Source organism: Trichosurus vulpecula, chromosome 5 (assembly GCF_011100635.1).
Source record: "Trichosurus vulpecula isolate mTriVul1 chromosome 5, mTriVul1.pri, whole genome shotgun sequence".
Lineage (NCBI taxonomy): Eukaryota > Metazoa > Chordata > Mammalia > Diprotodontia > Phalangeridae > Trichosurus > Trichosurus vulpecula.
The window spans coordinates 64,954,840-65,026,928 of NC_050577.1; the positions used below are offsets into that span (position 1 = coordinate 64,954,840).

Sequence of the window (72,089 nt, forward strand, 5' to 3'; positions counted from 1 at the left end):
AAGGCTAAACTGGAGGCAGCTGAGAATAAACTGCTAAGTAAATCAGAGACATCTTTGGAATGCTGTCTAAGTTACAAATGACAAAGACAAACCAGAAAGAGAGAGTTTCCTTAGAAGGTTTCAGCAGTAATGTCCTCTGCTACCTCAGTTGACACAGGCCTCTCCCCTCCCCTCCCCTACTCTCCCCTCCCCTCTCCTACTCTCCCCTCCCCTCCCCTACTCTTCCCTCCCCTACTTTCCCCTCCCCTCTCCTCTCCTCTCTTCTCTTCCACTCTTAGAGTTGGAAGGAATCTTAGGGAAAATTTAGTCCAGTTCTCTAATTTTACAGATAAAGAAACTGAAACTGAGGCTGAAAGGGCCCAAAGTCACTTAGATAGCTAAGAAGTAGAGCACAGTATTTGAATCTAAGTTTTCTCACTAAAATTTAGTGCTTTTTGGAAGTGAAAGATAAGAACTTCTTTGCCAATGTTTTCATTTCATTCAGTTTTGTTTTTCCCTGCTCATAGTCAGGTTTTGTGTTTCCCAGCTCTTTTCTCTCTAGCACTCCGGAGTATTTTTCCATTGCTCTGGAGTGACAAGGGTTATGATCTCCATTTTGCAGATGGAAAAACTGAGACATAAATAGGTTATGTGAATAGCTCAAGGCAATTCAGAGTCAGCAGCAAGGATGGGAATAGAAACTGGCTCCTTTAATTCTTTTTCCTGTATTGTAATGACAGACTGTGCTGTCTCTCTTGCGAGTTACATTCCCTTACTCAGTGCTTTAAATGGGGGCTGTGCCAGCTGTCATTTTGTTTCCCCACATCCAGCATTGCTCAAACCAATGTTAACATTCATTATTTGATTACAGAAGCATTAAGCAAGTTCAAGGTTGATAACAAACACATGGAGTCAACCTTGGATTATTTGGTTTGCAGGTTATTGTATCCTTAGCATTGTGGAAAGTTGGAGCTGGAAGCAACTATAGAGATTATGTAGGACGACTCCTTAATTTTACAGATGAAGAAATGGATGCTCAGATGGGGAAAGAGATTTTTTTTCATATTTCTAGTGAGTAGCATCGCTGGGTATTGAAGCCAGTTCTCCTGGCCCTCAGCTTAGCACCATTTTCACTACTCTACATAATTTTCTTCCTTGTATGAAATTTCCCTATTCTTTGGTAACAACAGAATGTTTTAATATAGCATGTTTATTTCTATAACTCAACTATAAAAACACAGAAAAAAACATGACTTTGGCAGCAGCCATCATTGGTCTATCTGACCCTCACTCGAGTTGAAGACTTTGGCCTCTTCTTAGTCTTCCCATCTAAGGACATAAAAGCATCACCTCTTCTATTTTATAATAATCACCATATTAAAATTGTATCATTGTAATGTGCCCCCGCTTCCTTATTGCCATTCCACCAACAGAAAATATATGCATCTAGAAAATTTACATTAAATTTCTAGGCTATGTAATGACACTAGACATTTACATAGTACTTTAAAGTTTGCAAAGTACTTTACATTTCTCTGGAGTCCCAAAATGACCCTGTGGATAGGGACTATGTATGTTAGTATCCCCATTTTACAGATGAGGAAATGGAGGCTCAGAGAAATTATATAACTTGTCTATGGTCTCAGATCTAGTAAATGTCAGGCACAAGATATGAATCTAGCACTTCCTTACTCTTTTTTTTATCCCTAGTGCTTTGCACAGTGCCTGGCACATAGTAGGTACTTAATAAATGTTTATTGATTGATTCCTAACGAAGTGCAGAACTCTATGTATGGTAGCACATTGCCTTCTATGATGAAATGCCAGGGGGCAGCCTCCATGCTACAAAACCAGTGAACATAAATAGGAAAGGGAAAATTCTTTCCAAGACCTTGGACAAATTGGCTTACCTCTGGTCCTTAGTTTTCTCATCTATAGAAAAAGAGGAAATTCAATTAAGTAATCTTGAAGCAAGCCTAGCTTATTGTGATTCTACTCTATTGTTCCAATCTAATTCAACAAGCATTTTTATTAATGTTTATTACGAGCCTGTTATGTGCTCCTTGTGTTAAGCACTGGCATTAAAAAGATAGAGCAAAAATAATTTCTGCCTTCAAGGATATTATTGTCTAGTAAGAAAGACAGTCTCTGCCCTCAAGGAGCTTATGATTTAATGGGGAAGACAAAACACAGAAAACTTAAATGGAGTTTGGGAATTCATGGCCCCACCCTCCAATCAGAGAGGCAGAAGGTAATGATGAGGGAGAGTACTAAGGCTTATGAGATTTTACAGCATGATGAGGTTATTCTAATGAGCTTCCCCTGGGTCATGGTGGAAAAGTCAGTTTGGAAAGTTGCAAAGTAGGGTAGCCAGTCATTTTGCTGTTCAGGTTACTATTTTATAGTATCGTTTGAGATCTAGTATTGCTAGGCCCCCTTCCTTTCTACCTCCCCATGATTTCCCTTGAGATTCTTGAATTTGACATATCTATATCTAATATATATCTAGCTGTATAAAGTAATCAATTGGTAGCTTGATTGGTATGGCCATGAATAAGTAAATTAATTTAGATAATATTATCATTTATATACAAACATACTTATGCACACCCACTACATATATAATTATAGTTAGGTAATATTGTCATGTATATACATATAGACATACATGTATATATATATATATATATATATGTATAGGTAATTATATATAATATTTTGAGAAGAAAGAAGAGGTCCAGGAAAGACTTTTTGTAGAAAATGGTAAATGAGCTGAATCTTGAAGGAGTCTGAGGATTCTATTTTCTTTTCAAAGCTTTCTATTTGAGTTGGGGTGGGACTTTAATTTGGAGGGCTTTATCTATGTATTGATGTTTCTGATAAGATTGTGGCAAATGCCTCCTCCAATGATAGTCTTACCTTCCTTAAACCCACCAGATTTTATAGGATGACCCAAGGCAGATAGAATCAAAGGATCTTAGTATTATAAGGGACCCCCAAAATAATTTGTGTCTGGACCTTTATCCCTAAAGCATTTATTCCAGTGTTGAACTTATAAAGTGAAGACAATGAATGGTGTGATGCCTGTAAGGAAGGGAGAAGGGAGGGAGGGAGGAAGGAAAAGAGAGAGAGAGAGAGAGAGAGAGAGAGAGAGAGAGAGAGAGAGAGAGAGAGAGAGAGAGAGAGAGAGAGACTGCATTGCCAAAAATAACAGGGAGAATACAGAGCCTTTGAAAAATTACCTGTGTTGTTTTTGGTGCTCATTCACCATATCATTAAATACCATAAGACTTTTTTATTGTTTTACAAAATTTTTGTAAAGAGGTACATATTGTTTCTTTGGTAGCTTCATTCTTTTTTTATGTGTGCTCATAGTAGTGGATCAAATACCTGATGAGTTTATCCTTTCTGTTACCTATACTATTTTTTTGGCTGTATTCTTCCATTACTTTTGAAAAGGTAATTCCCCATAAATTACAGCAATATCTTAGATTTGATATTGGTGTCACAATAGTCTTTTGATTCTTTAATGGTCATAGAGTCTTTAGTGATAGGTTGCCATGAAGTGAGGTGAGCATTTATTTCTTCAACTCTAGGTAGAAGGTGATGACTATCTCTGTGACCAACTACAAGTGTCAACAAAATATAAATATATTAAATACTGTGTTATCAACACTGCAAGTCTATAGCTGAGGCTTTGTGCTTAGATAAGAACAAAAAACTTGTAGAATGTAATCTAGAATATTATTAAATAATTGTCCAAAACTCATCTTATTGTTGGCCTTTTTAGCCCACCACTGTCCTTATTGCTTTTTTAGGGGATTAGCTCTGATTCCTGAGAAGTTTGAATTTACAGAGCTCAAAGAGCTTTATAAATTGTCTTCTCTTATGTCCTGTATTGATAGAAAATTATTTAACCTACAATTTTTGGTTAAGGACATTGAGGTGCAGAATTATTGGAGAGTACCCAACAGCTATTCCTTTTTGATGAGGAAATAGAGACATAGAAACATTAAATGGCTTACCCAAGGTCATGTAATTTATTTGTGATGGAGCTGGGATGAGAACTCAAACTTTCTCACTTATCACGTTGGGTCAATGGCAAGGCTGAGAGCAGAACATGTTAATGGAAGTATATTTTGCTTTTAAAATTCTATGTTTAATTTGAGAAATCTCTTAGGTTTTCAAAAGTTAGCTATACTATACCAAGGAATATGTCAAACACAAGTTACTCTTTACACGAGTCAACAAATGTCACATTTAATGTGATAACAAAATGAAAATAAAGTAAATATTACATTTATTGATAACATGCACATTACTAATATGCTACATACTAATAGTATGTAGTAATGTATGTAGTAATAATATGTAGTAATAGTATGTAGTAAACATAGTATGTAGTAATGTATGTAGTAATCTAATGTATGTAGTAATCTAATATGTAGATTACTAGACATACATATATGTGTATATGTGTTTATATATGTATATATATATACATACATACATACATATATATATATATATATATATATATATATATTACAAAGCTTTATTTGAATGGAAAGTAGATCAGGTGTATGAACCTTACTTTGAGGATAAGTACAAATCTAATAAGTAAGTGTTCTATAGCTATGCAAACATAATTATGCTACAGTTTAGAAAATTAGATACTCTGCCTTAGTCTGACAACCCTTCTTTTGAAATACCAAAAAGACATTTCTGCTTGGTTTAGAATATGTATTTTAATAAATGAGTTTCATATGTATCACCTTCTAGTTAAACAGTTTCTTTTTTGAGAGAATATTGTATATAGAGAGTCTAAACACTAGTTTTTGAATGCTCTGTCCAACATTTTCCTGACCTGGGCAAGTGATATGAATTTGGTAATTATGTAACTTTCCATGAGTCTTCTGAAGATCAGCAAGTTTAGGATTTGTCTCTGTAAGCCCAACTCTCATCTCTGACCTCAGGCTTCCTGAATAACAAATATATGAGAAGCCACAATTTCTGAGTACACTTTTAAAGCTTGGCATATTTATTTTTCTCTTCTGCCTTCTTTTGGGGTAATCATCCTTATTCCTAACCAGAGTTCCTAATTTCTTATCTATTATTCACAGTAGAGGTGTCAATATGCAGGCTTGCAAAACCTTGCAAAACTCCTTAGTTTTACAGGAATCAGATTAAAATGTAATCAGGAAATGTTTAAATGAAAAATAAAGTACAACATAGATAATGTGAATTTGTGGTTTTCTAAATCACTACACTATGTTGGTAGGGATTATTTCAATTTAAGTTTGACACCATTGATTTATAGGAACTTTCTTCTTATAGAAAATATAAAGTGGAAACATTCACATTGACAGTAGTTCACATTTTTTTATTTCTTCAAAGTTTACATAACACTTTCCTCACAATAACCCTGTCAGGTGGCATAGACCCATTTTACAGATGAGGAAACAGAGGGTCAGAGAGGCTGAGTGACTTTCCTCTAGCCATACAGCTGGAAGCATTTGAGTCAGGACTTACAGAATTTGATAGTTTTAAGGGAACTAAGTGACCATCTAGATAAATGCAAATACAAAAAAAAAATCCCTAATATAACATACTAGACAAGTGGTCATCCACCCTCTGCTTGAGGACCCCCAAGAAGGGGGTACTTGCCACCTCTTATCATCTCTATACAGATGATTCTCAGATCTATTATATAGCCCTAACCTCTCTTCTGACTTTCAGACTTGCATCTTCCTTACATGCTTATTGAAATCTAAGAATGGCTATCCCATAGACATCCTAAACTCGACATGTCCAAAACAGAACTAATTATATCCCTCCCTTAAAAAAGCCATCCCTCTCCTCTTTTTAACTTCCCCATGATTGTCAAGGGCACCATCTCAGTTATTCAGGCTCCCAACCTGAGTTGGGACTCCTCACTCTCTCTCAACTCCCCATTGCCAAGTCCTGTCAATTCTGCCATCACAACCTCTCTTGTGAGCAGCTCCTTTTCTCCTCTGACACTGTCACAACTTTGGGTTTCACTGATCGACTTTTCTATTTCTTAACCAGTTTCTTAACTACTGCCAAATTGTTTCAATGATTGCTGCTTTGCAGTATAATTGTAGCGTAAAGGTATAGTTAGTATAGTACAGTGTGGTATATAGTATAGAGTTCTGCTACTGCAAGCCTCCCTTCCTTTGTACTTTCCTCCCCCTTATTTCCCTTGAGATCCTTGACCTTTTGTTTCTCTAGATGATTTTATTACTATCATTGCTATTAATTTTGGTATAGATCATAATCATCTCATACCTGGACTATTGCAATAGTTTGCTTGTTTGTCTCCCACTTCAGGTCTTTCTCTGCTCCAGTCCATTCTACACTCAGCTATCAGAGTGGTCATACTATAGGGTAGGTCTGAGTTTGTTTCCCCTTTCTCTATTCAATAAACTCCAGTGACTCCCTGTTACTCATGAAATAAAATATGAAATCTTGTTTGTCTTTTAAAGCTTTTCAATACCTGGTCCCTTCCTATGTTTTCAGTTTTCTTACACCCTACTTCCTTTCACATACTCTATGATCCAGTGACACTGGCCTTCTTGCAATTTCTCCCATATAGCATTCTATCTCCAAACTACATGTTATTTTTATAGACTTGGAGATGGAAGTGACATTAAAGATCACCTAGATTAATCCTCTCATTTTACAGATGAGGAAACTGAAATCCAGAAATATGTAGTGATTTGTCAAGGTTACACGGGTAGTAAGTAGCAGAGTTAAGATTGAAATTTGGTTTCTTTGATTTCAAATCCAGAGCTCATTCTATTATATCACTCTATCTTCCACTCTTATGTAGCAGTAATTACAACTACTGACCCTAAAAATCTGAAATAATTTTAGAAAGAAATTTATTAGGCCATTTAGTAGAGGAAAGTGAGTCAGAAGGGAAGTGTAGTTATGTCCTGATTCTGGAAGATTCATATTATATAGGATTTTGGCAAAGGTTTCCCAAACAGGAATCCCATGTATGCAGTTAAGCAATTTTGCTGAGAGGGCAGCCTAAAAGCAAGGTGGATTGAGATAGATATGAATAACTGTAACCCAAAACAGAAGCTTGAGGTGGACTCCTCTGGAATTCTTGGGTGTGGTAACCTCCCAAAAAGAATGCTTTGGGTGGATCCAGGGCCTGGGAGAATCAGAAATACCTTGTAGCCATCTATGGCATTCCTAGAAAGTTACTGGGATCAAGGGACATTCTGGGTATGGACAACCTTTAATCACATATGGTTGGATTTAAACAGTATCATAATTTTTCCTGACTAGTATAATAAATCATTTCCCCCACAACAGTACCCCCCTTTTTATACTGTTTCTATGATAACTACCCTGCCTTACAATATTTTTGCAGTCTGTTACCCCCCACCCCTTGTCTAAGACTATTCTTAAGTTTCAGTTTTTAAGCTTTGCCAGCAGATGTCTCTATTACTCCCTCATACTTAGGACCAGCCCCAGAAAGTAGTTGTTTTTATTTTTTAACCAAAACTAAGGAAGATGATCTAATAATTTGCCTAAAAAGAGCAGATGTACTGGAAACTGTTTTCCCTCTTTTTTTGAGGTAGAAATGTAAGCCTACTTATTCTTCCCATCTATGTCCCTAGACACAAACCCCAGAGCAAAAGACTACTTTAACTGAAAATATGAAAATATCAATATTATACTCCAAACTAGGTATGCTTGGTAAGCTACAAAATCTCTGCTAAGGTACCATATCTTTTGGCGTTCTTCCTCCTCCTCCTCCTCCTCCTCCTCCTCCACCTCCTCCACCTCCTCCACCTCCTCCACCTCCACCTCTTCCTTCTCCTGCCCCTCCTTCTCTCCTGCCCCCTCCTCCCTCTCTTCCTCCTCCTTCCCTTCTCCTTCTCTCCTCCTGTCCCTCTTTCCTCCCGTCTCCTCTCCTCTTTCTCTCCTCCGAGTTCTCCCTCCGCAGCCTCCTCTGTATCCCTTTGGGTTCAGCACTGGACAGCTCCCTATCTCTGCCCTGTGAAAGGAAGCTTGATGATTGACAGATGAATCGACCATTCAGGGACCAAGATGAGGATGCCGACCTACAAGGCCCCTTTGAGCGCTAATAAGGGGTTGGTTGTAGCCAAGCTGCCTAGTTAACGGACACCCCCCCCCCCCCCCGCCCCCAAGACTGGAGGGAGGGAGGAAAGTGCTACCTTGGACAAACCTAAGTACTTCAATTAACCAGCCACTTAAACATCCTCTCTTCCATGGAGACAAGCACACCTTCCCCCCCTTCCCCCCACCTTCTCTCTCCAAAATATATTCTTGCTTCTTGAGGTTTCCTTGCAGTGCTGTGTGTGTGTGTCTGTGTATGTGTCTGTGCGCGCGCAATCAGAGCCTCCGTGGGAAGTGAATGAGGAGGAGCTTGAGTTGGGGAGGGGGGTGAAGAGGGGGAGAACCTGCCACTGGTTAGATGATGGAGCGGCGCTTGCAGGCGGCAGCAGCAGAAGCATCTCGTTAACACACCTCAATGAAAGCGGCAGTGGAAACGGATGGGGATAAAGACGTAAGCAGGCTAACTATAGCTGCCGTGTAGCGAGATGGGATGTAACCTGCTCAAATCAAGGCTGCGAGGTGCGTAATCCCCAGGGCTAGCCTATTGTGGAAAGGAGATCGCAGTCAGCATTGCCACAGGTGACTTGGTTTCCTGCTTACAGTTGCTTTGAGATCCAGGCTATTTTTAAAAATTCTTATTTTTAAAATCTCCACCTCCTTCCCTTGATACCAGCTGTAGAAGGAAGGCTAATAATAGTAATACTATTACGATTATTAATAAAAAAATTGAAAAGTGACTTCCCATCACCTCTGCTCCCTTCACTCCGAAACAGCCAAGAGACATGGTTTACCCCTTACTCCTTTGCCTCCTGCTTGCTCAGCTGGGATTGGGAGCCGCCGGTTCCAGCCGTGACCCACCAGGACGCCTGGAGCCCCATAGAGAGAGGACCCTTAGAGGGAAGCAGCATGGCCATCAGTCTGCGCGAGCCTCAGACTCTTCGACTCTCTGGAGCCGGTCCATCGACGGCACCATCTTGGCGCAGAAACTCTCCGAGGAGGTGCCCACGGACGTGGCCTCTTACCTCTACACTGGGGACTCCCATGAACTGAAGCGAACCAATTGTTCCGGCCGCTTCGAGCTGGCAGCCGGCCTGTCAGGGAAGTCCCCCACCATGGTCAGCCTGCACCCCTCCTTGCACGGGGCGATGGACACGCTTATCTACGCCACTAACTTCCTCAACATGATCAATAAGTCACTAGAGCAGAACTTGCAGGACGACCTAGAGTGGTACCAGGCGCTGATCCGGAGCATCTTTGAAGATGAGCCCAGTATCTCACGGGCAGCCATTACCTTCAGCACCGAGTCACTGTCCTCTCCAGCCCCCCAGGTCTTCCTTCAGGCCACTCGTGGGGAGAATCATATCCTCCTACAGAACCTGTCCTCTGCTCACCACTTGGCCAACGCCACCCTGGAGGCTGAATGGTTTCACGGCCTGAGGCGCAAATGGAGGCCCCATTTACATCGCCGAGGCTCCAACCAGGGGGCCCGGGGTCTGGGCCACAGCTGGAGGCTCCGGGACAGCTCAGTAGGGGAAAAGAACCAGATCAGGTGGTCTCTGCCCTACCTGGAGTGCGAGAACGGGAGTTATAAACCTGGCTGGTTGGTCACTCTCTCCGCCGCTTTCTACCGGTTCCAGCCTAACGTGGTCCCCGAATTCAGGTAGGAAGAGGAAACAGAGAAAAAAAAACACACCAAAAAACCCCAAACCCAACAAGCTGCTGTGTGTGTGTGTGTGTGTGTGTGTGTGTGTGTGTGTGTTAATGCGCGCGCGCCTGCGCGTGTAAGGGGTGCCTACTATGTTTCTGCTACCCTGCCCCATTCTAGAGATGAGGTGGGGGACCCTTAATGCAAGCATGGTAGGGAGAGGGGAGAGGATGCCCTCCCCATACTTGTAATTCCTAACTACTCAAGAAAAAAAATCCCCTATCTTTTCACCCATTCTGCGTGGGGAAAGAAGAAGGAAATAGGAGGGGTACTCTAACTCCGCTCAATTGGGTCGGGTTTTCGGGGAGGGGTAAGGCTGCTGTTGAATTTAGGAGTTGTGATTAAACGCTGCTTTCCTCAGTCAAGTTAACATAGGGAATACCTGCCTAGAACCCAGGGGAGAGAACCTCTGGTATCCTAGAAGATAAAAGTGGCGGGGACTGGGGAAGGAGGGGACTTCAGCGAGAGAAAGTGAGTTTCTTGTCTTCGTCACTTCTATGTCTGTAACCTCTGCCTCCTTCTAGTGTTGATAGTTTGACTGTCGCCGACGTGTTATTAGTTAGTTACCAGAGCGTATACTTAAAGGCACAATTCCCTCCACGATTTTGTTAAGGGTAGCAAGCACAGGAAATAGATTCTAGGCTAGAGAACCTCGCGCTCTGGTCAGTGGACTCCCTGTGAGCTCAGCCCAGAGCCATCTTTTGCCTTGTATCTCGGATCTTTGAAAGACGAGCTCCTCACCTGCTTTTTACAGCTCTCCGAGTTAACTCAGGGGATGGAAAGAATCAAGCTGGATTTAGGAGGTTTAAATGTTGTGGAAAGGGAATTGTTACTATTTAAAACTATGGCGTTTGATGACAATATGAAATTAGAAAAATAGTTGGTTACCTCCAAAGCTCCTGACCTCGGATGACCCGATCTAGGAACAACCCCCTCTGAAGGGTGGGAGTGAGGACTGCTGAGACAGGATTGAAGTAGGAAGTTCCAGGAGATATCTGGCGTGTGACAAACATTCCCTTCAATTTAACCCTCTTCCAATTCCTTAGACTTTATATATAGAGACTCCTGAGGGGTTTACTTTCTTTCTTTTTTTGTAATAGAGTCAGAAGCCATAAAATTAATATTTTTTAATGCTCTCTCTGGCCGAGAGCGTTAAAGAGCTGAGAGCAGGCAGCTAAACTGATAGAGAGGAGGCAGCAGGATGTAATGATGAAAGCCTTGGACTGGAGGGGATCTTTGCTCTAGTCTGGGACTTAGTCCTGACCTTGCTGTGTAACCTTAAGAGGCCTTATGTGTAAAATCAGGCGATAGTACATGAACCCTTTCCTTTCTCTGATAGGTGATAGCGCTAGAGGAAAAAAAAAAATCTGATTTCCTTTCTATGACCTGTGCAGATCTTTTGGCTTTATGTGCTCTCTCTCTCCCCGCCTCTCTTTATCCCTCCCCCTTCCCCTCCCCCTTCCCCTCCCCCTCCTCCTTCCCTCCCCTTCTCCCTCTCCCTCTCTCTCCCACTCCTCCCCTTCCTTTTGCATCTTGGACACGCCCCCTCCCCCCAATCCTTTACTACTAGAAGCGATTATCTCATTGCTTCTTGATTACTGCACAGATCCTATTAGGAAGAGTTGAGCCCAGGTGCAAACTTCTTGCCATTTAATTTGCTTGGAAGATCAGTTAGGTGCCTTGAATTCCTAGTGTCTGTGGCTTGTAGGAGAGCCCTTTCCCAAGGCATCCAAGGCAAAGGAATTGCAGGGATTCTTGAGTTGGAATGGAACTTTTGTACTGAAAAGAATTTTACAAAGAATTTCTATGACAAAGTTGTATCTCGGATCTCTGAAAGTGCTTTTTACAGCACTCTCGGTTATGGATTGTAGTTTGTTCCAGGTCTTTCTTTTAAGCATTTGTGCTGAAAAGATTTTAGATCTCAGGCCAAATATTCGGGATCTTCAACTAGCTAAGTCCCAAAGCTGAGGAAGCAGAAGGCCCCAAATTAGGCAACAGAATGCACTTTCTTATACCATTCTCTTTCTTGGGTCCAGAGAGCAGTTTCTGAGAACAGGGCACCAACTGAGAGTCATTCTTCAGCTTTTAAAGACATGAAGCAGGTCAAATTTAAAGTAGAAGTTAGCCAGCAGGGGTCATCCAAGTAACAGAACAAGATACTTCTTTTTCCCATAGACCCTTTAGCATCATACTCTATGATTTCCAAAGGTTGATGGGGGTGGAGTTTTGATACATAGCCAAAGCACCTATCTATGGATGCCTGGAACACGGACAGTTTAAATACTCTGTTCAATTCAAATGTTCAATTCTCAAGCATCTTTTAGGGCAATAAGAGATGAGAAGCAGTTAATAGAACTAAAAATAGATCTTTGTTTTATATATTTAAGGTAATATTTACATGAGACTCATTCCCTTTTTTCATCTCTAAACTCATAAAAGGAAGAGTCATTTCAAACTCTTAGTCATCTAATGTGGATTTTTTGGCACTACTTTAAAATAGCAGAGAGATATGGACACAAAAGATAATAGAGTGAGACTCAAATGAATCATTTCTTGGAAACTAGGAGGCCAGTCAAGGGATTATGTTAAAAAAGAGTATTTTGTAACTCAGTAATTAAAAAAAACCTCAGTAACAAAAAATCTATTGATAAATGACATACAATATTTATGAGAGAAAAGCCAACAAAATATCTTTAACTCTCAATTTGATAGTCCAGAATATTTTTTTCCTTAGAAGATTCAGCCACTTGGACCACATTATTTGTAGAGTAAGTAAGTCTAAAACATTAAATCTTAAAACAAAGTAGAGAAACTACTCAATTATTGTTATCATTTATATTTATCACTCTGAGGAATATTCCAAATAATTTTTAAAATCTCCTTTCTGGATATGAATGACAGAAGTATACTAAGGTTCAAAATTTAGTTTAGAATGTAGATGAGAAGCAGACATTAATTTCCTATCTCCTTTTCATTCCAAAAATTTGCATGCAATTCCATTCAACTGAATGTCTCTTGATTCATTGATTATGGACACATGATATGAACACATTTAAATTGATTTCAGCAAAAATTAATTGAGTACTTACTATGTTGAAAGCCCTGGGCTAGAAGCAGTAGATATAGGGAGAGAGATGTAAAATGAATAAGATATAATTCTCTCAGCATAATCTTATAGAGTATATAATAAAATAGCTAGTACTTATAAATAGCAGTTTTAAGTTTTCCAAGTGGTTTATAAATATCTCATTTAATCCTCACAACAACCCTGGGAGGTAGGTGCTATTAGTATCCCCATCTTAGAAGAGGAAACTGAGGCAGGCAAAGTATAAGTGACTTTCTCAGAATTCTAAGTGGATTCTAAGTGGATTCTTGCTCAGGATTTTAAGTGTCTGAATCCGGATCTGAACTTGGTCTTCCTGACTGCAGGTTCAGGGTTCTTTCCATTTCACCACTGGGCTGTTAATAATAATAGAGTGCTCCTTACTTCTATGCTCTTTCAATTACTTAGATAACATAATAGATCTAGAACTTGAAAGAAATTTAGATGCCATCTAGTCCCAACCCTTTTCTAGTTGAGGAAATTGGGGTCCAGGGAGATTCAATGACTTGTCCTTTATGGCACAAGAAGCCACTGTTTGATAGTAAGAAGAACAGTAGTATAAAGTTAATAATTGAATCTAACTTCTTCCTAGGTTACGATAGATTGGTGAGGCAATTTAGTCAGATTTGTTTTCTCCAGTCTGTGTTCAATTGTCAATTAAACCACAAGGAACCTGAACATAAACATTAGATCATGTCTAGTTGAGAAAATAAGCAACTTTTGGATAGAGAGTAGGCCTATTTGGATCACAATTCTTTCTGGATGTGAGTGTCATTTCAAAATCCTATATGACAATAAATGGTCTCCTTCTGAAGGTAAGAGGGGTCATCTGAAATTAGTTGTCAAACTTTGGAAGAAAATTTGAAGTTCATGAATCACAGGTATCATAGAATCATAGAATTGTGATATCTCTCTCACGTTTAACCTAAGTCCTTCCTAGTACAATTTTCATTCAGGTTCTTTTTTTCCCCCTTAGTGGAGATGAAGACTAATGGTCAGCATTCTCCTTATAGTAATTACATGTTCATAGATTTCTGGACAGTTAAATTATTCTCAATAGTTATAATCATATCTGAAATGTAAAATGTATTTCCTGGTGCAGGTAATGGTGTCAAGGCATACCCATCAGACCAAGGTAGAGAGTAAGTGGCAACTGAGTGTCAGACCAGTATGGATTGACTATTTAAGTGACTTACAGAAGGAAGTATTAACAATAGTGTCAATGAAAAGTTTTGGATTCTATTCTCATCATGATGTAATTTAATGACTTACTGCCTCAATTGGTGCATTTGATACTCAATGAAGGGGACCAATTTAAGGCCCAATAGCACTATTAGAGATTTCCTACTGCAGAAGAGGAACTCTAAACAAAGCATATCTTGGGATCCCAATATTGGCTCTTTCCTATGACTCATTACTGTGAGGTGGGCAGCTGGTGGCTCCCTAAATACCTAGTCTATGGGAAACCCCAATTGAGTAAAAAGAAGGCCTGTCATACTGGTCCTTTTGGATTACAAATTCAGAGGTCTTCAGAGGGACCTTATAGCCACATCCTATATTTTCTCTTGATCTTCTTACACATCTCCCCTACTTTGTCTCCACTTGACTCTGATAATGATTGATTTGTTTATATAAAAATAATACCAAATAATTAAGTCACCAAAACTGCTGACTATTTTGGCTAATTGTCATGGAGCATTATATATATGTATATACATACATTAGCACAATAATAATATATAATATCATTAAGTGTGTATCAGATTAACTTTGTTGTAGGTTTTACATAATTACCACACTAAATTTTATTTATGTTTGTAATCTTAGTTTGTTGCTCAAATCACCTTGTCATCTACTCACAACTTAGATATTAGCCTGCTACATTGATCAAGATATATTGATAAGGAAGTTATATCATTTTCTCCTTGGGTCCTCTCTGAGCATGGTTGACCTATGCTTACAGTGAGAACAATGGATGAGAGACTGTTTAGGACTATCCAACAGTGGGGTTACCCTTTCCTTGAGGTATTCTCAGAGTTTTCACAGAAACATTTTTGAATTGCCTTAATGTTCTTATCTTAAAAAAAACCCACCACATTTTCAGCCATTTTGGTGGTTTTCTGATTTTCAAAGACTGTTTTTTGCCCAGCAGCTGGGGCAATGTGTTATTGTACTATTCGTCAGAATAAGCATTTGTGAATAGAAATGGGATTTCTGAAACAGTGGAATATATATTTCTGTTACTTAGGAGGCCTTAGGTATAAATGTTTCAGTTCACACTTTTAAAAAGAATTGTCATGTGTCCTTGGGTTCTAATTCAACAACTTTCAATTGAGAAGAAATTTAGAAAGGTGTACACTATTCTTTGGTCTGCTTACTAAAGGATCACTCTTTTTCTTCATGAAAACAATGACCCTGGACAACACACTTCTTTGAAAACAGACAACACCCCCACTATATTAGATCAGGTGGCTGTTAATAGAATCAAGCATTCCATTTAAAAATAAGAATATTCAGCCAGAGCAGATAAAACCTCAGTTTCTATATCTAGAAAAGTCAGCTGAAATTTACTCAAGGCCAACAGAAAGTTGCTGCCTCATAGCTTTCTAATCTAAGGACTACAACAAACATCTAAACCTTCCATCAAGATAATTGTATAAACATTTTTGGAATGCCTTAAAGTTCTTTTCTTTAAAAAAAGGCTACCATGTTTTCAGCCAATTTGGTTGGTTTTCTGATTTCCAAAGACTTTTTCAACCAGAATCTTGCTGTTTGCTGAAACAATCTTTTGGAAGTAGAAATGAGATTTCCAAAATGGTGAAATTTATTTGAGGAGTAGTCTTCTCCACTGGAGAAGGACTTGGGGTTCTTACTTATTTGATTTTATAGTTTCAACTGCCAGATAAGCCCATGTTACTCTCAGCATTGGAAAGCCAGCTGAGTTTACTATGCACTTTTCAGGGTTTTAAGGATTTCTCATTTCAGGCCCAATAGCACTAACTCCAACCTATCTTGTATTTTAATATGACATTGTAACACACAGAGATGCCAAGAAGTGGCAGCTGCAATTGTTTTTCAGGCCAATGTGTCTTTAGTATGAGGGTGCTGATGGCCTTTATCTCACTGCAAAAGTGGGTAGATCCAATGTATGCCTCTTTTCAGTCCTGGGATGATGTTTCTATGATTATTTAAGCAGAATAGTTACCCAGTGCGTCAGGATCATGATAACCTTGACAGTGTAATTGCCATCATCTGAAAAGAGGAAACTTGGTGGTAATGAGAATAGACTCTGGTGTAAATAGCCTCATTAGGCACTGGTTGTGTACAATCCTGACATTTTCTTTGAGAAATGATTCCTTTGTTTTTTCTGTCTTTTTGTTCCTTCTCTTTCCTTCCCTTTCCTCTCCTACCCCTTTTACTATTGCTAACAGATATTTTATACATGTGCTTTCTTATTTAGCTAAATACTTACAAATCCAACAATCCTTCCCTGACATAATGAATCCTGTAATAAAACCTTGGCTAACTAGAATGCTTAGAGAAATGGATGTTCAGGTAAATTGGGTTTTCAATTTAACTGGAGTTTAGACAGAAATCCTCATTAGTTTCACATTCCAAAAAGCTTTATTTTTTTAAAAAAAGCTTTATTGAATTAGTTTATATTTCCTTCATTCTTCCTTTTATTCATCCATTTATTTGTGAACCCCACCCCACCTCACCCCCTTTCTCCCTCTCTCCCCCAGGTTGGAAGCATAGTGGTACTTACTGACCAATTCTGATTGACAAGGGAGCTTTAGTCTGTTAAGTTTATAACCTGACTAGTTCAAACCTTCTTTAGGCCACCCGGTGGTCCGCAGCTCCCGCAAGGATCACCATATTAATATTTAACTTTGTATGGGCACTTGATGGGGTCAGCTCACTGAACAGCTCAAACCTCCCAGCTTAAGAAATATACCAGCCTCAACTGACTCAGTAGCAATGATTACAGGTGTGTACTAGCATGCCCAGTGGCATACTTACTTATTTTAAAAAATTCTGAATTTAACAAGCACCAAATAAACTGAGCATTTCTACGTGTAACCAGAGATTTATACCACATGCAGTTGAATTTTCCTTCAAGGATTCAACATATTCCTCATGTTACTTTCAAAGCTGGCCTGTCTGTGCTTCCTACTGATGTTCTATTCTTTTCTGTGCATGTATAAGTCTACATGCAAGGCACTGTGAAATAGTAGATAGAGAGCTGGCCTTTGAGTCGGGAAGACCTGGGTTCAGTTTCCACCTCTGACACAGACTAGTTGTGTGATCCTCAACAAGTCACATAAACAGGGCCTCAAACATCTCTGAAAATTTTAAATTGCAGAGAAGGTACCAATGTGCATTAAGGGTGAAGTTCTTCTCTGGGAGCTCCTTGAACTGATGAAATCACCGGGCCATTAAAAAACAGTGACAACACTTTATTCCTGGAGGAGGCACACTGTGGATTAAAAAAAAACAAACATCTCCAATATTGATTTCTTATACAGGATCTATAGGAAACTGAAAGAAATATGTAAGATCAAAGGCCATTCGCCAGTAAAGAACAGCATGGCTGGGGTTGGCTAGAGAGAGGAGGCCATGGAAGGCACTCAAAAATCAGGTCCTGGAACAGCACTTTCAGAGTTGAAAGATTATGTCCTCCAGGAGGTGGGGTGAGATTGGGGGTGAAGTGGTAGAGACAACAGTGAAGAGATGTCCAGAGAATGGATGTTGGGAGAGCAGATTTCAAAGGACTCACAGAAAGGATAGATAGGAACTTCCAGGTGAGCCTATGGGTAGGGGCTAATGTTTGCATTCTGTTCTGAAACTGTGGGAAATTGCTTAAACCTTCAGTGCTGCAGGCAACAATAAATTGCAAAGCAGTCACTGATATGCATTGGTAGCAGTTTCCTCTCTGGGAGAAATCATGTCCTGTCCCTTTCCCACTGCACAGCAAAGATTTACACTTGAATTTAAAAAAAACTCAGCTTCATAAGTGGAGATTGGAGAGATGGGTCTAGGCAGCATTGTATGGGAAGAGAAATCTGAGGGTTTTAGTGAAATGTATGCTCGATGTGAGTCAATAGAGTGATTATGGCATCCTAGAAAGTTAATGTTACATCAGATTTCATAGAGAGATAGTGTCTACAATTAGGGAAATGACAACTCCACTATATTCTGTCCTGCTGTTCTGGTAGTTTGATTGGCTAATGCCTTATATGATTGCTGAGACTCCCATTATGATTCAAGGGGCCACCAATGTATGAAATCCTAACAGCAGAATGAAGGCTAAATTATGGTCCAAACCCTTGCATGGTATTGGACCTATTTATTGCTTATTGTATACTGAAACCATTAGTCCAATAGCCATTCTTGGAGATTTCTTTCCTCGGTGCAAGAGATACTCATATTAATCTATCATAATGTTGAATTAATAGTTTTTACTGAAGTACATCGTAATCTATTGTAAATTCTTAGTTTCTTAAAAATTCAACCTTTCTCCTTTTTGTTACTTTTGCAAAAAGTCTTACTGTGCAAACTTTGCTACTCCTGCCCTCTCCCTTTAATCTCTGACCCTAATGCAACATATTATAGCTTCTTTGAGGTCAGTATTAGATATTGAGAGAAACTGACAAAGTATAGGCCTTCCAGCTAGCTAGCAATCCATTTGAGTCTAAGGGTCTAAGGTTCCTGAGGATATCAAATGTGTGTCAAGGTCAAGTTGTCCAAAAGACCAATAATGAATTCAGAAAGGCTTGTGATGAGCTCAGCTACCTGTACCCCAGATATCCGCTCTCACCAAAATTTCAAAGTCAGATTAAGAACAATACTGATAAATGTCAGAAACAAAGAATTTCCTCAATATATTCTTTTTAAAAAAACTTCACTGGAATGTCTGTAAAATGTGAATCAGGGTTTGCTTTCATGTTTCAGTGGTTTAGTAGTAAAGTTTACCATGCATCTCTTCATTTAGGGTGAATTTGTTGCTAAGTATTGGAGCATAGGCAGGAGAGACTGAACATTTCTTCAAGTACAACTCTCAAAACTGACATATCTGGTCAGACTTTTTTTGGAGGACTATGTACAGTTCTATACACCACATTTTTAGAAGAACAGGGATAACTTCAATGAACATGAGGGTGACCAAGATGAATTAAGGTTTTGAAATAATGTTTGTATGAGGATACATTTAACTTGGGGATCAATCCCATCTCCAAAAATAGTTGGGGAAATAACTGTCTTCAGATATTTGAAGGGTTGTCATGTGGGAGAGGAATGGATTTTCTTCTGTGTGGTACTCCAGGGCAGAACTCATAGCAAGGAGTGGAAGTTGTAGAGAAGCCATTTTAGGCTTGGTGCAATGGAAAATTTCTGATAATTAGATATAGTAATCTATGAAAAAGTAAATATGACTGACTTGGGAGATGTCTTCACCAGAAGTTTTAAAGCAAAGGCTAGAAGACTGCTGGGTAGACAAGGTTCTAGGTTGAATGATTATTTTTCCATCTCCGGTTTGAACTAGATGGATTTTGGCGTTCCTTCCAGCTCCTGAGATTCTTTGATTTTGTGATTGGCCAGTTCGCTGACCACCAGGAAAGGAGTATTTCCACTTGGTGTTTATTTACAACTAAATTCTGACAAAGCCAAAAAGTTAAGGAGAAAGGAAAGGGAGAAAGAAGAGACAAGAAGGACAGAAAGGAGAAAAAAGAAAAAGAGACAGAAGAAGGTAGATAGCAATGGTTAGGGGAGACTAGAAGGACAAAGGTGGAGAGAAGCAGACCTATTGACAATAATGGGAAGTGACAGCAGAGAATTGAGATGGTTAAAAGGGAACAGACTAAAGAAAACTAAAGAGAATAGCCCAGCAGAACTGGACCATTCAGCTCAACACACCTAATAATCCTAGTGGGCATCAGTGAGGAGTGTGACGGAAGGAACACCAACTGGAACAGGTCTGGGGGGGTGCAGTCAAAGGGAAAGTGCTACCCACTTCATAGTCCTCAAGGGCATCCTGTACTCTACTAATGGAACACCAACAATCACTGTCTGTACAAGTGAGTGAAAAGAGTCCACAAAATTCCACTTGCTTCAAGAGCTTCATAGGACATGACTGTATTCTGGTAAATGTAGAGCTGGAGTCACATTAATGATATGGTGTTTTTTTGGGGGGATTGGGTGATTATTAGTACAAGGACAAGCTAAGCCATAATACTTTACTCTTCATTGTGTATATACAGTCAAACGCATATGGGGATATAGCAAGAGTCCTTCTACAGTGTGGGTTGCAAGCCTTTTTCAGGAAAAAAGCAAGGCAAAAAACATAAAAAACGCCATGCTGACCTTAAAGAGAAAGTGGAGATCTGGATATAATTTGAAAAGGGCAAGAACAGGACAATTCTGTTGGACTAATGCAATACTAGTTAATGTATATTCTGTGACATCTAGGCTCAGAAAAGGATATCTGCACAAATTATTTGCAGATTTTGATTCAAATGAAGCCACTGATCACTGTTATACTACATGTGTGGCTAAATTAGGGCACCTAGACTTTGTCTTATATGAGGTTTTTTAAGTAAGCATTTATCAGGCCTCTAAACGGTGGGCCTACAAATATAGTTCCTTCCCAAAAAGATCTTACATTCTTTCAAGGGAAACACAATGAATACATGTAAGTAACTATAAAACATGCTCTAAGTAAGTACAAGGTTATTTCTGTGGGGTAGGAGTATGGGGAAGCATCATTAGGTAAGGAGAAAGATCAGAGGGTGCCCTTAGTTTTGGCTCAATGATGATTAAAAATATAAAATATTTCATTATTGAAATATGTAACTGAAAATATGAAGAATATGGAGAAGCATGGGGAGACTTTTATGAACTGGTGAAAAGTGAAGCAAGGAGAACAATGACTACAAAAATGTAAATGAAAACAACAACAAAACTGAATTCTGAGTAATTATAACCAACAAGCTTGGTCCCAAAGAAGAGATGTGATAATGCTACACATTCTCCTAAAAGAAACCCTATGGATCACCATCTTCCTCTACTGAAGTCTTTGGTTATTGGAAGCTTTCACCTGGAGCTTTTGAAGGTTCCATATCTGGACCTTCCATTTAGAGGATGCAAGCCTACGTATGTATGTATCTATATATCTATGTGTATGTGGATGGATGTATGCATAGGGAAAGTCTTTGGACTGGCTCTTTGCTGTTTTTGTATTTCTAGTGAAGGAACATTTCATGATGAAAGGCTTATCTGAGGACAGACAGCAAAGCTATCTATCCTGTTACTGGAGGAAGTCTAGGGCACAGATTCAAGAGTTATTGAGCTGTGGATTTTTTCTTTCACTGAACTCTTCCTGGGCTTGCCTCAGTTTTCTCAACCTTAAAACATGGATAATATTAGCAGTGAGTGACCTCCTGGAAAATGGTTATTTGTAAGCCCCAAGGGAGCAAGGAATATATTTCCTGTATTTTTTAGTATCCTGAGTTTCTAGTCTCGTGGCTGACACATAGTAGGAGCACAAGGAATGTTTTCTACTGTGGCTCTTTTGGAGATGTTGTTAAAAAACCCTACATCAATGTTGGCACCAGTATTGCTATGTACAATTTAGGTTGAATTTAAAATAATTTTCTGCCTCAGAGTTTTTTTTTCAATCATCCCATTTTAGCTGCCACTTTCTCCTCTTTCCTTCCAGTGACTGCCACTCTGTTTGTTTCCTGCTCTGTTGCACGAGGTTGCCAGTTTCCTCTCTGTGCCAATTCGGCTAAAGCAAAAGCATAAACTTCAATCTTTTTCTAACCATTTCACACCTGCCAGTCATAAAAAGCAAACAAAGAAATGAGGAAATTTGAGGAGGAGGAGGAGGAGGCTTGAAATATTCCTGCACTTAACTTGGTTTGGTGCATTCCCGGTATACAGGGTTGAATCTGTAAAGTGAAAACATTCCTAAGTCATGGCAAACAGGTGAAAGGAATGAAAGTTGGGGGTGAGCCTTTAGACCCCAGATTTATGTCACTAGCTCACCTGAGATGAAACCCTACATTTCCCTGACTTCTTGGAGGCTGACTGGCGGCTGTTCATCTCATCCATAATTTCATGCCACATGGTCACTCTTGCATTCTGCAGTGAGTTCAGTGACCTCAAAGGTTGGGGCTGTCTGGATGAACAGCCAGCTGAAGGCACAGGCCAGAACAGAAGAGAGTAGAAAAATGAAGACCTGAGACATAACAGCAGAGGAGCATTTGCTCTAGGTCTAGGAGGAAAAAAAGATGTATACGGGTGGGGGTGCAATGGAGGCATGTAACTCTACATCAGGGACATTAGCAACTGAGAATTAGAATTCTAGGTTTCAGAAATATAAAAATTCCACCTCATCATAAAAGTAGAATTCAGTCATTCACTATTGACCTTTATTTCTTAGAATAGGGGCCTTGCTTCTTGTTACATGTGTGATGGTGTATAAAACTTCCCCTGAATTGTAAGAGAGGATAGCATATGCTTGTTAACTTCTGCCTGTTTTCCCTGTCTGTATCTCTTTGTTTCTATCTCTCTGTCTCTATTTCTCTTTCTTTCTGAATGTGGACCGATAAAGCAGCATTTAGTGTACTAGGTAGAACATGAATATTAAGAAATCAGGTTTTAGTAGGTGAAGGAAAGTCAGGTGAAAGAAAGGACTCCATGGGAAGCAGGACCAAGGGACAAGAAAGTCAAGGTTCTTTGAAGGAATAGGGTTGGCAGTGCCAGCAAAGTAGACCAGGTAGCTGCCTGTAATTGTGTGTGCTTATAGGGTACCATAAAACCTACCTTCTGCCCAATCCCTACCTAAAAATCTCCACCTTGAAGATCCTTATCCTGGAGATATAGAAATTCTTTAAACAGTGATTAAATGTTAAATTATAAGTATATGAAGTGTCCCAAGAATACTTACTAATGAGGTCTTTGTGACCCCATTTGGGGTCTTCTTGGCAAAGATATTGGAGTGGTTTGCCATTTTCTTCTCTAGCTCATTTTACATATGAGGAAACTGAGGCAAACAGGATTAAGTGACTTGCCCAAGGTCACCCAGCTAGTGTCCGAGGCCAGTTTTGAACTCAGGTCTTCCTGACTCTAGGCCTGGGACTCTATCCACCGCATCATCCAGATCTCCCAGTAAAATATTACTCTTCTTTTACAGATAGGGAGACTGAGGTTCAGAGAAGATAACACAGCCAGTCAGTATTGGAGCCAGGAGCTGAATCTAAGCTTCCTTCTCCCTAATCCTGTGTTCTTTCTACCATAGGTCATAGGCTAAATGCCTATTCAAGAACCTGAAGCCTTTTAGAATTAAATCAAAACACTGTGTGAAAGTGGAGGGTGGAGATGGACCTCATCCAGCTGTGAGTCTCCAGCCTTCTGAAGTACTGGAGTAACAGAACGTACAGACCAGCTGTGTCCTACAGGGGTCAGCACACTCCAGTCCCAGGCCAGCACTGCCTCTCTGCTCTTACACTGTGGCAGATTTGTCCTTCTGACCATCCTTTACTGACCCCTAGATTCCCTATTTTGGGTGCACAACCAAGTGGCTAAGTTTATTTTGTCTAATTCTAATTAGAAAACCATTCATAGGAACATAGATTTAAGATATGGAAGGGAGTTCTGACCACTTTGTGTTACCAATGAGGAAATAGCTTCAGAGAGCTGAAGTGATGAGCCCAGACCCATATAGATAGTAGGTAGCAGATCCAAAGGTGAGTGTCTTGACACCCAATCCAGGGTTCTTTTCACTGCACTATACATCTCTCATTTCATATTGCCATTTCTAGACTCAAAATTCAACAGCACCAAGGAATATCCTTCCCCTGAACAATTTTCTCCTGAACTGTCTGTTACCTAAGCATTCCTGTTCATTGAGGTTTTGCTGTGCTTGAGAGTATTTGCAGCCTGTCCTGATTATGCTTGGTAACCCACAGTTTTTCCAAAATCTATAGGCTTTAGGACTACAAGAGATCTTAGAAGTCTAGTTCAATTCCTTCATTTTACAAATTGATGCATTGAGGACCAGAGACCTGGAGCTGCTTGCCTAAGTCACACAGGAAGTAAGCAGCTGCTAAAGGATTTGAGTACAAATCCTCTGACTCTGGTCCTTGTTATTAGATCGCATCTGGCTCTGCCTGTTTCACACTTCAGATTTTCACATAGATTATATAGGTCTTCCTAAAGAAGGCTGGACCCGATTGCCAAAAAGCCTTCCAAGAGCATGGAGCCAGGCAGAAGATGTTTGTCACTATGTGAAATGTTGGCAAGTATCTCTGGACCAGGCAGTTGAAAGGTGGCCTGGGGGAGAAGAGTTTCTTTGTGTTTGAGAATGTGGTGCAGTTATGAAATTTTTCAAGATCTTTCCGATTAGGGAGTAGGGAGAGCAGTTTACAATTCATTTTGCTATAATGATGTATTGCTATGTTTAAAACTATCAAACTAGCCGCTAGGTTGGGAAAACAAGCTTAAATCAATTCCTGGCAGTGTCCTTTGAAGAAGACTGAGTGCCAACAAGGAGAGATAGAAGGAGAGATGACTTTCACAAAGACCTCCCACTTAAACTCAACTCTTATGAGGTGAAATCCCTTTATAAAGACATTCTGTAACAGGGATCTATCATACCTAATTCCAAAGAATTTCTTGTTTGTAGAAATGCAGTACAATTGAATGTGACCCTATAGACTTTAAAAAGCATTTCCTGTCACCATTACAAAAGAAGGAGAGAAAATAAACTATTTCCAATCTTAATGAGGACTAGTTTCCAATGGAAAAACCATGCCTGATTGCTAGATAGTCTGTAATTACCATCATTATTAATGTTAACTTATCACTCAGGTTACAGCTCAGTTAAGTGCTACTGACAAGTTGGGTGAATATCAGTTTGACACCATGCTGATGAGCCAACTTCTTCTATTATGCTGCTGACATACCAGAGCTCAACCTATTTCTAAGTAGTCCACTGAAGTCCTGGGAGAATTATTTTAAACATTAGAAATAACCATTTACCTATTTATCCCAGACACTGACTGAATACATTTAATTCGTGTGTACACAAGATAAAGCATCTTTCAGGATCATAGAAGTATCCTTGACCTCATGGTAAACAGGACTTAAATAGAGAATTTGGTTGAATGTAAGGCTAACTATGGTTCCATATAATTAAACACTGAAGCGAACAAGCCAAAGGAATTGACTTATCTCCAATCATAGAGAACTTTAAATTTAAGAAAGACTATTTTGCTTTCATTCATTGGATAACTCATCTTCTTGGAAGCAGGGGGCTAGATCGGATGGCTTTTTGTGGTTCCTTTTAGCTCTCCGATTCTCTGAATCCATAGATAATCCTAACATCTGGGGAAATGACACTATTTGGTGGATATGGAGCCATGTTATGGCATTTGTTTCCTGGGGTTGTGGGGGAGTGGGAAGGTGACTTAGGCCAGTCTTCATTTGGGATTAGTCAACTCTCTTTTGTGAGTTATAAAAGCAGGGTGAGAGAGTGATTAGGTTTTAGAAGGAAAGGAGTAGTCTTCAAAATGTTCATGAGGACACTCCGAGAGTGGACATTGCTTTTAAGGTTGCCTTATCTACCAATTATACTCTGGGTGATAACTATATAATGAAAACTGTCTTCCACATGTAGCATGGGAGTGTCATTGTATGATGGGAAAGGAGGCAGAATAGAGATCTCTAACCTTTTCTCACCCCACACTTCCCCAAGGGAGTCTTTAGTTCCTTTCAAGCAGGCTATTGGGGCCAGAAGCTTGGCTACCTGCTTTTCTCAGAGAGAGGGAGTCCTGGGCTAGAACTAGCTATAACTACTCCATGGAATATTATTAGTCTAGAGAATGAGGTATTTAGGTTTAAACAAACTTCTGATTGCTGAGTCATTAATGGATGAAGCAGGACTCCAAACTTTGTATCCAAGGCTTCACTCCCTTCCTACCTAATACCAGTCCCACAATGAACAGACATAGCATGTAGCAAAGAACCCATTTATCCAAGTCCCTAGCAAACAAATCAGAGAAAACATATATAGGAGAATACATACCACACAATACAGAATGAGTCCTCTCGTTGGGAGCAAGGTAACTCAACTCTTGCCAACTCTGTCCCACCCCTTACACAGTTTTGGGGAATTGGTCTCCAGCCAATGAGGAGAAATTCCCGTACCAATGGGCTTTGGGATTCAGATTACTACTACTATTAGTATTATTACTTCAATTAATAAAGGATTTTTAAATACTGTGTACTAAGAACTATTACATATACCATTTTACCTATGATTTTCTAGTGCAACCTTGGCACATTTTTAACTTAGTGGATAAGTCTAACAAGGGTTGCCTGAGTCTCAGAAAGATTGTAATTCGCTCATGGTCTTAAAGTAGTAAATGTCAGAGGCATTGTTTGAATCCAGGTCTTCCTCTTTCCAAGTCCAGCATTTTGTACCCTATGTCACCCTGTTCCTCTAATACTTTACTTTTTCCTCTTAAAACAGATCAGAAAATAAGAAATACTGTAACTCTATATGATAATATGTATACTATACAGTGACAAATGTGTATGTAGAGCTGAGTATATACATACTGGCATTCTTCTGTGGAAGGTTGGATATGTCATCATTAATTATTATCATTATTAATAACAATATTTACATCAATGCCAAGATTGCAACGGGAATTCTACTTGGAATCCATGGCAAAGTTTCAAAGCCTATTCTGTCCCTTCAGTCTCATCGAATGTCAACTCTCCAAATGGAAGTTTTTAAAAGAAGAATGCAAAACAACTTTCACTCCAGATCTCATAATGTCCTATTTCAAGACTGGCTGCGTTGTCATTGATGAGTAGAGGAATGGTCTCAGGACTTCATAGGAAAGGCACCAACAGGTGGTGTATATACTTCAAGAAGTTAGGGGAGTGGGGAAGGAAGAGAAAGGGTACCGTGTACATTGTTCCATGCCTGCATTATATCACTAGACGAACTGATCTCTTCACTGTACTTACTGCCTTTGGACTTCCCATTTTAGAGTGTTCGGGTAGGAGAAGATGAAAGAAGGGAGGTTGGGGGTGGGCCTGCTTAGTGGGATTCACAGTTATTACTCAGGCAGTAAAAAATTCTCCTACTGCAAGGCAGGACCACACATTTACCCAACAATCACATCAAGTGGGAATGAGATCAGCTGTCACCTAAGTGACCTATGTTGGCCAAAGGTCAAGGTTTGTAGGTGGAAAAGGTTTGTTGAGTAAGAGGGTGGGAATGGAGTCCCTCTGGTTCTTTTATGGAAACTATTTTGCTCTATAAATTGAGGGTATCAATCCCTTACTATTGTGGTTCCTACTATCTTTTCCCTTCTCCCTTCCCATCTCTTTTTTCCTCCTCTTTCCCTGCTAAGGTAAATCCTTAATCAGTATACGGTGCAGGTGGGGGTGGTTCTCAACCTGGGTCCATGGACCCTTCCCTCCACAAGGAATCTGTGAAAGGATTTCAGGGGATCTTTGAACTTGGATGGGAAAAATTACATCTTCATTTCAACAGCATTGTTTTCCTTTGCAATCCTGTGCATTTTATTTTATGGACTTAAAAACATTATTTTGAGAAGGAGTCAGTGACAAGAAAAAGGTTAAGAATCTCTTGTCTATACCTTCTCTCTTAGCTTGAATAAGCACAAGGGGCCCAGCCTTTGGCTATTTCTAGTCATAATACATGTTTTTGAATAGAATTAAGTGCTTGTCTTGTTAATGGCATGGTTCTAGGTCTCCGAGAAAATTTAGATTAGAGGAGGGCTTTGCTTTCGTGGAGTTTACTGTCAGGTAAGGATGTGGGGAATAGTGGAGTGCTCTTGGTTTCACAACGTTCTCCTCTGACTGGTATTGATTAAACCCCAGGAGCACTTTTGGCTGGCAGTCCTTACTCAACTGACACTTATTCTACATTGTCCTGTAAAACTTGTAGAGTGCTGGTTTTAGAGCATGGGGTCAGGAAGACTTGGGATCCAGGCCTGCCTGCCTCTAGCACAGACTAGCTGTGTGACTGGGCAAGCTACAGCCTCTCAGGCCATGCAAAGACAGTAAGTTAGTGCTTCCCCTTCTATTCAGGGGGTACATGCATTGGGTATTGCCCACAATGGTTCAGATCTTACACTTCTCCCTCTCCCCTACCCCTGCCACATGGGGTAGAGGTTGGCACACAAAAGAATTTAAGAATTACAAAACGCAACTTTATGGATTTACTCCAACCTGTTGGTTATGGACAGGCTAAAGAATAAACCTCCTTCCTCTCGTGTCAGTCATGTTAAAACATAGCCCATAAGAAGATGCCTTAGTGAATTTTTGCCTTCTTGCATTCAGAACAAAGGTCTTGGATGCTTTACCTGAAACGTGCACAAGAAAGGCAAAAGGAACAGTCTCATTTAAGTAGACTTCATCAGCCAGGCAGAGTAAAATTGAGAAGCATTGGGCAATTGAACTACCAAAGTGGCCCCAATAATGAGGGGATATATTATGATCATGGGGTCATTGAATGCCAGAAGAGATATTAGTGACTATACAACTTATTAATGGCTCATCACTTGGTTTAACATGTATCATTTATTAAAATTCAAACCATAGCCTTTGGCAAAGACAGGTAAGGTAAGGACTACTCCATGTATACAAAGAACCCTCAGCATATATACACTGCCACGGCAGCTGCTGTGAATGAAATCACAGGAGCTCAGATTTGGAGAGGACCTGAGAGGCAATCTAGTCCAACCTGTAATGGGACAGGAATTCCCTCAGCAACATTCAACAAATAGCCACCCAGTTTCTACTTGAAACCTAGTGAAGGAGAACTTATTTTCTCCTAGAGGATTCAGAAGCATAGGAAGAGGAGGAGATGAGAAAAGGAGGAAGAGATTAAATACCAGTCCCTCTGCCAGAAGAAAAAAAACCCCACCAAATTCTTATTCTCTCATGCTTCCTCAAATTGTTCATTTCACTTTGCCATAATGCGTAAATTCTTCCAGGTTGAGATTCTGGGTGGTCTAGTGGGATAGAGTGCTGGACTTGGAGTCAGGAAGGTGAGTTTAGTTCCCATCTCTTCTAACACACTTGCTAGTTGTATGATCTGGGGCAGTCACTTAAGCTCTATTTGGCTCAGCATCCTCATCGGCAAAATGGGGATCATAAAAGCACCTACCTTCCTGAGTTGTTGAGATATATTGACATTATGTATCTATATGTAAACATTATACATTTACATAATCATGTATTATTAAAGTATATATGTATACGTACATATGCGTGTGTGTTTAACTTTGTAAACCTTAAAGTGCTAAATAAATATGTTAGCTATTATTAAAACTTGCGGTCATGTAATTACTTTGGTAGTTATGAAACTTTTAGTAATTGACGTAGTCCATATTAACAAAAATGACTTGTATTCTTAGGTAGCTAAGTGGCACAGTGGATAGAATTTTGGATTTGGAGTTAAGAACAGCTGACTTAGCAACAGCTAGGTGGTGTAGTGAATAGAGCGCTGGCCCTGGAATCAGGAGGATTTGAGTTCAAATTTGACCTCAGACACTTACTAGCTGTATGACCCTGGGCAAGTCACTTAACCCCAATTGCCTCAAAAAAAGAAAAAAATAATTGACTTCAAATCTTGCTTTAAATGCTTACTAGCTGTATGATCTGGGGAAGTCACTTAACCTTTATCTGTATAATGAGGATAATAATAGCATCTACTACCTAGGGTGATATGAAGATAAAATGAAATAGTATTTGTAAAGCGTTTTGCATACCTTAAAGCACTATAAATACTAGATATTACTATGCAATGTCATGTATTAATAATAGGGATGGATAGTGATAGGAGGTGGACCTGTGACCTCATCAATATGGGGAACTCCCAGTTAAGGAAACTCCCTCCATCAATGCATGTCAGCAGCCTCCTTCAACTCTGGATCTTAGTGAGCTTTTAAGAGCAATGAGAGGTTGAATAATTGGCCCAGAAAGGTGCAGCTGGCAAGTGTCAGAGGAAGGATTAGCATCGTGATTTCATGGTAGTATGGATCCAGCAGTCTGTTTCTCCTATTTGATCAATCTAGAGCTGAAAGAAATGGTAGAGGTCATTTAGTTTAGCTCCCTCTTATGTATGAGGAAACTGGGGCCTTGTAGAGCTTCAATGATATTGGCCAATATCACATAGGTCATAAATGACAGAGGCAGAATTCAAACACGGCTCTGCTCAATCCAGAGCCATCACTCATTATGGGACTCTCCATTTTTGCTTTGAATCTTCCAGCATTTTAATTGGTAACTGTGCTTTCTCATTCCCTGATTCTGGATCTATACTTTTTTCCCCCTGGATCTTTGAGTTTTTTAATTGGTCATAGCCTTGTTTGTAGAATAGTGCCTGGAGAGGCTTGGAAAATCTTATCTTACTTCAGATGGGGTCCTTTTTGCAACGTAGGGAATGTTGCTGAGCAACTGAAAACCTCTCCCTCCCCCCCCCGCCCCAAATGGAGAGTTTGCCTTTTTGGTTAGATCAGACACAGCACAATTTTCTTAAATGGAAGGGCAGAATAGAATATTTGTATGAAGAATATTTAAGAATCTTAAAGGGAATTCCTTGAACTATGGTGCTCACTTCTAGTTACAGATGAGATATTCAAACTTTCCATGACTTGGGCTACTTTTAACAGTTGCCTTTTGTGACTTAATCATTCATATTAATAAAGGGAAGTAGCAATTTGGGGAGTTTGAAGCTTTTAGGCAATAAGTCAAAGCTTGGTTGGGTGAAGGCAGTATATAATAATACTGGGTACCTGGGAGTGTAGAAGAATATAGAAAAGGAGGAAGGAGAGCATTAAAGACAAATCTTACCTTCTTTGGTACTCCGCCCCCTAGATCATTTCTGTATCTTGGAGACATTTGAGGAATGCGTTCTCCCTCACCTCTCTAATACATTACATGACTTCCTTGCTCCCAAAATTCAGGCTATTGTTTTAACGTGTTTCAGATATATTATAGGTTGATTAGATTTTTGAGGGTGAAACTGGTAAGTCACTCTTTAGAACTTAGTTATGTGGGCAAGTGCTTTCTAAATACCAACTACCAGCACTGGGAGGATTTGGATCTACCCTTAAACTGGGGACTCCTTCTATGACTCATCTTTCTCCCACCATAAGCAGCAACCACATGGAAACTATTGAAAGATTCCTATTGAATCCATCATGCATCCAAATGCTTTGAGTTTAACTTCAGTTGCAGCTCTCCCCAGGTATTATTTTTTTCCTGGGATCTGATGCCTTTCTTTTATTTCATTCTCATTCCCCTAAGACACCTTTCCTACCACCATTACTCCATCTTCAGCGAAGCAGCAGATACAGAGCTGGTAATTCTGTTCCCAAGGTTAAAGCATCCTTGTGGGAGCTGGTCTTTTCAGAGGTCAAAATGAGAAGCTTTGACCCCACTCCATGGCCCTGGAGAGGACTCGAAAAGGCTTCTTGTGTTTTCATTGTGGCGAACCATTGAGCAGAGCATTTACCTCTCCAAGGGTAAAAAAAAAAGAAAAGAAAAAAAGAAAGAGCTTCTTTTCCTACCAATTAAAAGCCAAATCCCACACTTCCTTCAACAGGAAGTCAGTCTTGTTCTCCCAGAGGGTTTGTAAAGCCTCCCAGGTGTGATGAGTGCAGCTCTAATGAAGATGAGTCAGCATTTGATTTCTCAGCTGGGAAACCATAGCTCCTCACCTTGTTTCATTTTCTGCAAAAACAAAATGAGACCAAAAAAATCCTTCATGAACTGAGTTGGAAATCTGAGCCTTTTATTTGGGTTAGGGCACTCAGGCTGGGCACAAAACCCACCTCATGGAACTGCCAATTTGTCTGCCATCTTCTGAAGTGACTTTTTCCTCAGAAAGGACCCCGGCAATCACAATCTCGTGATGGCTCTTGTTTGCATGGTGTCTCCTGGGTGAACTGGTCAATCAACCAACCAATCAAAAATTTATGAAGTGCCTACTGTGTGCCAGATACTGTGCTAAGACTTCTATGCAATTAGCTATGATTTTATCAGACGGTTCAGAACACTTCCCGAGTTAATGAATCATTGCTAAGGCAGGACAAAAGGAAATGCCATTTATTTGAATATTTTTATTACCTTCATGTATATTTGGGAAATGATTCTCAGCTACAGAAGATGACCAAAGACAGCAGAGTCAGGAGTATGGTGGATGGCCATCCTCTGTGGAGCCCAGTTCTATGGAAAGATTCCAGGGGTAATCAAAAGATAATCATCTGAGTGAAGGAAGATAGAGGGTCTCAGGAGTATCCATACACCAGGTGTGTTGCTATGAAACCATAGAAATGTAGTTTCTTCATATTTCATTGCCATGTCAGGGATATGGGTCAACAAAATGGAGGGGGAAGAACCATTCTGTGGTTCTTAACCCTGCTTTCCTCAGTTTTAGCCATTTATTGAAGTGGACAGAGGTAGTCTCACTTATAATGTAATTTATTATGGGGAGGAAAATGGAAAAAAAATGGCTGTTGATTTATTCTAGTTATCATAAGGTCTGTATTAAAGATGAAAACTCTTAGAAATGAGATTAATGCATAACAAGAATTTACCAAATGTATCAAGGTGTGTCTGCTCCTGCTTTCTACCTTCTTCAAAACTTATCCCAGGTCATAGAATTATAGCACAGAAATTAGGAAAGTCATTTACTCTGGCTCCTTTGCTCCAGGTAAATTAACTCCTTAACCAGACTGAGATTTGTGAGATTCCATACCCAACAGCTCCAATTAGATATGTTTACGGCAGAATCAATGTATAGGTTGAGACAGTAATTACCCACATGGTGTGATTTTTTTTAAGGGAAGTAAAAGACCAGTTACCTTCCCAAAGCCAATGTATCTAAAATTTCCCACTTTAGAGTCCCTCCCTAAAGGTTCTCTAGAGTTAGGGTAACTTGGTTAAGGCATACATAGGAGATTAGCTAGCTAAATGTCCTTAGCAGGCAATCTGTTTATTGGATTAACAACTCATTCCCCTGGGACTTAGAACAGTGGTCTCAAACTCAAATAGAAACAGGACCACTAAACCATATATAAGGATCCCTGCAGGTGGCTTATTGACTTAGGAAACCACACATTAAATGGTTAATTCCATTCATTCATTTATCTATTTATATTTATTTTATTAAATCATTCATTCTTTCATTCCTCCCTCCCTTCCTTCCTTCCTTTCTTCCTTCCTTCCTTCTTTCTTTTCTCCCCCTATTTATGTTTGTATGTGTATTTATTTTGTGAAATTTTTCCCAATTAAATTTTAACCTGGTTTGGGGCACTTGGCTGCATTTGAGACCTTGGACCTAGAAGATAGTAAGAAACTAAAACAACAACAAGGGGACTCAAAACATCTCTGTTTTGATGAGAGGAGGTCTAGAACATGGGAGATTTTGTAGGGAGGAGTGGAGGGAGGTGGGAGCGCCTGAGCTCAGGGCCATGGTTAGCTAGGCGGAGGGATGAAGGCCAGAAGAGATCATAAAAAGATGGAGCTGAATGGAGATGGAGAGGTTCCAGAGAGACAGAGAGAGAGAGAGAGAGAGAGAGAGAGAGAGAGAGAGAGAGAGAGAGACAGACAGAGAGATAGAGAGACAGACAGAGAGGTTGATAAAACAAACAGAACCAAACAGAAGATAAGCAGCAGACAGCTCTGACCCTGGTCACCCCAAAGTCTATTGTCCTGCTACTTTCGTGAGTTCCAACCTCATGGGGATTGTGTAGTCCTTCCTCCCTTAGCTTTCTGTAGATTTGAAAATAAAAGATGTGATTATATGAGGATTTTTTTTTTCCAGTAGTGATAGATTTTCATGTTTAGGTTGGAATATATATGAAATATTTGGAAAATTTTGCCCCATATTATTGGTATAGAAACTGAATCCCATTTGTAGAGCCTTTCAGGGTTACAAATTGCCTTCCTCACAACAACCTTGTGCAGTAAATACTATTAGTAAGTTTTTTTTTCTTTTTGACTACCCCAGAGGCATAGGGAACTCCTGGTGGGGTGACCTTCCAATGTAGAGTGGCCCCTGTTCTTAAACCTACAGACTTAGAGAGTTGCCTGTTTTTCAGTCATGTCTGATTCTTCATGACCCCATTGGGGTTTTTCATGGGTGACATCCTAGAGTACTTTGCCATGTCTTTCTCCAGCTCATTTTATAGATGAGGAAACTGAGGCAAACAGGGTTAAGTGACTTGCTCAGGGTCACACAGCCTATAAGTATTTGAGGCCAGATTTGAACTCAGGAAGATGAATCTTCCTGACTCCAGGCCCACTATGCCACCCAAATGTCCAGGTGAGTTGCTTAGGGCATGGAGAACATAACCCCTTGGCCAGGGTCTCAGAGCCAGTAGGTGTCGGTCTGTTTGTCTGTCTCTCTGTCAGAGACAGGTCTTAAACCCAGGCCTTCCAGGTTTGAAGGCTGGTGTTCCCTGCTGTCTCTCAGTATTAGTATTATGGTGCCAATTTAGTAGGTAAGGATCAGAGACTAAAGGAGGTGGGGAAACTTCTCCAGAATCCCATTGCTGCTCTGGATCAGAATCAGGATGAGCAGATGCTCCTGTTGGAAGGCAACAGAGCACGAGTTGAAATGCACTGGATGGGGCACCTGAACACCTGGATTGGAGTTGTAGCTCTGCCATGGGCTTCCTGCATGATCCTGAGGAGGGACTTCACCTTTGGGGTCTGGGTTTCTTGTGCACAGACAGGTGAGGGATTTAGATTAGACCACTGATCCACAGAATGGTCTTTAGGACATTCAGGTTGTGTAGGACCTAGAGTCAAGAAGATCTGAATTCAAATCCTGCCTCAGATACTTACTAGCTGTAGGACCCCGAGCAAGTCACTTAACCTCTCTCTGACTCAGTTTCCTCAACTACAGAATGGAGACAGTAACAGTACCTGCCTTGCGTGGTTGTTGTGATGCATAGTAGGTGCTATAGAAATTTATAGAGCAGCCATTATGTGCCAGGCCATAGTGCCAAGTGCTTTACAAATACCATCTCATTTGATCGTCACCACATCTATTCCCAGACTTGCCCAGAGTCATGCATCTAGTAAGCGTCTGAGACTGCATTCGAATTCAGGTCTTCTGACTCCAGCCTCAGCTAGGGCTCTATCCACCGTGTCACCTAGCTGCCTCTATCATTGTTCTCATTAGTCATTCATCCATCAACACATTCATTTATTTATCTGTTTATTATGTATTAATTTATTTATGTGTGTGTGGATGTAAGTTTTTTCCAATTCATTTCAACATGTTTCTGTTCTGTTCCCTCATTAAATTAGGAAAGAAGGGTGAGGGGTAGAAGCATTCAGGTGTCATGAAGAACCCTGGGCTTAAGTCTTAAGCCCTGGTCCTGGCTCTGCCACTAATCAGCTATGTGATCTTGGGAAAACTACATCACTTGTCTAAGAAATTTTTTTTTTAGTTTGTAAAATTATTATGGTGGGACTAAGTGACCTCCAAGGTCTCTTTCAAATCTGAAATTCTATGGTGATCTAGCATCTGTAATCTCTAATTCCAAATCCAGAACTCTTTCCCTCAATGACACTTATTCATTGTCTCACTGTCATAGTTTCAATACTGACATGGGTCAGTGAGAGGCAAACTTGCATAATGGGTAGAAAACTGGCTTTCAACTCAGGAAGATCTGGATTCCAGTCCTACTTGTGACGTATTGGTGATATGACATTGGGCAAATCACTTTATTTCTTACTGCCCCAGGCAACTTTCTAAGGGTATATGCTACAGAGAACAGCCATAAAACAGCGTGTGTTAAATGCTTACTATGTAAGCATTTAGGTGATCTAGCATTGATTTTCCTATATGGCAGTAATACTGGGGGTGGGGAGTGGAGTAGGAAATGGTGTGGCCATGCTTCTTTTTACTTAGCCTGTCCCCTTGGTTGCTGCCATGTTGTCACAATGCTATTGGTCCTAAACATCAGAAGTATTACAACTGGGAGTTTCTTTTGTCAATAATAATTATTATAATAGCTAGCATTTACATCCTTATGTAAATGCTAATTTAATTTGGCTTTCTCTGTGATCATCCCATCATCTTTTGGCAAATTGGATGATTTCTCCTTTGTCTATACTTTTCTTTATGTTGCTATATCTGGTTCAGAGGGCAGAATGGAGAGTTTGAAGTCTTCAATGCCCACATTAATTCTTGTGTTCTCTCTTTCTCTTTCTGTCTCTGTCTCTCTTCTTCTCAGAGGCGTCGTGAAAGTTGACATAAATCTTCAAAAGGTGGACATTGACCAGTGTTCAAGTGATGGCTGGTTTTCAGGAACTCACAAATGCCATCTGAACAATTCAGAGGTAAGATCTTGCATAGAATAGTTCTGTTGAGAGAACGATGAAATGCTTTCCCTTGAATGCAATATGTTAGTTAAGTACCATACCCAAAAGATCTCTAGGTGCATTTTCTATTCTGCACAGAGGCTAATGGAGATAACATTATGCAACTTAGGGTGTATGAAGAACAACAATTCCTCAAGGGACCAAGAGAAGGCTGCAATGAAAATTGCTTAGGAAGTTTAGTTTGAGGCTAAATATATTCTTTAACAAAGACTGGGAGTTTAAAATAAACCCAAAGTGAGAAACCAGACCTTAAGATGGGTCAGGGAGGCTGTACACAGTTTTGTATGACACTCTACTTGGTGAGACAGTACTAGTATTCAGTTCGACACACGGCCATCTGCTACAAAGCATCAGAGAAAGCATGATGGGACATTTTGGTGAGTTTGGAGAAAATGTCCAATAGGAACCTGGAGAGGAGAATGGTTATCATTTTGTGTTGCTAATATTTAGGTTCCCAATGGTCTAGGAAGGGGTAGGGCTTGGATTAACAGGCAAAGTGAAGCAAGCATTATAATATGCTCTTGATGATGAGAATGTCCTTTGTTTTTTGCAGACTACAAATGATAACATTGTAATGATTTCATTTTTGGTAATCAGACCTATCCTTAGAGACAAAGAATATCTTGGATAATGTGTTAAATAGTGATTCTACCATGAAAGAAATGCTGGAGATGAGGTGGAGGTGGGGGTGGGGGGCAGCAAAATCCAACCTGATTTCCAAAGTTTTTACAGAAACTAAATCTAATTCTTTACAGAATTAAAAAGGTAGACCAAGTGTTTGAGAGCAGAATGTATGTATTTTTAACTGGAAAGGTGTTTGGTTTATTTCAGTCTTTTAGGGTAAATGAAGCTGCGCGCAATATATTCTAGTTTGTAGAAATTTGCCTTCAGAGATTTTGCAATACCTTTCACCTTACATAAATTTGCATAAGATTGATGGTAACTTTCTGAAACCACATGCTCCAGTGAAAATAATTCTAAGATTCAGTCAGAAGACCAGGTTGGAATACTGATACTCTCTATTTGTATCACCTTGAGCAATTCACTTTAACTTATCTGAGATTCAGTCACTAAAAAGTCATGTCTCTAATTTTCTCATTCATAAAATGGAAATAATTTTTGTACTACCACCATGTCAGGATGTAGAAAGGATCAAAGGAGGCACGTTAGAGGCGCTTTGTAAACCTTAACACACCATACAAATTGCAGCTATTGTTATTTTGTTCCTTTGTTATATTTTACACCCTTTTTCTTTTTACCTGTCTGAAAAGTTCCTTCATTGATGATCTTTAGGCCACAGATTCCTGGTTAAGTGAAATCTGTATTATTGGCCCAAGTCAATGACATGAGTCCTTAGATCTGGGTGGATAGGCTTTGGTTGTGTGTATGTGTGTTTTAAAATACTCTCTTATTTATGTATCTTCTTTATTGAACTATTTGCTTTTGGGCTCTTTTTTGTTGAGACCCCTTTTTTCTGAAGTAAAGTAAGATTCTCTTATTTTCAGTGGGGAATCTTGGCTTTTTTCCCTTGACTGGTAAACCTAGGGCAGGTTTAATTCCTTGATCAATTTTTAGTACCCTGCCCCTTAATGGAGATAATTTCTGAGGATGATACCATTATTGAGAAGTGCTCCCCAGGAGTGAGGATGGATTTATGCTGACGCAGCAGTACGGTTTGGGGAATGGAATGGAAAAGCATCTAAGTGCTTACTCTAAATCCAATCCTGCATTAAGTGGTGGGGGGGGATACAAAGAGTATGGTGGAAAGCACGTTGAAATCCAAATCAGCAATCCCACCTTTGACCCATGGGGTAGGATTGGGACTGGACCTGGTATCTCATTAGGATGGCAAAGTCCTGATGAGGACAAGCCTTCTACTGGTACAAATAAGCACCTTCTATTAACCCCAACCCAACAGCTGTGGGAGTAGTAATGCTCCCCAGGCAAAGAGCCCTGCTTCCACCCTAGGCTCTCATAGCTCACAACAAGGGGAGCAATCACTCTGGTGAATGGGTAGACATCTCTTTGAACCACCATCACCAACTGCTAACCAACTACCACCAGCAGGCAGTTCAACTTGCTGTCTTTTCCACCCCCATTACAAACCATTCATCTGCTTCCAGTCCAGCCCTGGAAATATTTTTTTTTGAAGCCACCTCTTTGGAGATGCGATTTAACAATTGCTTCTACTTCTGCAATCCTTACCTCCTCAGAAACTACAGCTACTAAAACCCCAGAAAAGTTCTCACCTGCGAGTCTTTGCTGTAGTCAAATGGTTTGATATCAGGATTGGATATGATTTTAATAGTTAAAGCAATATTATAAAAGATGCATTACCATAAGCTTTGCCATTAAGGACTATGGGATCTTTCATATCTGACATTCAGTTAAAACCTCTTCAATGGGTTATCTCCCTCTATTAGAATGGGTCCTCCTTGAGATCTGAGGCTCCCTCCATTTTTCTACTTGTATTCAATGCAGTTCTATACATAGTAAGCATTTAACACACGCTGTTTTATGGCTGTTCTCTGTAGCATATACCCTTAGAAAGTTGCCTGGGGCAGTAAGAAATAAAGTGATTTGCCCAATGTCATATCACCAATACGTCACAAGTAGGACTGGAATCCAGATCTTCCTGAGTTGAAAGCCAGTTTTCTACCCATTATGCAAGTTTGCCTCTCACTGACCCATGTCAGTATTGAAACTATGACAGTGAGACAATGAATAAGTGTCATTGAGGGAAAGAGTTCTGGATTTGGAATTAGAGATTACAGGTTCAAATCCCAGCTCTGTTACTTACTGCCTGTATAATTATGGGTTTCTTTTTCCTCACCTGTAATATGAAGTGACTGGGTCAGATGACATTTGGTGTTCCTTCTAGTTCAACATCCATGATTCAATAATCTGATGAACAAGGCTTCATTAATACTCTTTCTCTAACCATCTCAGCCAACTGGACGCTACCTCAGTTGTAACCAGCTAAGAAGTTGACCATTACAAATTAAGCCTACGTTTGAGAATATGGAAGCAGTCAGCTAGGGGTCCAGAGATTTTAATCAGTCCATGCCAACTAATGAAGTATTACTTGAAGATCTAAGATGGACAGATATGAATATAATCTTATGCCCACACTTAGGTATATGCATACACATATACATAAATGCATACATACACAATTTATGTATATACGTATGCGTATTTGTGTGTATGTATAAATATATAGTATATATACTATATCTAATGGCAATCTAAATGTAGGGCAAGATTAAATTTAGATCTGTTGATTTACATAATATATATATAATGCTTGTGTGTATGTATATACATATATATATATACAATATGCATATATATGTATATCTATCTGTGTATGTATATTCTTATACACACAAACACACACACACACACACACACACACACACACACACTCTGCTATGCAAAGTTCCTCTGGTGCCTCCTTGTTTAGAAGTACTCCAAACTCTAAACTTTACTCATTTCCCAAATCTATTTTTAAAATATTTTATTTTTATTCTGAACTTCATAAATACCAAATAGATTGGTCATTTGCTTATGCATTATAGAACAGAAAAAGAGGATTATACATAAAACCATATATTTTTATATATAGCTCACTTTTCTTTCAAAGCATATAATAAATTCAACCTGTAGCTTTAAAAAGTGTCCAACTTGTCTGGGCTTCTTTCTGGCTCTGCCTTCCCAAGACCTATAAGATCAGACTTCTTATTTCCTTTTTCCTCATTCTAATATTTTTTTTGAAAATTCTTCGCTTTTACTTTCCTTGTCATGAATGGTATTTTTCCTAGTCTTGAATTCCTGTTCTCATCACTACTTTTGCCCTGATAACTGCCCTGTGTTAGCTGAGCTTTATCCATTGACCTGACTAGGGTTTTCTGCATGGGTGTCATATTGTGGATATCAATCTGTGTATGTTACTTCCTTAGAGCTTTGTTCTGAGGTTCCATGGGGCTGTTCAGTAGGAGGCTGTCTGGAAACAAGGGGATAGGTATTTTTCTGACTGCTAAATCATCCTCTACTTGACTGCAGAAAGCTTAGGCTACTTCTCTTCCAGTCTTTCTGTTTACTTAATCAAGTGATCATGGTGGGGGCTTGTTTGAATTCTGCTAGAGGATCAATTTGATTATACCTCAGACTAAGGAATGTTAACTTTTCAAGCTTTGTGTCTTTAAAGCTTTTAAATGAATTACATTATTTTAGGGAAAAAAAATAAGACTCTTCACTTTGATTAACAGAGATTAGGTTGCTATGGTAATGTACAGTTTCTCTTCCCAGTGTTTAAGACTGTGTGAGGTTAAAAGCTCCTCTATTTTAAATATCAGAGGAGGTTAAGAATTTAAAAGTCACACAGAGGTAACCTTCCCAGGTTTTCAGGTATATTTATTCTTCTCCAGTGAGATGGTAGAAGTAGAAAAAATGAGTAATAAGAGATTGTGGCAGGAGCCCTGGGAATATTTAGCATAATGATGGTTCCTGGCACTTTAGAATTTACAAAGCACTTTCCTCACAACAATTATTTGGTAGTTTTGCTGAGAGGCATCACCACAGGAACTAGGAGGTCACCTAACATCCATCCATCCCTCCATCCATTCCTCTCTCTCTCTCATTCACTCGCTCTCTCAGTCTCTCTCAATCTCTTGATCTATCTCCCCTCTCTACCTCCCATGATCTCTTTCACCCCCTCACTCCTACCTCCCACCTCTCACTTTTATTTCTATATAGAATTAAGTGTTATAGCAATGAAAGAGGAAGGAATACTAGAGGTCATCTGGTCCAGGGGTTCTTAACCTCTTTTGAGTCATGGGCCTCTTCTCAGAATAATGTTTTTAAATGTACAAATAAAATATGATTATAAAAGAAACAAATTAACATTGAAATAGTTAGTTATAATATTTTTAAGAAAGCAAGTCCATAGACTCCAGGTTAAGAACCTCTGATTTAGTTCAATGCCCTCATTTTATAAAAAAAGAAGCACCTCAAACCACTTGTATTCTCCCTCCTCCCCTCAACAATATTCTTAACCTTGTACTTAACTGAAAACAAAAAACAAAATAAAAAGCCAAAGCCTCCATTGAAAATTTCTTCTTTTGTCCAGTTTTATACTTTAGATCATCCCAGAATTATTCCCCGCTTTCTCCTCCTTGGCTCCAGTCTTGGAGGAAGGCCTGAATCTTCCTGCAAATGGCAATCCATTAACTCTGTCCTGAGATCCTGTTGTCTCCAGGAACTTTTTTCCCCTTTGATAATCTCCCTACCTCCCTGCCCCCCCAACCAAATTTTATTTACTGGCTTCTTTCTTACTGCCTAAAAATATTCCTAGATCAACTTATGCCATCCTTAAAATACTTCGCTAGACAATCTCTAGGTTTCTTAAGCTATCATTCTATCATACTTTTCCCTTTTGTAGCCAAAAGAACAAAATAAAAACAGTAACTTTTATACTCATACTTTCTTACTTCCCATTCCTCAACCATTGAAATTTAGCTTTTGATGTCACCACTCAAATGAAACTGCTTTTTCTAAGGTTGTCAGTGATTTCTAAAATTTCAGAACCAATGGCCTTTTCCCAGCTTTCCTCTCTCTCTCTCTCTCTCTCTCTCTCTCTCTCTCTCTCTCTCTCTCTCTCTCTCTCTCCCCCTCTCCCCCTCTCTCTCTCCCTCTCTCTCTATCTCCCCCACCCAGTCAGAACCAAGCATTAGGAAGATGTGTGAACTACCTAAGCTTCCATAGGACTGAGCAAGTATTGAAAGGGAGGTTTTGTGGGGCCTGTTGTTCTTCCATCCTTCTTTAGAAGAAGACTGGTGACCCTGTTTGAAAGTCAAAATACGGGCCATATTAGGCTCATAGGCTTATAGATCCAGAGTTGGAAGGGATCACTGAGGCCCAAGGCCACCCAGGAGGAAAGCATCAAATGTGGGATTTGAACTGATGTCCTGAGAACGCAGAGTCAGTGCTCATTCTGCTGTACCACAGTACTTCTGACTAGCTACTAGACCATGAACAAATCACCCAATCTCTCTAAGACTCCCCTTATTCGCATGGGATTGGACTAGAAAAATGTCAAACTCAAATAGAAAAAAGGTCATTAAACCATACATAAGGATTCCCACATATTGACTGAGAAAACCACTTATTAATATTATCTGTGTGTTTTTATTTATTGTTATATGTGTTTTTTTTAAAAATTTGTTAAATATTCCCAATTATATTTGATTGGGGCTGCACTTGGGAATGTTGTGGGCTTCATGCAGCCAGTGGGTCACATGTTTGACACCCCTGGACTGGGAGATACAGTTTTGGATATATTATCCATTGATATATAGGACCGTTTCAGGTCCAAAATTCTGATTTCTGGTGGTGCAAACATAGGCTCTGAAAATAAGATTGTTTTTAAGAAGCCAAAAATCATTTTTAAGAAGCCAAGAACTTTAAAAAAGTCTCCCTTGTCAGTTATTTGATTAAATACATGATATTAATTTTAAAGTTAATAAATTAATTTAAATAAAGAAAAATTAAAAAATAATGTGAAGCTACAATGTTCTTTCCATGACATCTCACTAAAAGGGGTTAAATTAGCCTGGAATGATTGGCTTCCCTGGCTTCCTTCAAGTCCTATGCAAAACCTCACTTTCTATGGGAAGCCTTTCCCAATACCTTTTAATGTTAGTGCCTTCCCTCCTTTGGTTATTTTCAATTAATTCTGCCTATAGCTTGTTTATACTTTGTGTGTTGTCTCCTTCATTAGGTGGTGAGCTCCATGAGGGCAAAGGATATCTTTTGCCTTCTTTGTATCCTCAGCTCCTAACATAGTACCTGGCATATTGTTGAGTTGTTTCAGTTGTATCTGACATTTTGTGAACCCATTTGGGATTTTCTTGGCAAAGATACTGGAGTGATTTGCGATTTCCTTCTCCAACTCATTTTACAGATGAGGAAACTGAGGCAAAAAGGGTTAAGTGACATGCCCAGGGTCAAACAGGTAGTATCTGAGGCCAGATTTGAACTCAGGAAGATGAGTCTTCCTGACTTCAGGCCCAGTACTCTCTCCGCTCCTCCATTCAGCTGCCCTATACCCTGTATTATGGAGTTTAGTAGATTTTCAGTCATGACTGACTCTTTGTGACCCCATTTGGGGTTTTCTTGGCAAAGTTACTAGAGTGGTTTGCCATTTCTTTCTCCAGCTCATTTTATAGTTGAGAAACTGAGGCAAACAGGGTGAAGTGATTTGCCCAGGATCACACAGCTAGTAAGTGTCTGAGGCCAGATTTGAACTCATGAGATGAGTCTTCCTGATTCCAAGCCCAGTGCTCTGTGCACTGAACCACCTTGCTGCCCCACATGGCGTATAGTAGGAGCTTAGCAAATGTTTATTGACTAATTACTGACCAGAGAGAATAGGTGATCAATAATCCTAACTTTAGCACCATTTTCCTCTGCCTCGGAAACTTAATACCTCGTATCTACCAAAAACAAACTCTGGAGAAGGCAGTGCAGTTGAAAGAGCCCTCAGTCTGGATTCAGAAGATCCAGATCAAAATCCTACCTCTAATACTTCCCACCTGCATGACCTTGGGCAAGTCACTTAACTTCCATTTGATCTCAGTTTCCTCATCTTTGAACAAGAGAGTTGTATAAGAATGCCTCTGAAGTCCCTTCCAACCCTAGATTTGTGATCCTTTCATTGAAAAACAAATATTTGCACCTTTAATATCATTCTGTTAGTCTCTTCTATCTTCCAGGGGCGTTTTCATTTTAACTTTCATATGTAATTTCAGAATTTAAGAATTTATCCCTTACTGAAGAAATTCCAGCCTTCTGTAGAGAGGTGAAGCAGGTGATGGATTACTCCAATCATGCTGCATAGATAGAACCTTTCCTTCATTACTCTGGCCTACCCATGGGTCTCATTTGCTATCTTTCCTTTTTCTTAAAGGAAAAAATAACCAACCAAATAAACTTCCTAAAATTACTGCAACTTGCATCTGGAAGAGAGGAAAATAAACCTTCTGACCCACTTTCTATAAGCAGCGGATACTAAATTCATCCACTGAGGACTGATGGCTCCCTTATGGAATGGGTAAAAGGGCTGTTGCCCAGGGAGCGTTCATCTATTAGTTCATTTTAATTGAGGCCAGTGTCACTAGATCCAAGAGTACATGTTGTGGAGTGAGGTATAAACAGTACTGGAAAGGAAGGAGAGGGCTGGGTTATGAAGGATTTTGAATGCTAAACAGCATTTTGTATTCGCTACTGGAGGAGCCACTGGAGTTTATTGAGTGGGGGTGACATGATTGGATCTAAGCTCTAGGAAAATCACTTTAGCAGCTGAATGGAGGATGGATTGGAGTGGAGTGGAGTGGATGGATTGAGGCTGGTAGACCCACCAGCAGGCTATTGTGGTAATCAAGGCACAAGGTGATAAGGGAGTGGTGGCAATATCACAGGTGAGAAAGGGGTGTATTTGAGAGATGTTATAAAGGTAAAATTGACAGGTCTTGGCAACATCTTGGATATGGGGAGTGAGAGATAGTAAGGAATCCAGGATGATTCCTAGGCTGGGAGCCTGAAGGACTGGGAGGATGATGATGTTTCCCTCTGCACTAACAGGGAAGGTAGGAGTTGGGAGGGTTGAGGGGAAAAGATTATGAGTTCCATCTTGGATATATTGAGTTTGAGATATCTATTGGATATCGAGTTTGATATTTCTGTAAGGTAGTTGGAGATGTGAGATCAGGGGTCAGCAGAGAGTTTGGGGCAGCATAAGTAAATTCAAGAATCATCAGCATAGAGATGGTAAAGAAATCTATGGGAGCTGATGAGATCACCAAGTGAAGTAATGCAGAGGGAGAAGAGAAGAGCTTAGGACGGAACTGTGAGGGACACCTGTAGCTAGAGGGTGTGATCTGGAAGAAGATCCAGCAAAGGAGAAAGAGAAGGAGCTGTCATCATCATCTAAGGTCTCTTCTAGCTCTAGAAATGCAAAATACTATGATCTATGAAGTCCTGTTGTTTTGATTTTTATTTTTTCCCTTTAAAAGTTTATTATTTGTTTTTGACATTCTTTTCTTTTTAAATTTTGAGTTCCAGATTATCTTTGTTCTTCCCATCCCTTCCCACACTCACGGAGAAGGCAAGCAATAGGCTATCAATTATATATGTGAAGTCATGCAAAGCACATTTCCATATTACAAAAAAATTAAGGAAATGAAGAAAGTGAAAAATTTATACTTCAATTTGTACTCAGAGTGGAGATGGACAGTATTTTTCATTGCGAATCTTTTGGAATTGTCTCAGATCACTGTGTTGATTAGAGTAGCCAAGCTTTTCACAGTTGATCATGATTACAACATTGCTGTTACTGCGCACAATGATATCCCAGTTCTGTTCTCTTTGCATCAGTTCACATAGATCTTGCAGTGTTTTCTCTGAAACTGCCTCTCTCACATTGCCCACGGCACAGTAGTATTCCATCACAATCATATACCACAACTTGTTTAGCCATTCCTCTGTTGATGAGCAGCCCCTTGATTTCCATTATTTTTTGCTGCCATAAAAAGAGCTACTATAAGTATTTTTGTATACATAGGCCCTTTTCCTTTTTCTTTGATCTCTTTGGGATCCAGACCTAGTAGTAATATTGCTGGGTCAAAGGGTCTGTGCAATTTTATAGCCCTTTAGGCATAGTTCCAAATTGTCCTCCACAATGGTTGGAGCAGTTCATTACTTGACCAGCAATTCATTAATATACCAGTTATCTGGTCTCTCTGATAAATGACTATTTGACCCTATAGCCACTCCTCTCATTCACCCCATTCCTTACCTCTCATTCAGCAAAAGGTATTTGGAGGAAAGGAACGTGGGAAATGTCACCAGTGGAGTATGCTGTCTTGTGATTTGAGAGATAAGCATTACCTTGTAAGCCTCTTAGACCAAAATCATCATTGACAGGGGGCTATCCCTATCTTATAAAATTAATTAACTTCCACTTTGCATATGCACAAAGAAATAAAAAGTCCTTGAGAATGGAATCTCTGATGGGTCAATGTCCAGATGAAAGGAAGATGATGTTTACAAGCAGTTTGGTTTTTTGTCTCTTTCACTTTGGGGAGCTAAATGCCATTTTTAAAAGTAGTAAACATTAAAATTTTATTCTCTGAACTCCCCAAAATAGGATTATTGATGCCTTGTGTTTTTGCATCACAGTCATTTTTGGAAATAGTCTACTCTGCCTCCTGTTCTGTCCTTCTACCTCTCCCTTGCCATCTCCGCCCCATAATTGAGCTCCACTTTCTTGTAGCAAAAAAGGAAAAACAAAAGAAAAGGAATTAAGCAAAGGAAAAACACTGATGTCATGGTTCTGTCTGATACTATATGCAACATTCTGCCCTCATAATCTCCCACCTATTTTTGGAGAGGAGAGGACTATGTTGTATCATCTGTTCTATAGGGCCATTATTATTGTTTGTTTTTCACTTACTCAAAGTCTTACTTTCAATGGTCTTCTCATCAATATTGTTGTAGTCATTGTATATATTGTTTTGATGGTCCCACTTTACTTTGCATTAGTTCACATACATCTTTCCCTTTTTCTCTGACTTCCCCACCACATTTTCAGCCATTCCTCAATCGATAGGCACTTTCCCCCTTCTTTTATATCACACAGTGTGCTACTACAGCCAGTTTGATATATTTCTAACTTTGACCTCCTTGAGATCCATGCCCAGTAGTGGGACTGGTGGGTTGAAGGGTACAATCAGTTTAGTCTCTCAAACATCATTCATTTTTTTGCTCAGTTTGTTGAGAAGGTTGTTTGTTGATCTCTTGTTGGACCGAAGACCACAGGTACCTAACATATCAATACAAACACTGGATGCTTAGAGCACCCTTCATCCATACTCTATTCACTTCATGGGCCTGTATGGAGTGAGCAACTTTACCATATTCCAGGGCAGCTTTAATGGGATGGATTGCTTTCATTGGGCCTTTCAACTTATACAGAAATGCCAAGTTTCAATATTTTGTCCTCTATTTCAACAAATATTAAGCATTTACTTTCTATAAGGCTTCATGCTAGGTACTGGTGATATAGAGAAAAAGATGACAAAATTCTCACCCTTCAGGGAGTTTTCAGTCTATTTGCCTAGGAGAGGATAGAGACAAGTCCTTATTCTGTGTCCTGGTGCCAAACTTGGGCCTGTAGATCCAAGCTTTAAAATATTACTGCCCTTTTGTTTGGAGGGCATCAAGAGTGTGCTTCCATTGTAGGCTTTGAAAAGTCTGAATCCCTACGTGAAAATTTAGCATTGTCTTGAGTTAGAAACCAAGAATTTTCAAATGTGTCAGTTTACTTTATCTGTGTGCAAGGCTAAGTGTGCTACAAGATCAAAATCCACGAGTTACTTTTGTTTTTGAGATAAAGGGCAAAGTAATTGCCATTCCTTTCAACCAGTTGTTGTTGTGTTTGTTCTTCATTTTCAAAGAGGACCATGGCATCAGGGAAATGATGACATGACTCGCAGTCGACTTTGATAGAACAGTGGACTTAGGGTTGGGAGATTAAGGTTGGAATTCTGCTTCTGACACTAGATTCATGGGAAATTAACTTAGCCTTTATTTTCCTCATCTATAAAATCAGGATAACAATACTGTACTGTATTACCTGTCTCAAAGATGCCCTGAGGAAAACTTTTTCAACTTTAAAGCCCTATATAAATGTGATTTTAAAAATTTAATCATTCTTCCTATTCTTTTTCCAAGAACAATATGATGATAATAGATAAGAAACTATTTCTCTCCTCTAGCTCCTTAGACCAGAAATTAGAACAAGGAGCTCTGCCCATATTTGTTTCTTTAGTTAGATGTTTAAAGTGAGTTTTAGGGTATAGAAATGTTGTTACTCACAGGACATTTCTGTATTTAGGACTTGAAGTGGGGCAGGGGAGAGCTTGAGGCAAAAAGCAATCACTATAAAGTGGTGGTATCTTTTATCTTGTGAGGTGGTTTGCCTTAGGCAAAATCATAGGTCACGTGGGACCCCATTTCTAACTTAAAGTCTTAGAAATGCTAAGTGACTTGTCCAAGGTCACACAGTTGATAAGTGTTAGAGGTGGGATTTGAACCCAGCTCTTTGTGACTCCAGGTCCAGCACTCTGACCTTTAAGTCACATTGCCTCTCCTCAAATCCTAATGCAGCAGATCTTAGAAGCCATTATGGGTGGAGGGCAGGGAAGTGGATGAAGAGGAAAGGACAACTTGTCCCTGTCTCTGTGGGATTAAAAATAAATTGACTGTGCTTTTACCTAAAACTCCTGGAGTTTTCAGTCTTAGGGGGTATGAGTCATGTAGAGAGATAGAAAGGGAGGAAATATTGGAATAGAGAAATAGCAGGACGGAGGAAGGTAGACTAGACTATCTTAGGAGCTCACGACGAGGGAGAAGTCAGAAAATTAATGGAAGTATTTAGAGTATGTTCCCTACCTCTCACATTTCCCAGTGAATCCTGCCAGGGATAAGGTATATAGGTGCTTAGGAAATATTTACTGAATTAAATTGAATTAAGGAAGGAAAGAAATACTTAACAGAAATTCTGTTAAATACTATTATGTACTAGGCACTGTGCTAAATGCTTTATAAATATGATCTCACCTGAGTCCACAACAACCCTGGGAGGAAGGTGCTCTTACTACCCCCATTTTACAGATGAGGAAACTGAGACAAACAGCAATTAAGTGACTTGTCCAGGGCCAACTAGCTAGTAAACATATGAGGTTGGATTTGAACTCCCATCTTGTTGACTCCAGGACACTCTCCACTGCACCTCCTGGCTACATCAGGAAGCTATTGAGTCTCTGTAAAAGTCTAAACAGGTGAGTCTCCCTGTGCTTTCTTTCTCTTCCATTCAACAAATTTTATTGATTTCTGTAAGAATAACCTGTAGATTGAGCCTCAAAATACATTTTTAAACTTAAAAAATTTTGATGAAATAAATACTTATTAATTGAAAAATAAAATAGAAGATTAGGGGGGGAAATGAAGTAAATTAAATGGTTAATAAAATTGGAGCTATAGCTAAGAGCGAGGTCACAGTGGGAATGTTATCTTGAAAGGACCTTTGGCTCCACGTTTTGGTGGTAGAGTGGATGGAGTAGCTTGGAAAGGCAGTGAGTATGATGTCATAAAGAAAGGGCTGAATGTAGAGCTGTCACATTCACAATCTCTTGATTATTAGCTGTATAACCCTGTGCAAGGTATTTAACCTTATTAAGACTCAATTTATAGCAGATGCTATTGTAGGAGCTGTTATGACATGGTGACTCCATTTGAGTGACTGCTCTGACCAGACAGAGCTTGTCCAAGTGAGAGAGAAGTCCAGGCCTCCCTAAAGGCTTGCAATTAGGTCTAAGGCTCTGGGTTCAGGAGATTCTGCTTGTTAGTGGACATTGTAGGTTGTCTGCTTCCAGTGTAGAGTACCTGTCTGCTTCCTATGGGGTACCTAGTAGATGGTGCTGCTACTTAGGGGAGGGCTTCAGTGGTGAGGAGCTTCCCCCAGCTGAGCTTCTTTCCCATTTGCAGGTCTAGGCAGCAGGACTGGTACCAGCCTTTGGGTGTAATTTGAGAGGAGCCAGATGTAGGTATCAGTTTATGTGAAATATATCTGGAGGAGCCATGATATGAAAGTCTAACCTGGCTCATACTTAGTGCCTCTTCTTGAATGGAGACCTTGATGTTTAGTGTCTGCTCTGATGGGTACTGTCCTTTCCTGTCATAGTCTTAGGACTGCCAAAGAACATTCTGAACATGGTTCACTGAAACAACATCTGTGCAAACTCAGAGTTCTGTAGTGTGGACTCTATATGAAGTGGTTTATTTGATAATCCATGTTCTATTACAACATCAATTGAGATTTTGGAAACAACCAAATCCATTTCTCCTCTTAGACAATTATCCACACAGCAATATTTGAAGGTTTATTAAATCTTCTGAGTTTACGTACGTGAGTCACTTTTTTTTGGCGTGTCTACTGATTGTCATTTGTTCGAAAGTTGTAGTTGCATTTGACAGTCTAAGCATTTGTTAGTTTGCCTATAAATGTCCATCAGTGGATTTTGACTATAAAACTATTGACGGCCTCCCTTTCATCTGAGATTTAGGCATTTCATATGATTGTAGCCTTAAATTGGAAGAGATCTTATATCCTTTAGCCTGACTTCCTCAATTTAGAGATGAGGAAACTGAGGCCCAGAGCAGGAAAGTTCAAGGTTGTCCAAGGTCATACCCATTGCGGTCAGCAGAACTGGGTTTTGAACTCCCAATTCAATATCTTTTCCCATACACAATACTTCTTATTTCCTTTGAGTCTTCTCTCTGTTCTTGCTACTGTGGCTGTGGCAGTTAGTTATTTTGGAGAGGTGGGGGAAGGAGTGCCCTCTTGGAATGTCCTATATCACTGATCCCTCTATAGTGCCTTGTATATAGTATGTGTTTGGCATTAGATTATTGGAAGAATGGAAGGAGGGAAGACAGCCAGTAGGGAAAGTTAAAGCCACCGACTTCAAAATAGGCCTGTGAGATTTTCAGCTCTGCTATAGAAAGTGGCTTCAATGTAGCTTAAACACAGTGGAAGCTTAAATTAATTAATCCATGCCTGAAAGTAGACATTTTAGGAACTAGGACTTTTGCAGGAGCAGCTAGGTGCACAGAGTGCTGGGCCTGGAGACAGGAAAACTGATTGTCCTGAGTTCAAATCTGACCTCAGACACTTACTTGCTGTGTGCCTGGGCAAATCTCTTCACCCTGTTTTCCTCAGTTTTCTCATCTGTAAAATAATCTGGAGAAGGAAATGGCAAATCATTCCAGTATCTTTGTCAAGAAAACCGCAAATGGACGGTTGGACACGACTGAATAACACCTGAATAACAACAATGACAAAGGACTTTTGCCTTGACAAAGGAAGGCACTGTTGTACTGTAGAAAGAATGTTGGAGTTGCTTTCAAAAGACTTGGTTGAAATCTTCACATACTGCTTAGTATCTGTGTGGCTTAACCTCTCTAGGGCATGTTTCTTCATCTGTGAAGTAGAGAACCACAAATTGTCTTTCAGCAGGGGAATGATGTGATCTGACCTGCATGTTACCCTGTGTGTTTGTGTGTTACTTGAGCAGCAATGTAAAGGTTTGGAAGGAGGGAGAGAGGGAGGGAGGGAGGGAGAGAGAGAGAGAGAGAGAGAGAGAGAGAGAGAGAGAGAGAGAGAGAGACAGACAGACAGACAGACAGACACAGAGAGAGACAGAGAAAGACAGAGAGTGAGAGTGAGAGAGAGCAAGAGCGAGAGAGAGGGAGAGAGAGAGGGAGAGGGAGAGGAAACTAGAAGTAGGCAGGCCAATCAGACATCTCAGGAAGGCTGGACTTGATCGTCTCTAAGGTCCTTTAAAGCTTATCCTTCCTTTCCATTTTATAATCCATATTGCTGTTAAAGTAATCTTTCCAATGTTCAGGTCAGATCAAGTCATTTTCCTCCTCAATCTCTAGCTCTCCATTGCTTACATGGTGTGTTTTAATTCAATTCAATTAATGTTTATTAGGTACCTATGATGTATAGATCACTGTACTGTATGCACGGGTGTGGAGTGGGGTGTTGGAACACAACTGGATATGCCACGTTACCTACCCTATAACGACTTGTAGTCTTAGGGGGATCTAATAAGATATACAGGTAATTATGCTGCAAAATAATGTATGATGCACTCTTTGCAGAGAGGTACATGAAGAAGTGTTGTGTGAGGTCTGAATAAAGAAAAGAACATTAACTTGGAGGAAGTGTCATTTGAATCAGATGAGTATATGGAGAGAATTCTATTCCAGGCATGAGGAATTCAACACATGACAACATTCGAGGCCCAGGGAATATCGTGAGCGAAGGGCATATTGCTTGGAAAGTGCGGGATGTGTTCAGGAAACAAAGCAGTTCATTTCAGCCAGAGCAGAGTGGTACGTGAAGTAAGGCTGCAAAGGCAGTGCCTGATTATCGGTAGACCAACTTGTAGACCATTCTAAGGAGTTTATACATGCTTGGCAATTGAGAACTTTTTGAGTAGAGAAATGATTCTTTACGGGCAAGGTTAATCTACCCATGGCACATCAAAGGGATTAGAAGAGAAAAGCTACTAGGAATAGTCTAAGGGGATGTTAATATGGGCCTGTCCAAGGAGAGTGGTGATTTGAAGAGAGAGGGGAGGATGGGTGGGAAAAAAAAGGTATTGTGGAAGTAGCAATGAAAAAACCCCAGGATAATTAATTGTTTCTTTCCATCCCTTTCCTTTTCAGATCCAAAGGTAATATCTAGGGGCTCAGATAAGTGGCCTGGATTATAGAATGCCTGGGACCTATGCATTCAAATTCTAATTCACACACTTCCCATATTTGACTCTGGGCAAATCACTTTAATTCTCCTATTCTCAATTTCCTTATCAGTAAAATGGGGCTAAAGAAGGCCCATAGCGCTTACCTCACCAGATTGTTGGGAGAGTTGAATGAGATGATTTTTTGGCAAGAGCTCAGCACAAATTAGAACACCAACTCCAGAATTTTAGAGTTGATCTTCAAATAGAAATAATATTGATATATCAATATAATTATCAAGCACTGCTTAATTTCTCCCCTAGCTTTTTCCTGTCTTTTACTTAAAAAATAGTCATCTCTGAAATAATTTCCATCCTGGTTTTCTTTTCTTGTGTTTTTTTTAGGATGGAGGGGGGTGGCAGCAATTTTGAGGACAAAAGGTATTGGTTGCTATGTAGCTGGCAGTAAGATGAAGATTATTTAGCAATAAACTCAAGATTGTAAGATTCATGATGTCAGTGCCCACGTTGGGATGAATCATAAGAAAATGATGGCAAGAAAAATGGGGTCCCTAGAAATCTTGACAGCTTTAATGAGGTTTCAAAAACATAGCAGCCATCTTTAAATGTCAGCTGAGAATATTATAAACTTGTCATGAATGAAGTTTGGGTGTTATCATCATCATCATGATCATTACTGTTATTGTCGTCACATGGATTCATTTAGAAGATGGGTTGGTGTCATGGGAAGATGCCTTTTGCCAAGATGATCAGTATGAATCAGTCTCTGAATTGCTTTCTGGCAACTGATCACACAGTTTTATCCATTGGGGGCTTGCTTTTTGATAATGGGGATGCAGGGTTAAAAAATGAGCAAAAATGATGTCAAATTTAGGTTGTCATTTTCTTGTTAATTGGGATACCAGTTGCTGAGTGAAAACTATTCCTGGCTCATAGGATTCTACAAATGCTTTACAGATAGATTTCACAATTAATGTTTCTGAAAAACTCTTTAGAAGTTGGCATTAGTATCGTCTTCTTAATAGGAGAGGGCTAGACCTTGGTGTGGGCAGAGGGGAGATGTGAAGGTGGAAAATCCTCTAAAGCTTGAATACATGGCCATCCTTTCATGAGGGAAAGAGTGTCATGATAAATATGTAAACAGTTCATTCTATAGGAGAGAGTGTGGTACAGTGCATAAGGGGCTGGCATTGAGTCAGGAAGACCTTGACTTCAAATATTTCCTCCTTCTGACATATACTGGCTGTGGGACCTTGGGTATGTCACTCAGCCTCTCAATTCTCTAGGTATATCTCTCAGATTATAAATTGCAAAGAAGGTGCCAAGCTACATTGGTATCTTGCTTATGAAATTGGTACCAATGCTTAGGAAATTACATTCCCAGTCCCTATTCCTATTTCTTCCTTAGAGCATTTAAGAAAATAAAAGGGAAGGACCCTATTCTCTTTCCCCACCAACTTATATTATTCCTTCTGACAGGAGCTGTCCAGTGGAATCTTTCTGGATCACCCCAGTCAATAGTGATCTTGCACCTTCCTGAATGTCCAGATTTATGCATCCCATACTTTAGTGTTTATTTAAATTAAATTTCATCTCTATCTGGATGTCCTAGAGGCATGTCAAACACATGTCCAGTGCTCAGCACAGTGCCGGGCACATAGTGGGTAATTAATAAATGCTTATAGATTATTTGACAAATTAGGACTAATTATCTTTCCCAACATCACCTGACATCTTGATGATGTGGGATTGGAATTCTGGAAAGATTATTGTTACATATATTGATTTGGGAGTCATCCTCATAGATTAAGCAACTGAATCTATAGGAGTGTTTGAGATCACTGGACAGGTAGAGGATATTGGGAGAGAGGATGTCACAGTTCAGAGCCTCAGAGGACACCCACACTTAGGATCATCTTCCACCACCTAATTTGTTATTCCCATCCTGTTCAACCCTCCTATCCCAAAGTGATAACCAAATGCCACTTAACCCTTCTACTGTGCTCTTTGGAATCTCTTTCATAGGTAACACATTTCCTTTAATCTTAAGTCTTTTCCTCTCCCAGTCCTCCCATCTACTAGCTATTATTTCAACCTGGCTTTTCCCTGATCACACGGCCTTCCTGGCTACCCTTTCCAGCACTGGTTGCACCATTACTCATTTCCCCTTGGCTCACTAGTCTAGGCAGAAGAGTTAGAATAATCCAAATATTTAACCCCTCAGTTTTCTCCCAGGCTATGATCCTTGTACTAGTCACTCCCTCCTCTTCCCCATCTTGACCCATTGGTGAGCTAGTTAAACTCTACACTGTCATCTTCTAATGAGTCCCTAGTTGCCCCCATCATATCGACTATTGTTTCCTGCCAAGCCTTAGCCTTGAGTGAATCCCACCATCTACCACCTTCACTCCTTACATGTATGCTGCTGAATAAAGGTAGAGAAAATCATGCAACCATTCTGACTGTATTTGTTATAAATTTTTGTTTTACAACTTTAATTGGGGCAATTCCTCTGTGCCTTCTTTATCAACTCACTATCCCCTTCTCAACAGTGGCTCTTTCAAACCTGGCAATCCCTCCTAAAATCTCCTGTGGTTACTACTCCCCCAGGGCTCTCAGTTGAGAATGTTGCCTCATATTTGCCAGAAAAAGGTCATTCAATGTGAATTCTGCCTTCTCCCCTTTTCCTTATCTTATATTAATCAGATATCTTCTGCCACTATCTCCTCCTTCACCCTTGTCTCACATGAAGAGGAGGCCTTATTCCCAATGCAAGCTCTTCTCCCTGCACAGCAGAACCCATTCCATCCCTTCACATTTTTACCTTCCAACAGATTGCCTCCTCTGTCATGCTCGCTTTACCACTTATCTTCCACATTTCTCTGTCTATTGGATCCTTTCTCACTGCCTACAAATATGCCCATGTCTCCTCTGTCCTCACTTGATCCTTCTATCCCTACTGTTAGCCTGTATTCCTTTTGCCATTTGTGGCTCAACTTGAAAAGGCCATCATAAATACGTTCTTCTACTTCCTCTCCCCTCAACTCTCTTCTTACCCTCCTACAACTTGACTTACAACTTTATCATTCTATTAAAACTAATCTCTTCAAAGTTTCCGATGATCTCTTGACCAAATCTAATGGCCTTTTCTCAACCCTCATTCTTCCTTGCTCCCTTATATCTTACTATCTGCCATATTCATTCTGATCCAGTGACTCTGGCCTCCTTGTTGTTCCATGAATAAGATTCTCTATCCCTCAGCTGTAGGCATTTTCTATTGCTGTTCCCTATGATTGGAGTCCTGTTCTCATCTTCCCCTCCTGGTTTCCCTGGCTTCCTTCAATTGCCCACTAAAATTCCACCTCCTATGGAAAGCCTTTCCTACTTCTCACAATTCTAGTGCCTTCCTTCTTTTAATTATTTCCTATTCCTCTTTATCCTATATATAGCTTGTTTGTACATCTTCGTTTGCTTGCTGTCTCCTCCATTAGATTGTGAGCTCCTTGAGGGTAGGGACTGTCTTTTGCCTCTTTTTATCCCCAGCACTCAACACAGTGCCTGCCACATAGTAGACACTTAATAATTGCTTGTTGACTTACTGACTTACTGATATAGACAATGATTAAAAGGACATGGAGAATAAGCAGATTGATTGGATGAGAAGCAAGTGGGAGCAGTATTATGAAAACTCTGTGTGTGTGTGTGTGTGTGTGTGTGTGTGTCTCTGTGTATGTGTGTCCCTGTGTAGTTGAACATTTTGTACTATCTTCTGTTGCTTTCTGATTTGCCATGTTTCTTAACATGCTAAACCAGATTGTAAGCACCATAAAGGCAGAGCTGTAGTGATTGTTATTTGTATTCCTTCCCTCTTTCCTCTAATCTCCCATCATGGTGCTAGAGGGCTAGTAGGATAATTTGAGAAATGAAATTAATAGTCAAATTTTATTACTCCTTTTCCTAATTTTGCCCCCAAAACAGTTAAATCATAGGATTCAAGAGAAAAATCAGAAAAAATTTATTGTAAAAGGTAGCTTAGGATGTAAGTAGGATTGGATGTATCCTGTCCTCAGACTGATTTTGAATTAATGCTGACTTTATCTCCAAACTTGGGGCCAGAGCAAGATTTTCCTTTAGGTGTATTGGCAGAGACTGAATGTTTTCTTTTTGCCAATCCTCAGAGCATGGATTAAATTTTTTTGGTTAGGCTATGGAACTAGATGCCTGCATTTACTTTAGGCAGCTTGGCCTTTTCATTCTTCTATTCGTGTGGAACTTGGCATCAATAATAAGAATCTTAAAATGTAAGGCCTAGCAGTTCTGAGATTCAAAAATAGAGAAAAAGAGAGTGAGAGCGAGAGAAAGAGAGCGAGAGAGAGAGGGAGAGAGGGGGAGAAAGAGAGAGAGAGAGAGAGAGAGAGAGAGAGAGAGAGAGAGAGAGAGAGAGAGAGAGAGAGAGAGAGAGAGAGAGAGAGAGAGAGAGAGGAAGGGATTGTTCTACGCCTGGCATGGATAGAAAAAAGCTAATTGTTTTTCTGTGACCCTTCCCCCTGGACATAATATCAAAATGTTGACCTGAAAAGAGCAGGAGAGTTTTGGGGAAGAAATGCATCTGAAGGAATAAGAAGTCAATAAACATATTTGGAAAATGGACCTAAATCCCTAATGCAACCAGTCAGAAAAAAAGAAACCATCCGCCAAACCTTAGCTTTTGTTGTAGTCTGTTGCTGAAAAATTGCTACTTGTCCAATTCTGGGTATGAGAAGCAATCAAAAAATACACTGAATGCCTGAGGGTGATTTTTTTGTTGCTGCTGCTAAATATAGCTTTGCATCATTAGTTTATGTGGGAAAAGTCCCATTATGACAGCAAATCAGATCTGATCTGGCACTCCCTCAACCACAATTATATCAAATATGGTGGAGGCTTGTCAAAGCTTTCTGTGGGAGGCAAAGCTTCTGAGGCTTTGCAGCCCACTTTGGAGGACAATGGTGAGCCATGTTGCTTAGCTACAACTTTTGGCTGGCTTCAGGAGCTCTCTATCTGACAGTATTATACAAAAATTAAACTCCATTCTTTGATTCCTTTCCTTGAAGATTGAAAGCATTAGTTATCTCCTTATTTCTTCATAGTTTTACCAAGTCCTTTGCTCACATTCATCTAGGGCAGGTTTTGATTCATTATTGTTTTCCCTTCCTAGGGTTTTAGGATTGAGAGAAAAGGAGTGGGTGGTTTGTGATCTAAGTAGAACTGCAAGTATTGGAATGATTTGAAAATGGTTTTGCCTTTGAAGTTGTGGACAAGCATGCGTTTCATCAAATTATTTTCCATCTGAGGTCTTTGGATTCTTCCACCCTTTAATTCTTCCATAACTCTGTCTTAGGTATTGTAATTCATTTCAACAAGCATCTATTATGTCCCAGGCACTGTGCTAGGCACTGAAAATACAAAAACAAAACAAAACAAGAAAAGCAACCCAAAGCAAAAACAAAATCCAGTCTCTTACTTCAAAGAGCTTGCTTTCTATTGCTGGTGGGGGTAGAAGAGAGCCACAGCACGTTGATAATATTTGCAAAGTAATGGCAAAGATTACTCTTGTAGAGGGAGAGAGCACTAACTGTGTGAGGGATCAAGAAAGCCTTTGAGATTAGCTAAGGATTCTAAGAGGTAGAGATAAGAAGGGACACCCATTCTAGGCATGAGAGACAGAGGCTGGGTAAAAACATGAAAGCAGGAGATGGAATGTCTTATAAGGGGAACAGCAAACAGTTCACTTTGGCTGGACCTTAGATTGTGGGAAAGGGAGAGATATGAAATCAGTCTCAGCAGGTGCGTTGGAGCCAGATTGTGAAGGCTTATAAAGGCCAAATAATGGTATCATAGTCTTGTGTAAATGGTTTGTGAAAGGCTGGAAGGTATTAGAATCTGTGACTGTGAAAGGATTGTCATATTAAAAGGTTAATTTAGAGCAGGGGTTCTAAGCTGGGGTGCAACTTTAGGGTGTCTATGAAATTATTAAAAATATTTTGATAGCTGTATTTTAAATTAATTTGTTTCCTTCATAATCCTATGCATTCTATTTTATTCTTTTAAAAACATCATTCTGAGAAGGGGTCCATTGGCTTCCTCAGACTGCCAGAAGATTCTAGGATACACACATATACACAGGTTAAGTCCCTGTTTTGGAATAAACGAGTTGAAAGATATCTCCAGAGAGGTCCCTTTTCCTGATTTCTAAGAAGGGCTGCCTCTAAATTTTCTTATAAATGTGGCCCTTCTCAGATCTTTTCAGGGAACAAGGTACTCCATTTCTGGTCTTGGGGCATTCTCTACTGGTATGTCTTATGACTGGAAGGCTCTCTCTCCTGTGCTCCAACTGTGATCCCCTTGGCTTCCTTTAAGTCCCAATTAAAATCCCACCTCCTACAGGAAGCCTTTCCCAACAGCTCTGCCTCATTTAAATCCAACTCACTTGTAAGTCAAGATGTCACCCTCCTGATGTCATCGGTCCTCTTTGAGAATGAAGGACAAACAACAACAGTAATTCCAGTGCCTTCTCTCTGTTAATTATTTCCTATTTATCCTGTATGTAGCTTGCTTTGTTTAAATTTGTTTGCATGCCATCTCCCCCATTAGATTATAAGTTGCTTGAAGGCAGGGACTGTCTTTTGCCTCTTTTTCTATCCCCAGCACTTAGAATAGTGCCTGGTACATAGTAGGTGCTTAATAAATGTTGACTGATTGTTGATCGATGGAAGGAGATCGCACATTTTTCTTTTGTAATGCTTTGCGAGCAAGGTAGTACTTTACAACCCTCCCTGTCAGGAAAAAGCACTCCAGATCCAGTCCTAGCTCCTTAATAATTTCATCTGTTTTTGTTACTGGACTGAGTAACTTAAAATCTCAGTTTACTAGCTATGTGACTTTAAGAAAGTGACTTCTTGGGGCCTCAGTTTCCTCAAGTTAGACTTCATGCAATTTCGGAGTTGGAAAGGGACCTGAGAGATCTAATACAGTTCCGTTATTTTTTCCAGATGAGGGAACTTAAGACTAGAAAAATTCAGTGACTTGCCCAAGGTCATAAGACTAATTAAAAGATAGGACTCCAACTTAGTTGTTATGAATTTCCTGTTCGGAGCATCTATAAAATGAGGTGGCTAGCCCATACGACCTCTTAAGACCTTTCCAGCTTTATAATTCTATATTAAATTTTATCTTTAAACATTTTTAAGTATAACAATGACAGTTTTTATTTGTGTTTACCATTACTTGCTCTTAATGACAGTGGGGCATGATGTACAGGTTGCTATTTAGTTGAGGGATTCTAGGCGGCACAGTGGATAAAGCACCAGACCTGGAGTCAGGAAGACCTGAGTTCAAATCCAGCCTCAGACACTTACTAGCTGTGTGACTCTGGGCAAGTCACTCAACTCTGTCTCAGTTTCCTCTTCTGTAAAAGAAACTGGGGAAGGAAATAGCACACCACCCCAGTATCTTGGCCAAGGGAACCCAAATGAGGTAATGAAGAGCCTGGCACTACTGAAATGACTGCATAACAACAATTTAACTTGTGGGCTAGTTTTAAATAAAAGCACTTAGAATTGTTATCTTCCTGAATCACAGAACCTCAGAGTTGGAAGAGACCTCAGAGGCCAGCTAGTTTTAGCTGTACCTGAACGAGAATCCTTCCTTGAACACACACAACAAATGGTCATTTGGCCTTTGCTTGATGACCTCTAGTGATGGGGAATTCACTGCTTTCCAAGGAGCCCCCTCCACTCTTGGATACGTTTCTGCTCATGGTGACCATAATAAATCTGCCTCTCTGCAAGTCATGTTGGTTATTCCTAGTTCTGCCCTCTATGGCCTTATTATTACCTGGTCTTACTCTTTTTCTATATCACAGCCTTTTACGTACTTGGAGTCTTTGCTTATCTTCCCCTTGTCTTTCCTTCTCTGCACTAAACATTCCCAATTCCTTAATCTGAACCTCACAGAGCCTGATTTCAAGGCCTTTACCATTTTGGTCACTCTTCTTTGTGGGCTGTACTGCTTATCAATACCTTTCAAAAAATGTAGCAATCAGATGACCTAATATGGAGGCACCCTGACTCTGGGAGAGGACATATCCTCTGTTCCTCTACCATGTGGATGGGAATAGCCTCTTTCCATTGGCTGCATGGTCATAACAGGCTGTATCTTTGCAAACTGCCAGACTGCTTCCACTTTTTAATCTTTTCCAGCATGTTCTTTCCTATGTGTCCATGGCAACCTTGGAGGCAGGATTCTAGGCTGGATGTTGCAGCTGATAGACCAACAAAGAAACTCCAAGGAGCCAGCATGTTTGGGACTTAAGTCCACCGGCATTTTTGGACTTGGAATTTGGGACTATGCTATATAAAGAAATTGAGCTAAGCTTCAAACTTAATTCCCTCTCCTTTGCCAAATTATGAAATGGTGCAAGGCAGGATCATGTCCCATTTGTTGAAAAGTTAAGTTTGTATATTTTTTACTTTACCTTTGAAATAAATGTTCCTTTATAAGAACTAATTTGACTATTGTAAGGGATATAAGGTACCCTCTCCTGAAATAAGGGAACATCATCAGTGGGGTCTAGGGACATTGGCAGAGAGCCTAGATACCCCCAAATCCTTTAAGGGTTCTACAGAACCCCGAGGAAATGGCAAAATGTAACACAATTGGCTTTTAGGAGTGAGCATCAGGGTAGCCACATATATTAAATATAATGCTACAGATGTATTCTGACCACAAAACTCAGCTTAAGTATAGCCTTGTACAGGAAACCTTTACTGATTTCCCCCAGAGGCCAATGCTTCTCATTTTCTTGTATGTATTTTGAGCATATTTTGTATAAATATGTACATATCTCCACAGGAAAAAAATTAAGATCCTTGAGGGCAGGGGGTGTTTATTTTTCATACAGAGAGCCTAGCATGATGCCTGGCATAGAACTGGTGCTTAGTTGATTGATTGATTGCAGACAGATCATTTCTGTAATCCTAGATACTATCTGCTTCTCCTGACAACCTGAGATCTTATTAGCTTTCTTGTCTACCAGATCACAGTTTTGACTCATTTTAAGCTTGAATTCCATTAAAATGCCTGAAGCATTTCAGATGAACTGCTGTTCAGTTTTATTTATATAGTTGATTTTTTGAACCCATTTGTAAGACTTTATATTTAGTCTTATTAAATACTATCTTATTAGATTCAGTCCATTGTTCCTGCCTATTGAGATCTTTTTAGGTCTTTATTCTGTCATGCAACATATTAACTACCCACCTAGCTTGGTGACTTTTGTAAACTTCATAAGCAACCTTCTTTTTCTTTATTCAAGTCATTCATAAAAATATCTAAGAGCTTGGGGCCAAGGACAGGCCCTCGAGCACTCATTTCAAGTTGACAATGGATTACTCTTTAATCATTTGACCAGTTTTGAATCCGGCTCACTGTAATATTGTCTAGCCATGACAAGAGTCATCTAAGAGATCGTGAAATGTTTTGTTAAAATCTAGGTAAAATGTATACCTATGATTCCTCTGCTTAGTCTAGTAGCTTTGTCAAAAAACAAAGTTGGGTTTTGACTTGTTTTTGGTGAAGCCCTCTCTGGGACTTTTGTTTGCTTGAATGAAATTAAACTCACTGGCCTATAATTTTTAGGCTTCTCTCTGTCTCTCTGTCTCTCTCTGTCTCCATCTCTCTGTCTCTATCTGTCTCTGTCTCTCTCTCTCCCTCCCTCCCTCTCCTCCTTCTTCTTCTTCTCTCTGAGACACTTGCCCTTCCATGGTCCTATAACACTCCTTGTATTTACCATGATATTTCAAAGATAACTAACTACCAATGGCTCATCAATCATCATTCCTTAGTTCATTTTGACTTGTCTTTCAGGAGAGGGATCAAAATAGCATCATTAGGCTAGAGATACACCTTTCCACTTCAAATTCGAGTTGGAAATGGAGGGAGAGAACCACTTTTCCTTCTCCTGAAATCATGAGATGTTTCAATGCTGGGGCACTAGAGAATGTCCAAGAGAAGTGTATCTGTTTTGACTGGGCTGTATCTGCAGCAGTTCATATGTTTAGTTGCCAACAACCAGGGTTTATTCAGGCAATGTCTTCCAATTTTATTGTGCTAATTGGACTGAAATTGTGCTCTGATCAGCTGGAAAGCTGGACAGCAACAAACTCTTCTCTGTCTTTTTAATTGGCAGAATGTGAACTCCCTCAGCTTCATTGTTTTCACTTAACATTTTGGGACCAAATGAGGTCCATGTGAAAGAGGCAAAGACACATCCGATGTTTTTCTCTGCCTCTTCTGTAGTAGTCTTGTGTATCTTTTATTTGCTTTTGAAAGAGAGTGCCTACACAGGAAATATTTCACCTGGGATGGGAATACAGGGAAGACAATTGGCTAGCAGCTAAGGAAGTCATACTTCCCCATGACCTCATTTTCCACATTCTCATTCCCTTCCACCACAAATACCAAATGTGCTGTCTTGCAGGATCTTCTCTGCTGCCAAAACTTTCCTTTAGGAAAAGGGTCAGACACTAATCATTTACACTTTAAAGGAATTTTAGGCAACAAGTAGCATGTGGCTGACATTCGGGGGAGGGTTGGAAAGTACTTGGTACTTTGTTATTATGTACTGTGTTGTGAAAACTGTCCATGATATTTGAGGTTCATGTTGGAATCTTATTCATGCTTATTGCTATCCTCATGTGTTAGTGCATCTTTTCTGATTGGTGATTTCACAGACATGCCAAGAACATTTAGAAAGAACAGGGTAAGTTGCTTCTCAGTTCTTAATAGGTTCTTCCTTTGTCTCTCACTCCCTGCTGTTGGAGAAAATAATGTTGAGGAAGGCTAAATAAGAACTAGGTACCTGAAATTGTTTTATCTGCAAACATTCTTGCACATTCAGACTTTTAGCTCTAATTTAACGCGCCTTAGATTTCACTTCACAGAACTTGGTGCAAGCAGCTCTAATTAAAAATGAATAGCAAGCCAATTAAAAGTAATCATCTTGATTCTTATTAGGGAAGTTGTATTATCATAAATATCATAATCAGAGACCATTATTTCAGACTCCAATAAGAAAAACTATGTGTGTGCTGTAACAACTTAGTTCTGTGTTTGAGTTTCTATTGTTTTCCATTTGTGGTAGATGCATCTTGTACAAAGGTGGAAAGGATTTTGAGTGGGCGACTAGAGATTACCTAGTGATTATTCTGCTTTCCCCATTGTCAAATACTTTGTCATTTTTCAGGTCTGAATGAATATGTGGTATATTCAACAGTATTACTTTCCCCCCCAAAACCCTTTTAACAGAGAACTTTATAAATGATGTTTGATGAAATCTGTCTAATTTCAACCATCTTCAGGCTAGAATGAGGTGAGGTTCCTATGAGTTGGCTTTGGCATTTGGAATGGTCATGAATCAGGCAATATTTATCTTCAGTGTTCCTTTATGTCCCCAGTTGACACTCCCTCTACCTGACTTTCCCCTTCCTCCTTCACTTTCCTTGCTTCCATATACATATGCCAGGGGTACAAAAGCAAGGACTTGAGGCTTGAATTTCTATTATGTGCTGACAATCAGGAGTAACATGACATGGGGCTGGATGCTGAGAGACTGGCCATCTTTATGAACTTTATAGGTTAATGGGAAAATGACCTGGAAAGAATGCTGGATTATAATCAGAAGACCTAGGGTTGAATCCCTGCTCTGACATCTTCCATTTGTGTGACCTTGCAAAAGTAATTTCCCATCCCTGGGCCTCAGTTTTCTTGCCTGTAAAATGAAAGTGTTGGATCTGATTACCTCTGTGATCTCCTCTAATTCTAAATCAACCTTACCATGATCCAAACTAAGGATACGGTGGAATCCAAAAACTAGATTTATTTTTGGGCATTACTTCCTGATCTCCCTGTCAACAAGAAATCTTCTTTAGGACATAGCAGCCCAGAAAATTTTTTGATGGAATCCACGTCTAGTTACCATGTTGGTGAGCAGCTCAGTATGGTGACTTTCCCCATGTCAGTGGCATCAGGATAGACTAGAATAGAAAATCATTTATTAAGCACTTACTCCATATCAAGCATTGTGTTAAGTGCTAGAAATTCAAATGGGAAACAAACAATCCCTGCTCTGAAAGGCCTTATGAAGAATGTAACAAATGTTGGAGGTTTTAGCTGATAGGTGAATGGAAAGGTCTTGTGATCTTTAAGGTGAGGCCTAGGAGTCCTTAGGGTATACTGATGAGGTAGGGGGAGAGCCTGGTGACACACCTGTCAGCAAATCCTCTTGTTGTATGTTGTTTGGTCTGGGATATTAGGGGAAGAAGAGTTCTTGTGGTGTGGTGGCCTCTATTCTAGGACCCTCTAGGTTGCTGAGTGGATGGGAAAAATCAATTAAAGCATCCCTGAAATCTAAAATAAAATATGAACCACAGAATTATGTCCAGTACATTCTTGATTATAGTATGTCACATCAAAATTTAAAAACCCTAGGGTAGAGAGGGGAAAGGAGAGATGCCAGTGGATGGTAGAAGCTAAGTTTTAAAAAGTTTGGTTACAATATTGTGCCTGGTGACTTGATTTATAGTAAGAGCTCAGTCACCCGCACTCATTTAAATGGCTAGAATTTCATTCAGAAGAATATATGAAGCCTTCAGGGTAAAGTGGATTCTATGTTCCTCTCTATATTGGGAATCCCTGAGCTTTTTCCTTGTGGGAAGCAACTTTTGGTTTCTCTGAAACCTGATTAGCAATGACCTGGAGGATAGGAAAAGAGAGGCATCCAAGACTTACAGTGGGTGAGAACTGGACTTGGAGTCAGGAAGGTGAGTTCAAATCTAGCTTCAGACCTTTACTAGTTGTGTGACCCAAGGTAACCTTACTCAGCCTCATTTTCCTAATCTATAAGATGGGAATAATAATAATACCTATCTCAGAGGGTTGTTGTAGAGATCATATGAGATAACATGTACAGTGCTTTGCAAACCTTAATGTGCTCTGTAAACAGTAACTTCTTATTATTAATTATTATAAGATCATCCAAACTGTGTTTGGGGGCCTCCTGTGAAGGGAAGCCCACCACTCCTTAAGATAGACCATTCCACTTTTGAGTAGCTCTCATCCTTAACCCTTAAGTTTTTTTCCCTCAGACATTAATTATTATATAAATAATTTGTACCTTTGCAACTTCTACCCACTGCTCCCAATTCCACCCTCTGGGGTGGAGCAGGACATTTTTGGTGTCTCTTTTATGTGATTCAGTAGTACAGTGGACTTGGAAACAGAGGGTCTAGGTTTGCATCACTGCTCTGCAATGCAGCCTTTCCCGGCCTCAGTTTCTTTGTAGTTGCCCAGTTTGACTGGGCGTGGTTTCAAAATTAGCTGGTACATCTAGATGGGGCCCTCTGCACCAGTATCCTTTGACTTAGCAGCAGCTGCTGAAAGGATATTCGTAGACTGATGATGGGGAAGGTGGGGGAGAGGGGACTAAAGTTGGGGAAGTGTTTCAGCAAAGGAGAACTGAAAACATTTTCTGTATATTGACTTCCCTGTTGTAAGAGAAACGCTAAGAACCTTAGGTTTTAAATATCAGGCATATGGTAAGTCCCAATTAAATTTATTTCTGACTTGGAGATGATGCTTATATAAATTTGTCCTCCTCCTCCTCTAGCTCTTTGTATGTCATTGTTCCAATCTATGCCCACAGGAAGCATTTGAGTATATCAGTGTCATATGATAGTCAATCAAATGAGAGACGAGAGGGATTGCATGCTTGACTACATACTCATGGAAGAAAAGAAAAACAACAAAAAATTTCCCCAAGATTTTATCTTTCGCTCCTTGGAACTTCCTAAGTTGGGGATCCAGGATAATTGACCTAAAGCTGGGAAGTAATTAATAAACGATCAATGAGAATCATTAGGTACTCGAATTTATATTATGTATTTAGCCTCAATCTTTGCATTTCCCATGAGAGCATACTGATGTAGTAGTTATGAAAAGTGTGGGAAACACTGGGCATTTAGTAACCTGAAAAGTTTTTGGTGAAGTTGGACTTTAAGAGTATTTGGGTCATGCAGTCTAATAATGGTTTCTGGTAAAGAAATGCCTAGACGTTAAGATTTCGGTTTGGAATAGTACATTTTGGACTAGAAGTGGAGCATTTTCAAAGACAAAAACAGATCCAGTCTGGGTTCCTATTTATTGCTCCAGATTTCTGCTAACTTCTTCAGGGCTACCAGATGTCTGTTTGCAAGCGAGAATTCCCAAGTTTGATCCTTACTTCCTTACTGTAGCTGGAAGTTCACTCAATTTTAGAGACTATCCTATGTTTGACCGCCCCTCTCCCATCCTGCCTACCCCTTGAGAGTATTGAAGAAAAAATATTAATACTACTTAATACACTATGCATTTTAGGTTCAAGTTTGCTGCAAACAATTTGATTTAATTTATGTTTAATATCTAAACATTTCTAGCTTGGAGAGATGGAGATAGCTGTTTAAACTGGCATAGCTCCCTTTGCCCTCTGACTTGATTCTCTGTTCCATGACAATTTTAGGTAACATTTATAAGAATACTGAGGAAGAATGTCACAATATATCACAACATGGTTTTATGATAACATTCAGAACAGTAGAGTGAACAAGTCACTATCCCATTTCTCTTAGGGTCATCCCCGCAAGTCTTTCCAGAGATCTATATAAAGAATTGCTTCCCTTTCAATGAAAACGGGCACTTCCTAGTGCCCATCACTTTAGGTGTACAAAAGGCACTTTTTCGAGAAAAGAGTCAAATTTTTCAAACCATATTTCTAATAAAGGCCTTTGCTTTTTGTTTTCTAATTGCTTTTTCTAAATGGAAAAGACAGTAAAGGGTTTTAGCATGGAGAACTACTTTTTTTCTGGAGAAACTGTATAGGTTTCGAATATGCTTCCCTAAGAGTGAATGCTCCCATTTCTTTCACTTCATGCCCAAGTTGGGCATCCCATTAGAAATTTCCATATGATTCATTTTTCTTGTTTTAAAATCGTAGGCTAGATCTCTAATAGAGAGGGCCTGCCCATCTTTCCTGTGAACCCCGACAATTCAGGGGAACCCTGGGGAATATTCTACCCGCACCTTCATTTCAAGCCCTATGACTTGCTGGAATTTTGAACTTTGAATGGAAAGGAAATCTCAATTTGAGGAAGTCTCTCAACTAATTAAAATAATTACCATGTTAAAAATAATTTGCTGAGTACTGAATGTTGGGCTGGAGTATTGTTGTAGCAACTGCTTCCTGACTTCAAATTCAATAAATTGCATAAATCTATTGTATGTTTATGGCTTTTTGGGTACTGGATCTATGATTTTATTGATTTAGTTATAGGGAGCTCCTAGTACAGAAATTCTCTTTACTAACATGGAGCAACTGTGATCTTATATACAAGTTGCTCTGTAATTCATAATCTCAGAGACTTGCATGAGGCACTGAGAAGTTAAGAGATTTGCTCATGGTGATTCAGCTAGTATGTGTCAGTTGTGGGACTAGAATTCAGGGGTGGGGAACCTGTGGCCTCAAGGCCACATGTGACCCTCTAGATCCTCAAGTGCAGCCCTCTGAGTACAACTTAGATTGTTCTGTAAAAGTTGGACTTAGTCAAAGGGCTGCACCTGAGGGCCTAGATTCTGTGACTTTGATTGGTGTCCTGATCCTCTGAAATAGTCAAGTCTAAAGACTGTCTAAGAAGGTGCTTTTGAGGGCCCAATTTTCACTGACCTTATAACAATTTCATTGTAGCCAAATTCCAAATTTATGCCCTATACCTTAGGCAGCTTGAATGCAGGACTTGGCCCATAAAACATCTTCATTGCCTCCTCCCCGAGGGAACATTCACATCATGGTAGAAATACACTGTCAGATAGAAAAGGAAAAAAAAAAACAACAACCCAGAGGAATACTTACCTTCTGCCATCTGTTGCAATGCTAAGATGTTGTTCAGTTGTTTCCTATTCTTTGTGACTCCATTTGGGATTTTCTTGGCAAAGATATTAGGGTGATTTGCCATTTCCTTCTGCACCTCATTTTGCAGATGAGGAAACTGAGGCAAATGGGGTTAAGCAACTTGCCCAGGGTCATGCAGCAAGTAAATGTCTGAGGTTAGATTTGAACTCAGTGCTCTATCCATTGTGCCACCTAGCTGCCACATGTTAAAATGAGGTCTCAGCTATTTTCTTCCCTTTCTATCCCAGGACTGTATAATTCTGTGTATGTGACATTATGGGGATTAGTCTTAAGCTCCAGCAAGAGAAATCCTGCTTACCTGTGCTGGTCTAGCTTACATGCTCTTTGGAGCTATTAATTGTAGCTTTGGCCATCTTGCCCCTTTTGGCTCAAGGAACTGTCTTCCATGCTAATGTTCCTTCATGTTATCTCTATCTCTTTTTGTATGGCCAACTGGCCAATTTCAGTTGGGCAGTGCAGCTCTTTCCTTCCTTCCTTCCTTCCTTCCTTCCTTCCTTCCTTCCTTCCTTCCTTCCTTCCTTCCTTCCTTTCTTCCTTCCTTCCTTCCTCCCTTCTTTCCTTCCTTTCTTCCTTCCTTCCTTCCTTCCTTCCTTCCTTCCTTCCTTCCTTCCTTCCCACCTTCCCTCCTTCCCTCCCTCTCTCCTTCCTCTCTCTCTGTCCACATAGGTATCATACCTTTGCCCGTGGGTGCTCTGCCCGAAATAAAGTAAATTTTGATCACTGAAACTTTTGTAAGATATGTTGGGGTTTATGGGCTAGATTTTTTTTTCTTATGGACCAAATCATTCTAGATCTCATAGATCGGCCAACAATAGGCCCCAGCCCAAGCCTCACTTGGTCATTGTTTGGGCCTTGATGGCGTATAAATAGCAATTGTTTCTGTTTTGGCCAGAAACCCTGAGAGTCTTCCCCTCCCAGATTGTTTTTTTAAACTAGGTAAAAGAAGACATTCTTTGCCTCATTTCTTACTCAGCCTTAGTCACTGAATGGGTGTTGCCTCAGTCAAACCGAGATCTGGGAAAGACCTTAACTTAAAAAGGCCAAGGTCTCCCATTGCATCTAGGACCATTGCTTGTTGTTCTGATCTATATTTTGCCACAGGACCTAGATGGTTCTGGAGAAGAGAGGGAGGCTGGTGACTTTGCACAGACCTCCCTCATTTAAATCCAATTCACTCTTAAGTCATGGCATCATCTTCCTGATGTCATGGTCCTCTTCCAAAATGAAGGACAAACAATAATCTCCTTTTGTACATCTTTACTTCTTTTCCCAAACATTCTTAGTAGAACAATATATTTATGGATCAATGACAACTATTAGTGTTAAGGATTTCACATTATTATTTAGTTAACCTCACATTTGATTCAGCCATAGACAGTTTGAACACTGGGTTTTAGCCATAAAGGAAATCAATCTACAACAATGGATAAAATTGGAACTCTAGCCATAGTTATAGACTCGATTTCCCTGAGGTTAACTGTGTAAACCACATAGGGAATCCATAATACTATTAAGTCTAGGAGAATAGGGAATCCTGAAAATTGGACATTAAAATAGTGCAAGTGGCAATGATCATGCGAATTTCATTGTTCTCTAGTGATTGGGATCCTCAAATGATTGTGGTTTTACTGTATCACTTTTTTGCTAGTATATTCTTTACATACACCATTTTTTAGGGCAGTGTCAATGACTTTGCCACCATGATCCTTTCCCTCTAAGAACTTAACATCCATTTGAGGGGAGAACATAAAAAAAAGATATAGGCAAGATACTGTGAGACCAGTAAGATACTGGCTGAGATTATGCTTTCAGTTCACTGTAGATTAAAATGAATTGTCCAAGAGATGAAATCTGCCTATTCACTGTTTACATTACTGTTTGATTTTTTGCCATTGGGAAAAACAGAAGTCAAAATTTATATTTTCATTCTAATCATTTGAATGGATCAGGAAATGAATCATGGATTTTGTTATGGATATAAAATTACTACTTGTTCCTTCCAACTGCCATTTAAAAAAAATAAAATCATACAATGATGCAATATGATCTCTAATGAGCTATTATCACACGCAACTTTATTTTTCTTTAATTTTTGCCCTTCCTTGCCTCATATAAGTTGTCCCCTATGTGCCCTTCTATCATCTGCCTAGTTTCTTCAAAGCACTACTCAGATGCCAGCTTCTAGAGGAGACCTACTTATGACACTTCTCCATCTCCAGTTGGTATTTATTTACTTGTGTATATATCATATCTCCTTCCACTCCCACCATTTCCATAGACTATATTTCTTGAGGGTGGGGACTACTTTGTTTCTGCCTTGTATCCTCAGTTCCTAGCATAGTGGCTTGTACATAGTTGGTACTTAATAAATGTTGGTTGAGTGGAGCTTTCTATATACTCATATACTATGAAATTATAACTTTGATACGGGTCCTGGAATTAACTCAGTATGAAAGGCACAAAGTTGTCTAGTTATAAGAAAATCAAAATTAAATTTATAGGGCAAGGCACATCCTTCCAGACATAGAAAGAAAGCTTTTACTATGAAATCTTTTAGGGTCCACCAACACTTTCATGTTAAAGCCTTGCTTTTAAGCAGGTATTCTTAACATTTTTAGGGGAAGGGAGTTATAGATCCTTTAGGAGAATAAGGTTTCTAAGTGCATGAAACAAAATACATAGGATTAAAAAGAAAACCAATTTTATTGAAATTGTTATCTCTCTCTCTCTCTCTCTCTCTCTCTCTCTCTCTCTATTTATCTATTCTACTATCTACCTACCTAAACCAAATTCATAGACCCTGTGTTAAGAACTCCTGCTTTAAAGACTGGTAAATATTTGTCAAAAAAATTGGGAATCTGGAAAGAAAATATCAATTTTCCAAGCACAATGCCATTCTGAGATCTTGCCATCTCTAAGGAGGCTCGCTAGTTTGCAGAGTTGTCAGGGAACTTGCCGTAAGTCTGGTCCATTTGACAGCAGCAGCTGTTGGTAGCAGATAACAACTTAGATCCCCTTAGTGTAATCAATTCAATGATGCTGACAAATAACCGAAAGAGACCTGATGAACACTCCATTTCATTAACCAGTGTCAAGAGCTAAGTGGAAAGTACCAGATGCTGTGATTCTCCCCCACTTCTTCCTCCTCTACTTAGCTTGTCCTATGTGCATAGGTGCAGCAGGAAAACAGAAGTGTGGTGTGAATGGGAATTCTGGAACCTGGGGATGGATTATTTTTGGCATACAGAGTGGAGTATAGACAGTGGATTTGATTTTATGCATGTATCTGCCCCTTTTTGTGAC

General features: G+C 39.7%; 1 protein-coding gene across 1 annotated transcript; it reads left to right on the top strand.

Annotated features, from left to right (window-relative positions):
- The first annotated feature begins 8,879 nt into the window (after nt 1–8,879).
- Nucleotides 8,880–38,665, top strand: LOC118850888 (probable G-protein coupled receptor 158). Its single transcript, XM_036760524.1, has 3 exons — nt 8,880–9,757; nt 36,206–36,311; nt 38,567–38,665. The coding sequence occupies exons 1-3, from the start codon at nt 8,880–8,882 to the stop codon at nt 38,663–38,665; spliced, it is 1,083 nt and encodes a 360-aa protein (XP_036616419.1).
- Nucleotides 38,666–72,089: the final 33,424 nt, after the last annotated feature.

Bases quoted from the DNA above. Each gene is read 5' to 3' on its own strand.
- LOC118850888 (XM_036760524.1), top strand. From the start codon at position 8,880: ATGGTTTACCCCTTACTCCTTTGCCTCCTGCTTGCTCAGCTGGGATTG. The intron at 9,758-36,205 runs GTAGGAAGAGGA...TCTTCTTCTCAG, and splicing joins AACGTGGTCCCCGAATTCAG to AGGCGTCGTGAAAGTTGACA. The intron at 36,312-38,566 runs GTAAGATCTTGC...TTACCTCCTCAG, and splicing joins GCCATCTGAACAATTCAGAG to AAACTACAGCTACTAAAACC.